The sequence below is a fragment of the Lynx canadensis genome, chromosome C2, assembly GCF_007474595.2.
Source record: "Lynx canadensis isolate LIC74 chromosome C2, mLynCan4.pri.v2, whole genome shotgun sequence".
NCBI classification, from domain to species: domain Eukaryota; kingdom Metazoa; phylum Chordata; class Mammalia; order Carnivora; family Felidae; genus Lynx; species Lynx canadensis.
In genome coordinates, this window is record NC_044311.2 from 137,320,463 (window position 1) to 137,392,551 (window position 72,089).

The following is a 72,089-nucleotide window of genomic DNA, read 5'->3' on the forward strand; positions in this document are numbered from 1 at the left end:
TAAGCCATTTTTTAAAAAGGAGACTTAAGTTGACCGGTTTGGCAGATCATATAAATGGGCTTATTCAGCATGTCGTCTTTTATATATCTTCCCAAAGATGGCTGCTAAAAAAAGTATTCAGAGAGTAAGGCTGCTAAGTTTGGAAATATGAGTTGCATTTCAAAGATCCCTTACGACCAGGGTGCTGGATGTGATGTTTGTCCTCCTGTGGTGAAACTTGGATTCACTTGGTGGTAACTGAGGAGAGATGCAGGGCAGGAGGCCATCCTGTGAGTGTGGACTGTAGCAAGAAGGGTGGTTTTGAGGACTGTACCTGTATTGTTGGCATATTCTCATTTCAGAAGGCAGCCCCCTCCTCCTGGCAAAAGAAGCAGCAAATCTGGTTTAGAGAGTGATTGCTGGAAGTGAGTCTATCTGTGCATCCCCTTCACTGTTTCCGTGACTGATTCGGTGCCCAAAATACATTCACTCCCTGTTGCACTGAGTAACAAGTGTATCCTATATATACCTTGTAACTTCACCCTGACCGCTGCACCCATCAAGGTCATTTTTATTGTTGTTGTTTGCTGTGAAATTCCCCAAGAGCCAACAAAATGTATTTTTGATTCAGAAAGTTAAAAACAAATGAAATCTTTAAGCGTTACTAATGATGCTGCCTTGCCCTTTTAATTTACAGTTCGGATTCAGTTGACCTCTGCATGAAGTAGGCCATTAAAAGTTTGATTTGGGTTTCTCCCCTACCTTCCACCTCAAATATTTAAAGTGTTATGTGCTCTGATTAAAAGCCTGCTGTTCTTTTATAGGACATTTTAGGATAAAAGTTATCTATTCATATTTTAGTTCCTTATATGGATGTTAAAAGTTAAAAGGCAGTAACGTCAACAAATTTTTAATTGTGTTATCACACTGTCCTCCAAAGATATATTATTCATATTTTTCAAGTGACTGAATGAGCAAATTTCACAAAGAAAATGATATGTGTCTCACATTTAAAGGGCTTAGGGAAAATTTCCTCCTGAACTTCTTTTTAAGTAATGGAAATAACTTTGGGATCAACTGGCGTATATATTCATTTCCAAATCACTTTTGGCTTATTCAGATATTTATTTCTGACATAGTTAAGTCCTAGTCCTACTTTACATGGAAAATTTTATTCCCTAAATTTGTGACCTGAGTATTTAAATGAGGATGATATTGGTTACCTAAAATTGATGTCATAGATTACTTAATTACATTCTTTTCTTTTAAACATTTTTGTTTTGTTTTGTTTTATTTTGAATTTTGAGAGAAAGAGCGAGTGCAAGTGAGGGAAAGGCAGAGAGAGAAAGAGAAAGGCAATCCCAAGGGGGCTGCATGGTGTCAGCACGGAGCCCGAGGTGGGGCTCGAACTCAGGAACCAAGATCATGACCTGAGCTGAAATCAAGAGTCAGATGCTGAACCGACAGAGCCACCCAGGCTCCCCTTAATCAGATTATTTAATATAGTAAGGGAAAGAAGTCTTAAGCTGTTATTTAAGAATACATAACTATTGCAACAGTGGCAGTGCTTTGACTAGGAAATACTACTTCTCTTACATAGTTTTAAATATTTATCAATGAGAAGAAAAGAAAAACAGGCTGACTATAATTTTAAAATCACTTTTATGCAAAATAATTACATATCAAATGTCAGGAATAATGATAAAGAATTGCATATACAATGCTTTGGTGCAGTTTTCTCAAAATCATGTTTTTTTGGTCCTTTTCAAGATTGTGTGTGTGTGTGTGTGTGTGTGTGTGTGTGTGTATGCTAATAGAAAACTTGAGTTTCCTCAAAATGTACTCAATGACTAAATCATCAAAAATAAGTACCTTGCTTGCTGACTAACTTTATGTATTTGAAAACCACATGAAAGTAAATAAACAGGTTGGAGGAAAGAAAGACATTGATATGCATCCCACCAACAGATCTGCAATTTTTCTTCATATTTCTCTCCTTTTCCCTTCTCAATGATCAAGTATTGATAGATGTCCCAACTAACATTTATCAAATTTTGTGCAACTGTTTTTTTATTGTTTTTAACATTTTATTTATTTTTTTTTTTTTGAGAGAGCAAGAGACAGAGTGTGAGCAGGGGAGGGACAGAGAGAGAGGGGGACACAGAATCTGAAGCAGGCTCCAGGCTCTAAGCTGTCAGCACAGAGCCCAGTGTGGGACTCGAACTCATGAACCACAAGATCATGACCTGAGCTCAGGTCAGGTGCTTAACTAACTGGGCCACCCAGGCACCCCAAATTTTGTGTGACTCTTTATCCCCATTATTTCTGCCTGAAATCAGTGACTGAAATCTCAGTGACATCCTAACAACTCACCACACACAAATTAATTTCATCTTCCATGCCACTACCATATTTATCCTAATATTAACAATGTGTATGACTTTATAATCCAGTCATATATACATACCGGTATATATTATATCCATGGGTTTATCCATCTGTATTTCCACACAGTCTATAAGTAAAAAGCCAACATTTCTTCTCATGTTACACAAGACGCTTCATAATCCAACACCAGCTTGTCATTGGAGAGTGTCCAGGAAAACCCATCTTTATACTAAGATCCTTATATTTATATAATAAGCACTTGTATCCATAATCTTATACTCAATTTCCTTCTCCTTTCCTGAATATTATCCACACATCATCCCATATCAGAAAACTAGCCCAAAAAGTGTAAGCTCAAGTATTTCCTTTTCTAGATCTCTTGTCTTTCACTCTTATCAAGCAGATTTTTTAGTTATTTTTATTGTTTAGTTTTTTACTTATTTTTTTCTGTACACAGCATGCCATCTATATACATATCAATTGACAATGTGTGTATGTGTAGATATGTATATTTACATGTGGGTTTAAATTGTTTATTTTTGGTGCCTCCATAATAGTCATAAGCTTTTGATCTTCGATTTTAATTTTGTTTTCGTATTCCCAACTCCCTCATAATAAGAATATAAAAGAAAAGCTTCACAAATGTTTATGTGCTTAATGAAAACTCTCATGTTTTAATATTCTCAAAAGATTCTTAAAAATAAAAGAAGGCATATAAAGTTATATGGTAAATTTTCAGAAATCATGTGGGATGTTAAAGAACAATTTGTAATCTACTATATACATGTAAAACAGATGGACAATAATTTCAAATTCAGTTATCATTCTGCTACCCTGTTGAATTGGTCTCAAAAGGAAGGTTTCATTAGTGGTAGAAATAAAAAGTATTTATGCAGGATACACAGATTCTGTAGTGATGAATTACTTCGCATACAAGTGAGGTCAGAATATTCTTGCATAAAAACCAATGTGTTTTCTAATATTCATCATTAGGCTTTATTATGTTACGAATAGCATGTGTTATTGTAGTAAGTTTTAGATTCTCATTTTATTAGATAGTAATGCACAATGATTATTCATTAGTGAACCATCCTGTTGGGATTCTAAAGAGTGAAGGTTGTATTATCTTAGCAAATATAGATACAAATCATAGAATTCACTATTTAAAAGAAATGTTTTTTATTATTGCATCAGAGTTCTACCAAAGATAAGAAGATGAACACAGGTGGGACATACTTATAGGAGTTATAAAACCATTTGATTTTGTAAATGAGCATTAATTCCATTCAACAGTGTTTACTGAGTTACGTAAATCTCACCCAAATTAGAATGCTGTAAATTCTTTTTAAAATTTAAATAAAAAAATCGGGGTGCCTGGTGAGCCAGTCAGTTGAGCGTCCATCTTCAGCTCAGGTCATGATCTCCCGGTTCGTGGGTTCGAGCCCCGTATCAGGCTCTGTGCTGACAGCTCAGAGCCTGAACCCTGCTTCAGATTCTCTCTCTCTCTCTCTCTCTCTGCCCCTCCCCCACTCACACTCTATCTCTCTCTCTTTCAAAAATAAACATTAAAAAACTTAAAAAAATTAAATTAAAAAATCAATCAAGAAGCTACAGAAACTTTTGCGAATAAGTATTATATGCACCCAACTATAATGCAATGTGACTGTTTAAACACAGAGACTCATATAAACTGACGCGCACAGAAAGGCAATCTTGCTGGGTCATACAAATGGGAATAAAAATCAATTTAGCCCTCTGTTTTAAACCAGATGGTAAAAAAAAAGATATCATTTGCTGTATTAAAAAACTTACCTCAGGGTGCCTTGGTGGCTCAGTCGGTTAAGCATCTGACATCGGCTCAGGTCATGATCTCACAGCTCGTGAGTTCGTGCCCCACACCGGGCTCTGTGCTGACAGCTCAGAGCCTGGAGCCTGCTTCAGATTCTGTGTTTCCCTCTCTCTCTGCCTCTCTCTCGCCTGCTCACATCCTCTCTCTCTCTCTCTCTCAAAAATAAATAAACAAAAAAATAAAAAAAAAAAACACTCACCATCAAACTTGTCTCTGGGCTTTCAATGATAATGTTGCCTTGGTAAAACAGAAGATGAAATTTGGATATTTTGTTCTAAAATGCTGGTTCTCAGGGGGACGCCTGGGTGGCTCAGTCGGTTAGGTGTTTGAGTTTTGGTTTCAGCTCAGGTCATGATCTCTTGGTTTGTGAGTTTGAGACTGTCAGCACAGAACTTGCCTGGGATCCTCTCTCTCCCTCTCTCTCTCTGTCCCTCCCCTGCTTGCACTCTCTTCCTCCCTCATAATGAATACTAATTTTAAAAAAAATAAATGAAATAAAAGTAAAATGCTTGCTCTCAGGGGCACCTGGGTGGTTCAGTCAGGTCAGCATCTGACTCTGGATTTCGGCTCAGGTCATGATCTTGCAGTCATGGGACTGAGCCCCACATCGGGCTGTATGCTGACAGTGAGGAGCCTGCTGTAAATTCTCTCACCTCCCTCTCTCTCTGCCACTCCATCCCCCACGAAATAAATAAACCTTAAAAAGTAAAATAAAATAACTGCCCTGATTGTAAGATTGTATATATACATATGTAGAAGTGTGTGTGCTTGAGAAGGAAAGAGGACAGACTGAGGGAGTGAAACAGAATGGGAAGGAAACATTGCATAAAATACAATGTATTGTACTTAATTGCAGTTATAATAATTATCATTGAGAACCCACCAATGTATTAGACCAGGTCTCTATTGTGCATGACATGTAGGTTACAATCCGAATATCTACCCCACCATGCAGTTTTGGCACTATCTCCATTCCAGCATGGATCACAGCAGTGAATATTACATCTGCAATTTGCCGAATAAAACCTTAACAACCAGTACAGAATTTTAAATAATCTCACTGTAAATCAATTTTCTATGTCCAAAGTATTAAATACAGTCTCTCATTCTGCTCTACCATCTTCATAAATAATAGTGAGTTTTGTGTTTGTTATTTTCCTCCTGGATACCTGTGAATAAATTTTATTCAGTGCTCACTTATTTGTTATTGTAAGCTATCTGATTGTCCAAGAACATCCAGAATTCCTACAGATCTGATTAAAAAAAAATTCCTGACGCATTTAAATGCCTATAAAAGTTTTAGAATCGTCATGGGTGGAATTTACCCAGTTTTGGGATTTCCTGTAGAAGAGAACAACATTTACATTTAATAGAGTATATCAGTAGTTCTGTGTCTTCCCCCAGGGGACCTGAGACAGAAAACATAGAGAGAGTGAGAGTTTTTCAAAAGCTTGTTGGATTTTGTCCTATGGTGTATGTATATCTATGCATTATATACATAATGCACATATATTCATATATATTTATACATATATACACATACCAGTTAGTGTCATTAAACTAATTTAACTCTTTTGAAAGAGGCCAGGTTACTCTATATCATTTGGACATATACAATTCTTTGTAATCTTGGGGAAATTACCATTTAAGCTTTTGCAAAGAGTTACATACCTCTGGGAAGCCTTTCTCATAATAATAAAGTTGGATTTTTTTCTGCGAAATTTTCATATATCTATTTGTGAATATATTAAGTATAGCATGTAATGTATACCAGATCTTGCTGAATTTACAAGATTGCAAACTTCTGAAAGACAGTATTTTTTTTTTCTTATTTACCGCATTAACCTTCTTTCTAGCGCGTTGTCTGGCACAAACTGGATAGGCGTTCATCTCTTTGTAAAAATGACAGGTTTATAAATTCCAGTTCTTTCACTCTTTGAACTAGTCTACTATTTATTTCTAGGCTGAATACAAAATAACAAACATATAATAGCGTCAGAGCACATTGTGCAAACTAAGATATAATTAATAATTACCAAGCTCTAGTATAGAAATATAGAAATGCTGTTTGCTGCTCTAATCACATAGAAAAACAACACACACACACACACACACACACACACACACACACTGATATCCAAGGAATTATCTAGTGTGCTCTACATACTATATTTTCAATACAACTCGAACACAATGCTTTCACTAAAAATGCAACACAACAGAACAATTACATTATTAAATCCTCATTATTAACAAATGTAACATGTATGCACTTACTGAAGCTTGAAGATACTATCTGGGATTTGTTTTTGTTACTGCTTTAAGTAAAACGTGTGTCTCAATAACACTGATTGTGATTCCATATTTATCCATAAATTTGAATATAAATGTGTATATAAAATTTTAAATATTAATTAATATTACCCCTGTGTATCATTAAAACTATTGAATTGGGAGAATGTTGGGGTCACTAGGATATATTTTGGATGAGAAGCTGTGGCTCAAAATTACTCACTGCAAAGAAAAATTAAGTCTCCCTGAATATCTGGACATGGTATTCAATTTAACATTATGATATTAAAAATGAAAACTAGAAGATTATACACTATAAGGGGGACTAAGATTGTTAATTTTGTGTGTCCACTTGGCTTGGCCATTGTGTTCCAAGTTTGGGTCAAACATTCTGGTTATTTCTGTGAAGGTGTTTTTTTGGATGAGATTAACATTAAGCCAGTAGACTTTGAATAAAGCAGATTACCCACTATAACATGGGTGGGCCTCATTCAATCTGTTTGTGGATTTACTCTTCCAGATCCAGAAGGAATTCTGCCAGCAAACTCTCTTCAGACTGGTAGAACTCTTCCCTCGGTCTGTCTCTAGCCTGCTGGTCTACCCTGCAGATTTTGGATTTACCAAGCCGCCACAATTGCCTGTGCCAATTCTTTAAAATAAATCTTTCTACATACACATTCTGTTGGTTCTGTTTCTCTGGAGAATGGTCACTAATACAGGACTTAAGGGTGAGCAGGTTGCATGTAGATACTGAGCTGCTAGTATTCCAAGAAAGAGGTCAACATTCAAAAATCACCTTAACACCTGCTAACTTCTTAATTGGCATCATTTTCAGTCTGTCATCATTATATTTGATTTCTGGTGATATTTGACTAAATACACCATCTGTAAAATATATGGGGTACATATAAAAAGACTTGGGTAAATGTATAGAAACACTTTAAATTCAAACAAATACAAAATTACACAGAGAATCAAACCAATAAGATTATTAATCATTAAACATTATCATTTCATTACACATGAGTTGTCGCCTAGATTAATAAAAACTTTTAACTAATAAGCACAATAATGTCTAGCATTTATTGAGTGTTAATTGTGTACCAGGCCTTAAGCTATGCATTTTACATTCACTTATTTAGTAGTAAAAACCATTCTATGAGGTAAATACTTCTGGCAGTATACATATAAGGAAGCAGGCCAAGAGAGGGAAAATTATTTCCCTACACTAATAGTAAGTGCCTGGCCTGGGAAGCAAACCCAGGTCTGTCTTATCCCAGAGACACAGAGCCAGATGCCATAACTCCTTGGCTAATAGCCAATCCTAAATTGTTCACAGCAAATGGCTCCTTAATAATCATTCAGCGTGACCAATTTGTTTGAATCTTCAGTTCACTTCAGTACATTTGGGAAATATCTGACTACCATTTTTAATTTCAACTGTGCTATAATACTCATCTGCCAAATTTACTACTACTTTGATTCCTCCAACTTTGCCATATCACACATAGAATATGGTGTCAGGGTCCTGGATTTTCAAGGCTTTACAATTTTAGCTCATTCTCATAAAAAGCATGCATACATTGCATATATGTACACTGTCCTGTTTGATCTTTTATTTTAAATGAAACATAATCTGACACTGTTTTACAAACACATTTTACTAATGATTAATTTGAAAGAGTGTACTATAAGAAGGTTAAGGGCATAGTCTTTGGAACCAGCATGTCTGGAAACAAATCTTAACACCTCTACCATCTAGCTTTGTGAACTGGGCCAAACAATTCCAATCTCTGGGTCTCAGTTCCTCTATGTGTAAAATAGGGATAGTAAAGTGTCTACCCTCAAAGGCTTTTTGTGGGGTTTATATTAGCTCATAACTGTAAAGCTGTAAAGCTGTTAGAACGCATAACCGAATGGAATTCTATATTCTGAGGTTAAAATGGCAATCAATTTATATTTTAAGTAATACTTCACCCATTGCTGGCTGGGCTATGTTGTCTAAGTTATAAAACCTTATCATAGTCTTGGCTCCCCTCAGTTCCCTATGCTTGCTTAGTCAGCCTTCTAAGCCAACCCCAAGTGCAAGCAGACTCAGCCGTCCATTATGTTGGTTGTTGTTTAGGCTCAGTGGTTAATGGATTTCTGATGTAGATGGAAGTTTTCTGTAACCAAGATATCACTGGACAGATGGAGTCACAATACCTTTGATGCTCGTTCCAGCCTGAGGAGTGCTTACTTACATAGGTTCAGCCGAAGCATTTCAGAAGTGAGGCAAACTAGCCAGCCGTCCGGATCATTCCATACAGATACATATATTTTTTTTTAATTTTATTTCAAGGCTTTGAACAAACTCTACAAATTGATACAAGCAAAAGTCTTGTTAGTTAAACATAATCTTTTTAATGGATAGTTTGAAAGAACTAGGCCTCTTCAGTACAATGCAATGCAGTCTTTGATGTAATTGTCACTAATTTGAATTAAAAGTTATCAAATCCAACATGTTTTCTTCTTTACAAAGCCCTGCTGTTTCACTTATATTGTCATCATTTCTGAGCAAAAGCTGCTGAAACAAGACTACTTAAAAAAATAGAATTTCAGGGGCACCTGCGTGGCTCAGCTGGTTAAGCATCTGACTCTAGATTTTGGGTCAGGTCATGATCTCAGAGTTCATGAGATTGAGCCCTGCATCAGGCTCTGCTCTGACAGTGTGGATCCTGCTTGGGATTCTCTCTCTCCCTTTCTCTCTGCTCTTCCCCCGCTCTTGTACATGCTCTCTCTCTCTCTCTCTCAAAAATAAATAAACTTAAAAAAATGGATTTTATTTGAAATATTTTTTTCTATTAAACCATTGTTATAATCACATGAATATTAAGATATCATGTAATTCTGTTTAGGAGACTAGGGCACTAAATGTTTTTAGAATTTCTTTCTAAAGAACAAACAAAATTAGAAAATTACCTTTAAATTTTTTTTTTTCATCTTACCTTGAGTACATAAAATGTCAATGTCAATTTACAGCCCAAATAAGGTCAATTATTTATATATATAATAGAATTTCAAATACAAATTAACTATATATGAAGCAATCAATTTTCACAAATAAATATAATATACTAATATGTAAAAAATTCTGGGGGCACCTGGGTGGCTCAGTCAGTTGAGCGTCAAACTTTTGATTTTGGCTCAGGTTCAATTCCCACATCAGCACAGAGCCTGGTTGGGATACTCTCTGTCTTCCTCTCTCTCTGCCCCTCCCCTGCTTGCACTCTCCCTCTCTGTCTCAAAAGTAAATAAATAAATAAATATTAAAAAAGAAAGAAGAACTGAAAGAATTCAGAGGATGAGACATTGCATTTTGGATAGATGATTAAATGACCACAGAATAAAGAAATAAAACCTTAATTCAAGCCTGAAGTTTTTTGGTTTTGTTTTTTAAATCAAAATAAGTAAACACTTGAGAGGAAGAACAGAGAGGTTTTGTATGTAAGGAATTTGCATCAATGATGGTAAGTAGAGGAGGATGTGATGCATCTTTAGAAGAAGATAGATGTCACTGAAGCATTCCCTACCTCTCTCCCTCCTTCCCTCCTTCTTTCCTTTCCAAAGCAGTTTTCTTATAATCAAAAACGGGAGATGAGAAAACAGAGTTTTAGCATACTTTAATACATGGGGTATACATTAATTAATTATGACATGCAAAGTGCAAAGAATAACAAGAAGGAAGAAATGAAAATAGAAGATCCATACTCCAAGAACTTATGATTTTGTGTGGAGACAAACTGCAGAGTGATTTGTGTGGCTGGGAATGTAAAGCAGAGTAACCTATGAGGGACCGTAAAGAATCACCTTCTACAATGGAGGTGAGGGATTGTTTGGTAAAGCGGAGTTTAGGGAAAGCTGCAATAAGTTGATGCTGAGGTAATATCCCAGAATAATGCATGGGTGTAAGTGTGTATGTGTATGGGTGTGTGTGCATGTGTATGTGCATATGAATACACATCTGTGAGTACTGGATCAGGTTGGGCTTTCTGAAAGGCAGAGTAAACTCCACCCACTTCAGTACTTAAAGATGTATGATGAATGAATAAAGAACAGGTGGTATATATACATAATGGAATATTACTCAGTGATCAAAAAGAATGAAATCTTGTCATCTGCCACCACATGGATGGAACTAGAATGTATTATGCTAAGTGAATAATTCAACCAGAGAAAGATAACTATCATATGATTTCACTCATATGTGGAATTTAAAAAAACAAAACAGATAAACCTAGGGGAAGGGAAGGAAAAATAAACTAAGATAAATACAGAGAAAGGCAAGCTGTAAGAGAGTCTTAAATACGGAGGACAAACTGAATGTTTCTGGAGGGGAGGTGGGTGAGGGGATGGACTAGATGGGTGATGGGGATTAAGGAGGGCACTTGTTGGGATGAGCACTGGGTGTTACATATAAGTGATGAATCACTAGATTTGACTCCTGAAACCAATACTACACGATATGTTAACTAACTTGAATTTTTTAAAAAAATGCATGATGATGACCCAACCATATTTATGTTTCAAAACCTGTCGAACCAACTGAAATACAAAAGAATGAAACAAAAGAGTCAAATCTAGAAAGCAAAAACACACATAAACTAAATGAAAAGAAAATTTGCTCAATAATCATGTAACCACAATTTCTTCCAAGGTATTTTTCTGAGTGCCAGGAATATAGATAATATAGTTATTACCTTGATACCCATTGAAGGGAAAATAACTAAAGCTAAAAACGTGAACAAGTAAATGAACAACTACAGATAGTAGCAGCTGTTACAAATGGGATATATAGTGACTATGAGTGAGTGACATGAGGAACAAAGAATATTCCTCAGTGGAGGTAGCTGATGATCTGATTAACTAGGGTAGGTCAGCCATGGCAGGATATGAGAGACGGTTTCCACCAGCAGTGAGAAAGGAGCCATAAGTAAGAACACCTTAGGGTGTTTCAGTATCAAAAAAGTCAATGTGATTTGAGTATAATATAACAGAAGAGTGTGAGTTTAATAAATTAAGCATCATGATTATAACTACAACAAAGGTTATAATACTGGAAATGAACAAAAAGAGACTAGTATATAAAAAGAAAGTTGCATCAATCAGAATCAACTAATATGGAGAAAGAAATAGAGTTATTTCTTGTAGTGAAGGTCTGTACATAATGAATAGCTAGGAAATGAATTATGTCTCCCCAAAATTCATATGTTGAAGCCCTAATCCCCAATGGGATGGAGATGGGGCTTTGGGGAAGGAAGTAGGTTTAGATGAGATCAGGAGGATGGGGTCCTCATGATGTAATTAGTGCCCTTATAAGAAAAACAAAACAAAACAAAACAAAACAAAACAGAGAGCTTTCTCTCATCCTCCCATGACGTGAGAAAACAGCTAGAAGGTGAGTGTCTATAAGCTAGAATGAGTCCATCTCAGAACCTGAACCTGCTTGGCACCCTTATCTCAGACTTGAAGACTCTAGGACTATAAGAAATAAATGGTTATTGTATAATCCCCTTAGGCTATGATAGTTTGTAATAGACTGAGTAGACTAAGACATGCATTATCTCAGTCTTCTGTATCCAAAAAAAGAACTTATTTTGCCTTGATTTCAATAGATATTCTGCTGTTAACAAATTGTAGGTTGACAGTATCTTTTTTCTCAATATTTTAAGAATATGCATGCTTTGCTTGCACTCTACTTTTTACGTTTGTTATTCTTTGCTCTTCTATAACTAATGTGTTATTTTTCTCTGTCTTTAAGTGTTTAATATTTATTTTTCCTAATTTGATTGTCATGGCCCTTAGCAACTTTCTTTAGGTACTTTATGATTTGGGTTCATGGAGGTTTTAGACCTGTGAGTTACCAATTTTTACCAATCTGTGTATCTATCTATCTATCATCTATCTATCTATCTATCTATCTATCTATCATCTATCTCTCTTTCTATATCTATATATATATACATATGTATGAAAGCATTAAATTTTCAGGTTTCTCTAGCTCCTCCTCTCTGACTTCTCCTGGGACTCCATTGACTCATATATCTCACATGTCACTGGTTTCTCTATATTTCTCTGTCTTTAATTATGGATAGCTTTTATTACTATACCTTCAAATTCACTGATCTTTTTATCTGTAGTGTCTAATCTAGGACTTACATCCAGTGACGTTTTCACTTCAGATATTATAATTTTAATCACTCAGTGTTTCCTTTGATATTTTGTTTTTCTATTGCTCTTCCTATGCTCGCGTTTACTCTATCTTCTTGGGCATAAGAAGTATCAAGTTTAGAGATTTATTTCAAAGTCCTTTTCTGTATTTCTGTCCTCTGTCATTTCTTAGTTTGGCTTAATGATTCTTCTTTTTTACATGTACATGGGTCATAATTTCCTATTGTTTGCATGCCTGGCAAGGGGCTATGCATGCTTGAATGTTGTTGGATATTGGATTATTGCATCATTTTACATAATTATAATGATATAAAATTAAGTTATTTGGAATCAATGGGTCATTTCAACTTTCATTTTCTTTAATTAGCAAGCTTTATATTTTAAATAAGTTTTAGGTTCACAAATTTTTATTATATACATTACAATGTAGGTTAATTGATTTGTAATCTTTATTTTCCTCATCCTTTTCTGCATGTTTCTTTCTTTCTTTCTTTTTTTTTTTTAAGACAGCAATAATCCAATTTACTCGGGACAATCAAAAGGACAATTTATCCCGCCTAAAAGTTAAGTCGACCCTAAAAATATGAGCCTTATCTTTTCCATACTCTTATATCATCAACACAATTTCTTTTAAAGGTAAGTTAGGATTAAGACAAATACCTTGAAACTTGCAAAAATTGTTCACAGAGATCATAAACTCAAACAACCAGATAGAAATCTAATTCTCAATGATCAAAATCTGGAGAAAAAATATATACTTGCAAAGCGTTTTTTTGTATTATCAGGAAGTTTTAAGAATATTCCTACTGCACTCTTTCCCAATACTTATTTAGTCCTTTTGAAAATGGTCATGTGTTGGGGCACCTGGGTGGCTCAGTCAGTTAAGCGACCAACTTCAGTTCAGATCATGATCTCATGGTTTGTGAGTTTGAGACCTGCATCGGGTGGGCTCTGTGCTGACAGCTCAGAGCCGGGAGCCTGCTTTGGATCCTGTGTCTCCCTCTCTCTTTGCCCCTCCCCTGCTTGCACTCTGTCTCTCTCTCTCTCTCTCTCTCTCTCTCAAAAATAAATAATAAACATTAAAAAATTAAAGCAAAGAAAATAATCATGTGTTGTTTAAAATAGTAAATTAATAAGAAATAAATATGTGAAATGTATCCTTAGGGGCACCTAGATGGCTCAGTCGGTGGAGCCTCTGACTTTGGCTCATGTCATGATTTCACAGTTTGTGACTTTGAGGCCCTCGTCAGTCTCGCTGCTGTCAGCACAGAACCCACTTCAGATCCTCTGTCCCCCTCTCTCTCTGCCCCTTCCCCACTAAAGTTCACTCTCTCTCTCAAAACTAAATGAACATTAAAAAAAAAGTATCTTCAAATTCTTTCCCTTTCTCTTGACATATACACTTTATTGTCAATTAATTAGAAAAAAAATGTTCTTCAAAATAAAATCAGATGACTTCACTTTAAAGGGATTAAGGTTTCAGGAAGAATATCAAATATTTCTAACATTCCTAAGGTTAACTCATTAAACGATTTTACTTAGACTTGAGACTTTTATCTATGTGTGACCACAATAAGAAAAATAATACACGTCGTAATCACACGTCATGCACACCTATGATATGGAGATATAGTTTGAAAGAAAATACTTCAGAAACAAAATCCATACTTTATGCAATACATTATTTTCCATTTTACCCAATTAGAGTCTATTCTATTTCATATTTTTTAAAATTGAAAATAGAGATTGCAACTCACTAAATTGCCTTCAAGACCCAATAATAAGTCATGACTTGTGTTATAAACAGCATTATTCTATGCAGTTCTCTGTAACAGGACATACCAATATAAAACAACTTTGGGGGGCACCTGGAGGGCTCAGTCGTTTAAGTGTCCGGCTCTGGCTCAGGTCGTGATCCCATGGCTTGGAAGTTCCATTCCCATGTTGGGCAGAGCCTGGAGCCTACTTCGGATTCTGTGTCTTCCTCTCTCTCTGCCCCTCTCCCACTCATGCTCTGTTTCTTTGTTTCTCAAAAATAAACACACATTAAAAAAAGTTTCTAAACAACTTTGGGCAACAATCATTGGTGAGCATACATAGTAATTACTAGTATTATAGAGCACTTCCTAAATTCTGGGCATTCTGTTAAGTAATCTTCATATATAACACGTCACAACTCCAAATAGGAAAGAACTTTGGAGAATCATATTTCAGACTGGGTTTTTAAATAATACATTTTCAGTTTTTACTGAAATTCTATAATTCACTACCATTCAGAGCTTTTTGATATAGGAAAGCATTTATTAAAAGAGAGAGAGAAACAGATTTTCATTATCAGTAGGTTTGGCATATAGTTTGAACATCAGGCACTGACTGTTATAACTGAAAACTAACAATTCTTCATGGAGTGGTAGTATTTTATTTAGAACACAGGTGGACATAAAATTTATAGTTGTATAAAGTGATAACTTGCATAAATGGTTTAAAGAAGGCATGGAAGAATGATTTCACGGGCATTTACCTGGCAACCAGATGTCATGTATCCATATCTGAAATGACTAAAATTACGGTCACATTGAATTATGTGAGCAGTCATGTCATCAAATAAATGGATATTGTGAATAGATTAAAGGAAAGTCATGTTTTCAGAATAGGTACTTCAATTATATTCTTTGCTCATCCAAGTAACAATTATTGTTACTATTGCCAAATAGAATGCGAAAGTCATTTTTGTGGTTACAAGTTTTTAACTAAAAGTAAACATATTCTGTATCTGTTTTCTTCACCTGGAATATTCATCAGACATCCTAAGATTGCCACTGAGAGAGCTAGTGCTTTATCCCCCTGCCACATCTTCTTAGGTATTCTGGAGATTACCTCTCTCATCTCATTTCATTTCCCTATGATATATTCACTATTATCAGCTCCCAAGTGTCTGGGACAGCGTCACCATAATTTCTTTCAGTTGTAATGTCAAGAAGATGCGTGAGTGGTAAAGAGACGTTGCAGATGATTCAGCAGGAGAATCACTTCTAGAAGGTATTGGACATCATACATACCAAACACATTGGCTGCCATGTCTGTATATAAATAGATCTTATCTCTCTCTCTCTCTGACCCTAGCCTCCTGGCCCCCACCGTTGGCTGGTGTTCTTGTAAGATGACACCCAAGCACTCTCGAGCAAAAGAATATAAAAGTGTTTATATTCTGTTTTAGAGTTACAGCTATTATCCAGTTGAAACATAAAAATAGTCCTGTGACTGAGGCGTTATCAACATTTTACAGAAGCAGTGTGGGAAATCCTTTGATCAATGCTCCAATTTGTTTCCTGTACTTATTTTGGTTTAAAAAAAAAACAACTGAAGAGATTTTTAGGGCCACTTTTCCTAAAAAGCATTATAGTCTTCAAAAACAACTGACAAAAAAAGAAAACTAATCAATTAAACCTGTAGTACAAATAACCAGATATAAACGGCAGAATTAATTCACTGATTAGGTGAGATAGTAGCACAATTTTCCCCTAAGCTTTGCAAACAGTCTATAAACTATTTCTACATAGGACCTTAATAACGCTTGATTAAATACCTGTATTGATGCCTCACATTACATAAAGAAAACATGTTTTCTTTGTTTACATTTTAGATGTTAGTATTTAAATCAGTCTTAATCAGGCACTTTTGTTTACCATGCGAGTGCTATTTAAATGATAATATTTGCTAAGAAACAATGTAAGACTATGCAGTGAACACATCAAAATTTTGTGACAGATCTGTACTCACATTTTAGCACAGGGTAGAGCAACAATCTGTTTTCTCCTTTACAAAATGTTGCTTAAAATTAAAACTACAATGCGGTATCACTTCTCACCTCTCAGAATGGTCCTCATCAAAAAGACACGAGATAACAAATGTTGGCTGGAGAAAAAGCAACCCCTGCACACTGCTGGTGTCATTGTAAATAGGTGCAGCCACGATGGAAAACAGTATGGAGGTCCTCAAGAATTAGGCATAGAACTATCATATGATCTGGCAATCCCACTTCTAGGAAGATAATTGAAGGAAATAAAAAATATCTATATCCCCGTGTTCATAGCAGCATTATTTATAATAGTTAACACATGGAAACAACCTACATGTCCATCAGTGGATGAATGGATAAAGAAGATGTGGTATGTAAACAGAATATCATTCAGTCATAAAAGAGAAGGGAATCCTACCATTTGCACCAACATGGATGGAACTTGAAAGCATTGATGCTACATGAAATAAGTCAGACAAAGAAAGGCAAATACCATATAGTCACTGATACTTGTAATTTAAAACAAACAAAAAAGCACCACAACAAACCAAACTCTTGGAAAAAGATATCAAGACTTGTAGTACCAGAGTTGGATGGTAGAGGGAAGAGGAATTGGAGGAAGGTGGTCAAAAGATATAATTTCTTTCTTTCTTTCTCTTTCTTTCTTCTTTCTTTCTTTCTTTCTTTCTTTCTTTCTTTCTTTCTTTCTCTCTTTTTTCCTTTTTCTTTTTTGAAAGAGAGAGAGAGAACATGAGCAGGGGAGGGGCAGAAAGAGAGGGAGAAAGAGAATCTTAAGCAGGCTCCGGAGCCTGATGTGGGATTCAGTCGCAAGACCCTGAGATCATGACCTGAGCCAAAATCAAGAGTCAGACACTTAACTGACTAAGCCACCCAGGCACTCCACAATTTCCAGTTATGCAACATGATTACTATATCTAACACGCTGTAGGATATAGAGGAAAGTTAAGAGTAAATCCCACAATTTCTCATTACAATATTTTTTCTTTCTTATTTTCTTTCTTTTGTTTTGTCATATTTATGTGAGAAGATAGAGATGTGGTAATCATTTCAGAGTATAGATAAACCCAGCCATCATGTTTCACATCTTTAACTTATACAATGATGTATGTCAATTATTCCTCAATAAAACTGGAAAAATAAAATGTTGTTTAAATATATTTTTTAAATTATTTAACAGGTAAGAAAAAGCTGATATAATACATGTTGTTAAATTCTCCCTCTAAAAATTCATTAAGAGATAGCATTATACATAGTTATACACTGTGCACAGTGTATATATAAATATAAATATATATTATATAAATATATAAACTAATATAAATATAATTTATAATATATATAATATAAATATAAATAAATATAAATATAAATAAAATATTAATATAAATATAAATAAAATATAAATATACATATAAATATAAATAATATAAATATGTAAATAAATATTTATATATATTTATATATAAACATATATAAATATATATATAAATATTTATATATAAATATATATATATATTTAATTATTTATATATAAATATATATATATATTTAATTTTTTTAATGTTTACTTTTGAGAGAGATGGAGAGACAGAGTGCAAGAAGGGGAGGGGTAGAGAGAGAGGGAGACACAGAATCCGAAGCAGGCTCTTGGCTTTGTGCTGACAGACGCAGGGCTTGAACTCACAAACCGTGAGATCATGATCTGAGCAGAAGTCAGATGCTTAACTGACTGAGTGACCCAGGCATCCCATGAATTTGATGCAAATTTTATTGCAGCCAATCCTGAATAAAGTGGAAATAAACAATATAAAGACTAAAACTATAGACTAAAATCAATGAAACTGAGATTCTTTTTTTGAAAAGATAAGCAAAAATGGCAAACCTCAGAAACACACAGCCTACCAAGACTAAATCATGAAGAAATAGAAAATTTGAATAGACCTACAACTAGTATGAGGATGAAGTCAGTGATCAAAACCACCCCACTAACAAAGAGAAGCCCAGGAGCTTTCGGCTTTACTGGTGGATTTTACCCAATATTTAAAGGATTAAAGCCAATAGTTCTTGAATTCTTAAAAACTGAAGAGGAGGGAATGCTTCCAAAATCATTTTATGAAGCTAGCATTAACCAGCTACTAAAGGCAGACAAAGACACTACAAATAAAGAAAACTGCAGGCCAATATTACAATATCATCATGAATAGAAATGCAAAAGTCCTCAACACTATACTAGCAAACTTAATTCCAAAGCACGTTACAGTGATCATATACCATGACCAAGTGGGATTTATTCCTGGGATGCCAGGATGATTCATCATACACAAATTAACTGATGTGATACATCACACTAATAAAGGATAAGAATCATGAACATCTCAATGGATGCAAAAAAATCAGTTAAAGTTGAAAACACTTTAATTATTAAAAAACTCTCCGACTAGGTATAGAAGGAACATAGAAGGTCAAAAGACCACAAAATAACACCATTCTTAATGCCAAAAACCTGAAAGCTTTTCCTTTAGAATCAGGAGCAAGTCAAGGATACCCACTCTCAGACTTCTATTCAATAGTACTAGAAGTAATAGCCATAACTATTAGGTGCAGAAAAAGAAATAAAGTGCATCCAAATTATAAAGGAAGAAGTCAATTTTTTTATGTGTCATGATCTTATATATAAAAACTAACCACAAATTCAGTAAAATTATAGAATATAAAATTAGCACACAAAATTCAGTGATATTTCTAGACAATAACAATGAACTATCTGAAAAAGAAATTAGGAAAGCAAATCTATGTATAATTTTATCCAAAAAAAGACAGAATACTTAGGAATACACTTAACCAAAGATATGAAAGACACACTGAAAACCATGCAGATGAAAAAATTATTGAAGAGATATTTGCACTTCCATTTTCATTTCAGTATTTTCATGATAGCCAACACATAGAAACAACCTAAGTATTCATCAATGGACGAAGAGAAAGAAAATGTAGTGTGTATATATATATATATATATACACACACACACACATATACACATATATATATATATACACATTACATATATATATATATATATATATATACACTTACACACACACATATACAATGGAATATTATTCAGCCACAGAAAGGAAAGAAACCCTGCCATTTGTGACAACATGCATATAGTCTGAGTGAAAATGCTAAGTGAAATAAACCAGAGAAAGACAAATACTGTGTGATCTCACCTATATGTGGAATCTAAAATAGCTGAACTAGAAATAAAGTAGAATGGTAGTTGACAGGGACCAGCTATTCAAGATTATAAAGTTGCAGTTATGCAACATGATTAAGTTCTAGAGATCTGAAACACAACACATTGTGCCTGTAGTTAACAATACTGAATTGTGCACTTAAGTATTTAAGAGGAAAAATCTTATGTTATATGTTCTCACCACACACACCAAAGGTACAGTCCGACACTCAAATATCTCCCCATTATCCCCTACTTGCACAAAAGAAAATAAATATAATTTGTTTTATAATAATGCTTTAAAATATCATAGTTCAGTAATACCCTCTGCATGAAATACAAGACTCATTGTTCTTCTTCAGCTTGTTTTAGAGACACAGGCAATGCAAGGTGCCAGCAATAATTATTGAAACAAATGAATGATATTTGTACCATGGAATTATTAGATCACTGAAAGGGATCATGGCTAGACTGCAGTTAAAGGTCAATTATAGCACTGGGGTGGTTACACTACATTTATGTCAGGCTGTAACAGGCAATTAAGAAGGTCAACCTTGATGAGGACTGGCACAGAGAGAGATTAGCAATGACATTTCAAATGGGTTTGACTCAAACAGCTCCCATGTCTTAAGTTCAGTGCTGCCATGAATTTGCATAAGTGAGCTAGGGTAGTAAGTGGAATTTGTAACTAAAAGTCCTAAGAGCGATAATTCCTTTGTAACCATCTCATTTTTACATCACAGCAAATAGCGTATCTCAGATTTGATGGATGAGGACTAAATCACTTTTATAAATATTGAGATAAATTTATCCTTATACAGAATACTGGGGCTATTTAATAGAAAGTAAGCAATAATAACTTTAATAATGCTTATAAAATATGTCCATCTCCCAAACATGACCTTCATTAAAAATAACATTAGGAGATGATATGACATATTGCGCACATAAGTGTGTTTGACACTTATACATGCATATGTTATATCATAACTTAAATATTTAAAATGGTAAAATATGGGAAAAAATAAAATTCTAAAATATGGACATGTATTTTTTCCACCATTTAAAATTCTTCAACCTATTAACTTCTGGCAAGACTTATACACATTAGCACTATGAAATCTTGACACTATATAGGAAACTACAAAATACTTATGACCAAACTGGCTGGAGTATTAGTATGTTAAAAAAACTTCACAAATGATTCTCACCATGGCACCAACTTTGAGAACCAATGTTCTACAGCAATATGGAAATCACTTTGAGGAATCCACAATAAGTAGCTACCAATTTTTCTTCTAAGAATCACTCTCCTAATTATTTCTCCATTCAAAGTGAGATCCCACATGGGTTCAATATAAATGTGGGCCAAATTAGTGTGCACGTATCTCCATTTTGTATAATAAATGTGTTATAGTAAGCTTACGTCACATTTGGAGAAAGATCAATGAAAAATGAGGTAAGTCTGTAAATGATTTACGGAACCTTCCTAAAGCAATTTTTTTCATGGAGAACTAGGATGTATATACCCAACGCCTGCAAACTCCACTCAACTCTTATGCATTTCCCGGAACAAACTGTATTACTTTCTGTGGTTCAAATATAGCAAAATGAGTAGAGACCTCGAAAAAAATACCCTGTATGTTTTTTCTCTCTCTCTTTTTTATTTTATTTACAAAGCAGTCAATTATCCTTTATACTGTAGAATCTGCATTATGTTCCAGAGAAACTTATTTAAACCATAAAGATAAATAAATTTGTAGTTTATTTAATGTTCATTTATTAAATGGGCACTCATGAATTTTTGTATTTTAATATTTTAACTATGAAATTTTGTGTTAGTCATGAGAAAATAATGCAACATTTACCTCTTGGTTTATGAAGCACATCATACCTAAATATACATTGAAACATACTATTTTTGGTTCTCAAATTTACTAGCATATATACTATATATATATATATATAAATATAAATGTTATATTTGTAAACAGATATATATAGCTAATGCTATCCATTTTTATGTATATACCTTTTTTAATGTTTATTTATTTTTGAGAGAGAGAGAGACAGAGTGAGAGCAGTTGAGGGATAGAGACAGAGGGAGACACAGAATCTGAAACAGGCTCCAGGTGGTCAGCACAGAGCCCAACACCGGCCTCAAACCAGGAACCATGAGATCATGACCTGAGCGCAAGTTGGACACTTAACCGACTGAGCCACCCAGGTGTCTCTTTATATATATACATATATAAAGTTCTAGAGATCTTTATAAAGATCTATATAGAGATCTTATATAGATCTATATAGAGATCTATATAAATATCTAGAGATATTTATACATATATAAAGTTCTCTAGATCTAAAGATCTAGAGATATATATACGTATATATATAGAGTATATATATATATATAGAGTATATATATATATAGAGAGAGAGAGTATATATATATATACGTATATATATATATATATATATATACACCTTGATTGATGATTAGTACCCTTGGAGTTTATTGGTGTTGTCTGATATGTATCATAATCTCCTTAGAAAGGGATTCTGTGTGGAGCACCTGGGTGGCCTCAGCCAGTTAAATGTCCAACTTCAGCTTGGATCATGATCCCACAGTCAGTGAGTTCGAGCCCCATGTTAGGTTCTGGGCCAACAGCTCAGAGCCTGGAGTCTGCTTCGGATCCTGTGTCTCCCTCTCTCTATGCTCCTTCTCCACTTACATTCTGTCTCTCTATCTCAAAAATAAAATAAAAACATAAAAAAATTACAAAGAAGAAAGTAAAGAAAGGGATTCTGTGCCTGTATCTCTTCCTGTAGAGTATCCAGGCTTGCCATGGGCCTCCTTTTCCTTCAGGTAGCTAAGCTTGCTTCCTATTCTCAGTGTTAGACTCATATTTTCAATTGCCTGGTGATATTTTTATACAAAGATTTTCCATAGTGAGACCATTTGAGACGAGAGACAGAAAAAGCAAAAATGATGAGTTTTTGAAGGTTATGAATCCAGAAGGTTTACAGCTGACTATAGGAGGATGAATATTCAGGGGCCTGATCCAGAAATAATCACTCCAATCCTGGATCTAAAATAATTGTGAGGCTGGTGACACTGTTAATTGACACAGGTAATGTGAAAAGAGGCACATTTCCAGTAAAAAACACATGTTCTTTTTGAAAATAATTATATATTTAGTCTACCTCCTTATTTTACAAGAAGTGAACTGAACATATGGTAAACCAGTTTTTTCAACCTTTGTTATATAATAGAAAGTTGTGAAATCTCTATTCAATGACTTTTACATCACTTTTTACAGAAACTATTTTTTTAAGTTTATTTATTTATTTTGAGAGACAGAGAGAGAAGCAAAGAATCCCAAGCAGGCTGCATTTTCAGAGCTGAGCCTGATGTGGGACTCAAACTCATGAAACCGCAAAATCATGACCTGAGCCGAAACCAAGAGTCAGATGTTTAATCGACTGAGCCACCCAGGTGCCCCAGAAACTATTCATACAAAAATTATTTTCTATGAAAAGATTTATTTTAAAACATTTCTGGGGCACCTGGGTGGCTCAGTCAGTTAAGTGTCGGACTTCGGCTTAGGTCATGATCTGGTGGTTTGTGGGTTGGAGCCCCGCGACGGGCTCTGAGTTGACAGCTTGGAGCCTGGAACCTGCTTTGGATTCTGTGTCTCCTTCTCTCTCTGCTCTTCCCCCACTTGTGTTTTGTCTCTCTCTCTCTCTCTCCTCTCTCTCTCTCTCTATCAAAAATAAATAAATGTATATATAAAAAAAACCATTTCTGTCTTGTAATTTTGAATGTTGGAATTTGGTAATTTTTCAAATTCACTGAGACGTAAGTACTCTTGTTCTTTAATTTCATGTCAGTTTATATTATTTTATATTAAATGATTTATGTTTAAAAAAGTTTTTAAATTTTATTTATTTTTGATAGAGAGACGGAGCACAAGTGGGGGAGGGGAAGAGACAGACAGACACAGAATCCGAAGCAGGCTCCAGGCTCCTAGCTGTCAGCACAGAGCCCCACGCGGGGCTCGAACTCACAGACTGAGAAATCATGACCTGAGCCAAAGTAGGACGCTCAACCGACTGAGCCACCCAGGCACCCCTAAATAATGAATGTTTCAAATACAAAATATAAAAGATCAATGAATTACCCAGAATGTGGGGCATAGGGGCAGATGTGAATTACCAAATTATATTCCATCTAACAACTGACATGCGCATGTTTTAAATTAATTTTTGCTCTAAGTCTACTTTCTCCTGAGCAGATAGATACCCAGGTTTTGATGTGGAAATAAAATACTTATCATTTCATAAACATATTGCCTTTGGAACACAGGTACAGCTTTTCTTGATATTTGTTAAAACTGTTCAAAACCAATTTATTTATATAAATCCTTTTTTTTTAAATTTTTTTTAACGTTTATTTATTTTTGGGACAGAGAGAGACAGAGCATGAACGGGGGAGGGGCAGAGAGAGAGGGAGACACAGAATCGGAAACAGGCTCCAGGCTCTGAGCCATCAGCCCAGAGCCCCACGCGGGGCTCGAACTCAAGGACCGTGAGATCGTGACCTGAGCTGAAGTCCGACGCCCAACCGACTGAGCCACCCAGGTGCCCCTATATAAATCCTTTTTAATTACGATGATTCTAAGTTAAATAGAAGAAGCATGTATGCCACTTATCAGAGTTTAGTACTTAATGGAATGCCAATTCTAGCTTAACTAGTTTCTCTGACACTATGCCTATGGCCATAATTAGTTAGGTTTCATTTGTATTCTGTATTTTATGTGATGATTCCTATAATTACTTATCTGAGATTATCAGCAAACTGCCAACCCTTGATAGAGAATACTGTCAAAATTTTTGCCTTTTGCAAATCAAAAGAGATATTTATAGTGTTGTAATGAACAATGAACAAATTCTAGCAATTAAACTCTTAAAAAGTTAACATGCAATATAAAATATTTAAAATTAAAATATTTATAGAGGACCCCTCATAAAAATGAAAATATATTTTATATTTTTCATTTTATTATAAATTTTTACTCTCTGGATCTGTGAGACAAGAAATTTCGACTAAGCCACCCAGTTCGTGTTGCTTTATTACAGCCCCATTGGCAAAGCAATACACTTATAATAGAAAGATACATGTGAAAAAAAGAAAACATACAGCATACTTAACGGTGAGAGAATGAATGTTTCCTTGTTAAGACTGAGAATAAGATTTGGATGTCCTACTCTATTATCACCACTAATTTTTTTTTTTTTTCCCAGAAGTACTATCGAGGGAGATAGGCAAGAAAAGGGAATAATGGCCATTCTAATTCAAAAGAAGGAAATGAAACCTTCATTTTTCATAAATAACACCATTGTCTACATAGAAAATCTCTAAGAATCTACAACAGACCTGCTGGAACTGTTAAGCAAGTTTAGTAATATCGTAACATACAAGATTAATATATAAAAGTCAATCACTTTCCCATGTATCAACAGTGAATGACTGCAATGTGAAATTAAGGAAATAATACTATTTATAAAAGCATCAAAGAAAGTACTTGGGTGTCAATTAACAAAATATTTGTACAAAGTTTTTCTATGGAAAACTAGAAAACAGATGAAGAAATTAAAGAAGATCTATAAAATTGGAGAGAGACTGTTTTCATGGAGGAAAGAACTTAATATTAAGATTCCATTTGTTCCTAATTTTATCTATAGATTCAATGTAATTTCAATACCCCAGGAAGCTTTCTGTCTATATTGGCAAACTGTCTCTAAAATTATGTGGAAAGGCAAAGGTCCTGGAATGGCTAAAGCAAAAGGAAATTTCTAAAGCATCATGTGAAAAAGAAAATCAAAGTGAAAGGGCTCAGAATAACCTGATTTCGATAAAGTCATGGTAATCAATGGAGTGTGGTATTAGCGAAAGAAAAGACACATTAATGGAACAAGACAGCACAAAAATAGGCCAACCCAAAGTGAATGGATATTTGACCAAGGCACAAAGACAATTCATTACAGAAAGATAGCCTTTTTTAATAACTGATGCTGGAAAAATTTGATGTCCATATGCACAAGAAGCAAACAATAATAAAAAACACTCAACTGGGGCGCCTGGGTGGCGCAGTCGGTTAAGCGTCCGACTCCAGCCAGGTCACGATCTCGCGGTCCGTGAGTTCGAGCCCCGCGTCAGGCTCTGGGCTGATGGCTCAGAGCCTGGAGCCTGTTTCCGATTCTGTGTCTCCCTCTCTCTCTGCCCCTCCCCCGTTCATGCTCTGTCTCTCTCTGTCCCAAAAATAAATAAACATTGAAAAAAAAAAACACTCAACTAAATCCCTGCATCTTACACAAAATTTAACTTAAAATGGACCATAGACATAGATGTAAATTCAAAAATATAAACTTTATAGAAAAATTATAAGAGAAAATGTAAGTTTTCAGATATAACATCAGATTCACCATCTGAAAGAAAAACTGATAAACTTTACAAAAGTACAGCTTTTGCTCTGTGAGAGATACTATTAGTGTTCCTAAGGAAAAAAGGATTTGTTATTCTTTACAGATTAAATATGTGTATTAGAAAAGCTTCATTCAGACATGAGTTATAATGCTGTTGACTTTGAGTTCAAAGTCAATGAATCATATGCACACACACAATACAAACACACACACACACACACACACACACACACACACACACACGGTGCCTATAAACAGAAACACACATTTGGAAAAGGTATGTTTTGATCGGTTAAAAAAATATTGTGACCAAAATATTGAAACCTCACCCTTAATTCCTCCTAGAAACAATAGCTCAATATGCAAAACTTCAGTGTTCACAGTGACTTTACTCAACATAACCACTGTGAATAAAAAGAATGGCCTATATATGGCACTGCCGTGTGGGTCCAAGATACTAAGAATTTGTTAAAACCCACTGAACTTTCTGCATATCTAAAAAAAATATCCAGGATAGAGAAGGATCTCAATAGAATGCAGACTGTATAACAGAATCAATATATTACAAATACGTAAGAACCCCATTGAAGATGATGGGAGAGAATGGTGCTGACCTAACTAACTTTGGAAAATATTGCTTACTTTTAATTTGATTTAATTTTTTAAAAAACTCTACACCCAATGTGGGGCTTGAATTTACAACCCTGAAATCAAGAGTTACAGGTTCCACAGACTGAGCCAGCCACGTGCCCCTACATTGTTTATTTTAATACTAAACAAAAGGGAATGTAAACAACTGTACTCTACTTGGTAAAATCTTTTTTCACAGGAATAAGTTGTAATAATTCTAACATGCCTGTACATATGCAGTTAGGACTGAAAAATACGTAAATGGATGGTGGATGGTGGGAGCTGTTTCTTTTTTTTTTTTTCTTTTTTTTTTTTTATGAAATTTATTGACAAATTGGTTTCCATACAACACCCAGTGCTCATCCCAAAAGGTGCCCTCCTCAATACCCATCACCCACCCTCCCCTCCCTCCCACCCCCCATCAACCCTCAGTTTGTTCTCAGTTTTTAACAGTCTCTTATGCTTTGGCTCTCTCCCACTCTAACCTCTTTTTTTTTTTTTTTCCTTCCCCTCCCCCATGGGTTCCTGTTAAGTTTCTCAGGATCCACATAAGAGTGAAACCATATGGTATCTGTCTTTCTCTGTATGGCTTATTTCACTTAGCATTACACTCTCCAGTTTATGTCGGCGGGTTGATTATAGTCAAGCAGTGGGGGACGGCTAGGATGATCCATGTGGTACTGGAATAGGTTCAAAGAGAAAACAACCTCTGACAGAGTTAAAATAGTTTAGCTTTATAACAAGATGAAGCATTAAGATCAAAAAGTAGCTTAGAACACAAGCTATGTCTTATTATGAACAACAGTTGAGATTTTAAATACCCATCCTCCAGCTAAGATGGCCTTTGCATACAGAATTAAGATTTCACTGAGCTCTCCTATAGACTACTGAAGTTCTGGTATCTCTTGTTTTATAAGTGATTTATTGCAGATCAAATGCCTCCATTATTGTTTGAAATCAGATGTGCGTAAAGTAAATTATATAATGCTAGATGATTTACACTTAGTTGAAAATATTAGGTAGGGTTAATATCTCGTTTGTTGTTCTTTCAGTGCATGTTCAAACCCTCCTTTTTTCTTTTAGAGCTAATGTTTCCTGATCCAACTTAATATGTTTATGGTGGGAAGGCAAAGGTTCTGTAGTCTCAATAGGTACTGACAAGGGACTTAATTACCACTGCAATCTGGATTAATTTAATTCCATTCAAATGAGCACTGATTGGCATCAGCATTATAATTAGGACATTTCTTAATATGGACTCAGTCTCAAATATTTCCTGTGTTTATCTGTCCTATAGTTAATCTTCTTATAAAACTAGACAAATTAAAATATAAGACAATAAGTAGTTATTTTCCACAAAGGTAGATATTTTCATAATTTTTATTCTATGGTAAATAGCAGATTATAAAGAAGAAAAAATCCAAGAGAGTTATGTGATTTTTTTAAACAGAATTGATCAATAACTAATTTGCTTGTGAGGTGATCAACAACTCATTGCTACCTTTGTGTAAACCAACGGATCATTTTATTAGCAATAATGTTTTTCTTTGAAAGTGATAATAATATTAGCAGCTGTAGATAGGGAAGTTCAAATCAACATCATACCATCGAAGTCAATTTCTGTCAATTGTGTCCTAAGTGTGCAAGATAATAACAGAAGGATAAGAACAAGCCAGGCTATAAAAGGTCAAAAATATATCTAAACCAGCCAGATTAAGAGAGAGATAATTCACTGTCTACCTTCCTAGATTTGTTTTGTTCCTTAAATTAACAGATGATTAGGAAAAAATATGTTTGCTAGTGGGAAACATAAAAATGTAAGAAATGTTAATAAAATCATTGTATCTCGGCTCCATCTAACCCACTTCTCTATTCCTGACATTTAATCAAGGGAGATTTGCTGATAAATTTGGCAATACTTACCAGATATGATTGTATATCTGATTACGATTATAGCTCAGTAAATTTACCTTTCTGTCAGTTATTATGAACTGTAATACTTACTGCATTGTGCCGCCAAATATTTTCATCTCTCTGCCCTCCTATTCAATAGTATTTTATCATGTATTACATCCCATTTGCTCGGGCCATCTGACTAGTTTAGGCCAACTAATTGTAAAAGGCAGTGGTCTGAGTCACGGCCAAATAGGAGAATTTAATTGCTAACAGATAAACCTAGTGAGATCTCTTTCCCTCTGCCACAGGAGAGAAAAATGTCAATTTAGTGGCTCTTCTAATAGACTGGATCCCTGGGGTGGGGAGATATGGGATACAGACCCTAGTTTATCTAAAATAGACATATTAATAAATGAGAAATTAATCCTCATGGTTTAAGGTCACTTTAATTCTGGGGTTGTATTTTTACCACTGTCATTGAATCTGATGCCTGAAATAATTTAACAACTCTTTGTACAGGATCAAATATCTGTATGCCTAACATTGTTCTAGGCACAGTGAATACATTGGTAAACAAGGCTGATAAATTTCATGCCACAGTGGTTAAGTCCATAAACACAAAAATAAATAATATATCAGTTTGATGATGTGTAAGTATTATGAAGTGATTGCAGTAGAGTGATGGTAAGGAACAAGTAAACGAGGTATCTGAAAGAATGACATTTTAATGGAAAATAAAGATAAAGAAGTAACAATATGAAAAATTGGGTGGTGTAATTATGGAGAATGGGAAGTAGGGTGGGTTTGCTTTCATAGTATAATCACACTAAGAAATATGGTCTTTAAAACTTTGATTATAATATAGATATACATTTCAGGTTACGAAAAATGGTATAACTTTTCTACTAAATACATACTAGAGGCACAGTCCATAAAAGTTGTTCCTACAACACCTCACCCTGCTAGAATATGCCTTCAATACACTAAGGACTGACATAAAAATAGCATTTAGATGCATAAGCATGACAAAAATGCATTCAAATATATACCATTAAGATTAATATTAAAATCTGATAACCATATTAACATTACACAATATTTTCAATATTACTAAGAATTATTAATACTATTTGGAGCCAAGTTCTGTTACTAGCCATTTCAATTCTACCATCAAGCAGGGATAATCAGCCTCACATGACAATGGAGAGAACATGATCAGGGAATTTTAATTCAGAAATGATGAGTATTAAACCAGTACGTTATGTAGCATAGCATGCCGCATTTCACTAAAATTTCTTCTATGGAATACCATCATATCTTGGAGAACAGACGACAAGGTCAAAATATAAGAAAGATGAGTCTCATCTGTTACAAAACCATCCCATTTAATTTCTTATTTACTGATAAAACTGTACAGGTACCATAGTTCCAGAAGATAAATAGATATCAAAATCTCAGAGGAGAAAGAAAATGACCAGAAACATATCATGACAGATGATGTTCTTTAGAGGATATTCTACAAAGTGACACTCGTTATCATTTCTATTCTAGTGAAATCAGACAATGTGTGTCCAAAAATAACTCTAAATTTTGATTGTTTTAAGTTGCAATATTACCCCGGGTAGTGTAGACATAAGAAGTTATCTCAATTTACTCACACTTAGGTGGAAGAAGAGAAGGATTTTGCGTGAGGGAAAACAAGATGGTAAAATTGTTTCCCATCTATTCCTAATTCCACAAGACAAAGACTTTGGAGGAGACATTTATCAAGCCCGAGTCCTTTAAAATTATTTATTTGCGGGACTTGGTCTGTTGAATCACAGTTTAGTATATCCGAAGACTTTAAAATCATATTCCCCAGGATAATAAGTATATTGAAAATGGTATCAATATATTTGCATATTGCATATTGCAAATGTTTGCAGTCTTTGAGAAATCAGGGTTATCAGAAAAAATAGGTATCATACAAAATCTACTCAACATGTAATCTCTGTTCTTTTGTAGGAAGACAGTACTTTTTTTATCAAGCCTATTTAAAATTCAGTTTTTATCAGTAACTACCAAAGAGTTCTGACTAAAGTGAATTAAAATACACTAGCATTTTTGTTTCCAACAAGGAAAAGTATACTGTCTAGGAAGAAAGCTAAATATGCTAATATTAACATCTAGAAGTTAATATTAAATATATGATGGTAAATAAAAGCACTTAAATACAAATTTGATTACATAATGTAGAATCAAGGCAGCCACATGGTCATACATTTTACTCCATGATACACCCTGAATAATATTTATGAATGATATATTGGGGAATCATGGACTTTTAAATTTTTTTCCATTTAATTTTTATCCATCAGGATATCCAATTGCTCTAAGCAATCTTGATCGAGGTCCGTCATTTCCCATATAAACTACAGTGACAACACTTCTATAGATACAGTGACAGACTATGAGTCTATTCTGTTACTTAGTCGACTTATCTGTCTTTGGTAAATTGTATTCACTTCCAATGATTCTAGTTTTACTGAAGTTTTAAATCTGGTAGAACCTTGAATACTTAAATTTACATTCTAAACTTTAAAATCAGACTACAAATCTCCCTTAAAAGTAAATATAAACCTTCTGATGATCTGATATTTTACTGATTCTATACATCAAAAAAATGTTTAAAAATAGGCAAGGGACTTTTGAATAACTACTTAACCATATTGAATCTTTCTCCTCCTCCTCCTCCTCCTCCTCCTTCTTCTTCTTCTTCTTCTTCTTCTTCTTCTTCTTCTTCTTCTTCTTCTTCTTTTTCTTCTTCTGCTTTAAAGTAAACTCTATGTCCAACATGGGGCTTGAACTCATGGCCCCAAGATCAAGAGTCACACTCTATTAACTGAGCCAGACAGGCACCTGGCTCTTTAAGTTCTTGAACATGATTTTTTTTTAGACTTTTAAAATTTTTCATAGAATTTTCTTTTTTTTTAATTTTTTTAATCTTTATTTTTGAGAGAGAGCAAGAGGGGGAGGAACAGAGAGGGAGACACAGAACCTGAAGCAAGCTCCAAGCTCTGAGCTGTCAGCATAGAGCCGGATGTGGGGCTCGAACCCACAAACCGTGAGATCATGACCTGAGCTGATGTCACATGCTTAATGGACTGAGCTACCCAGGCGTCTCTAAGATTTTTCATAGAATTTTCTAATGTGCTTTGTATATTCTTATTTGGCACAGAAATTATTTACAGCATCTTGCTTTAAATAATTTGATGTTTTGGGGCGCCTGGGTGGCGTGGTCGGTTAAGCATCTGACTTCGGCTCAGGTCATGATCTCACGGTCCGTGGGTTCGAGTCCCGCGTCGGGCTCTGTGCTGACTGCTCAGAGCCTGGAGCCCGTTTCAGATTCTGTGTCTCCCTCTCTCTGTGACCCTCCCCCATTCATTCTCTGTCTCTCTCTGTCTCAAAAATAAACATTAAAAAAAATTAAATAATTTGATGCTTTGAAGTTATCTTTATGTTTCTAGTTTAAATACACTGTGACCAAAGAATAAGTTGCATGGTGCTAACTTGTTGAGGTTTATTTTTCCCCACACTCAGTATATAACCCATTTTAATTTTTTTAATGTTTGTTTATTTTTAAGAGAGAGAGACACACACACAGAGTGAAAGGGGGGAGGAGAAGAGAGAGAGAGGGAGACATAGAATTCAAAGCAGGCTTGATGCTCTGAGTTGTCAGCACAGAACCCAATATGGGGCTGGAACCCATGAACCATGAGATTATGACCTGAGCTGAAGTCAGACACTTAACCGACTGAGCCACCCAGGCACTCCAGTATATGACCAATTTTAATAAGAAAAAGTTTTCCACGGGTTTTGGTTATTGTCTTCTAAACATATATACTAAGTAAATTAATTAATCATACATTTAAACACTATATATCATTAATATTTTTTGTGACTGATTTGTCAGACATTGAAAAAGATTGGTTAAAATCTTCAATATACATGTTGTTATCTCATTTTAATATTGTCAATGCCTTTGCTCCTTTTGCAGAATTAAAACTTATGTTAACAGGAGCATAGAATTTTAGGAATGACATGAACTTTTTATGATTAAACCTTAAATCATGATCTTTTCTCCCCAAAATATATTTAGTCTGAAAGTTTATGTATTTTGCTATTAACAGGGGTATAGAACCCTTACATGCATTGTTGTTTTTTTTTTATTTTTTTAACGTTTATTTATTATTGAGAGACAGACACAGAGCGTGAGCAGGGGAGGGGTAGAGAGAGGGGGAGGGAGGGAGCCACAGAATCTGAAGTACGCTCCAGGCTCTGAGCTGTCAGCACAGAGACCAATGTGGGGCTCGAACTCACAAACTGCGAGATCATGTCCTGAACCGAATTTGGTCGCCTAACCAACTGAGCCACCCAGGCGCCCCATTCATTGTTTACAATATAGAACTTTGCAATTTATATTTCCTTTCCTTTTAGTTTTAAACTGCCTTCTGATATTTATATTATATCTTGTAGCCAGTGCATAGCTGATTGAGTTGTTGTTGGTTTTTGTTTGTTTGTTTATTTGAACATTTGGAACCCCTTGACTTAAAAATATGTCTCCCTTTAGATAATCTTAAACATACAGGAGATGAAAATAGAGTGTTGCTGTTTGCTGTTCCTCAGTTTTCCCTGTTAATATTACATTTTTCTCAAAAATAGCTATAAGATCCATGTTGCTGAAGAAAATCTCTTCCTGTTAGGAACTTTCGTACCTTTACACATTGTTCCTTCCACAGCCCACCAATGTCTTTAAATATGACATATTTCAATATTTACATTTATTTTTAGTGATTCGAGAAGGCACTGTGGCCTGATGCTACCCTACAACATTCTACCAGAAAACAAAATTTATGCAAATTGAAACTAATTGAGGTTCAGAAATCTTTTCATATTAACTCACAGTGTAGGGGATACATCTTATATTCTTACCATATATTTCCCAAGATAATATATAATAATTCAAAGGATAGATTATTTCAAATGATGAAGTACTGTTAATATCATTCTTCACAAAGACACTACTGCTTTTATATTAGTTGGTGTATACTGAAGTATTATATCCACTGTGAGAGTAGACTTACTTGTGCTTATTATAAACTCCTTTATTAGGTTTCCCTAGTAATCGATGCTTAGATATGAAACTGACAAGGATAGAAGTGCTTTTGTAATCACTAAACCAACCAACCTGATTGAGTTTCAATGGCCATCGTAAATAAGTTTCCTTGTAAGTAGAACAATCATTAAGATTTTGGGGGTGTTACGAATATCCCACATGTGCTCAGTGCCACCCTGGTCTTCTTTGCTTTCTACAGCGTGCCTGAAATTCCACAGAAATGTCTCACTCATTTAGATTTAGTGTATTATGATTTTAATGTGACAATGCCATGTAAAATAATAATAATAATAAAAAAAAGCTACTACCGAAACCATTTAGTTTGTGGGGACAAGATGGGTGGGTGGAAGTCATGGGTCAGAAAGACAGGACATGAGAAGAAAGAGGGAAAGTGTGAAAGCAAGGGGAAAGCAGAATTAATGAAGGAGACTGGAGGCTCTAAAGCAGACCTCCCACATTGTCAAAAGTGGAAGCAACCGGATCTTATTGGCAAATTCATGTGTCACAAGCTAAATTTTCAGGAGTTAAGTTGCCTGCAATTATTAGATATAAGACGTTAACAAGAAATCCACAACATAAAGATAAAACATTTCTTGCCAATGAATTTAGAATAAAATGAAAATCATTTTATAACAAGCACAAAAATTTGGTTATAAAGCCAAACTTGTTTAATGTCTCTAGAGGTGATGAACATGTGCTAGAATAGTGAATTGGCTGAATCAAGGCAGCATTAATCATGAGAAGGGGAGCGGGAACCAAGAGACTCTGACAAAGAAAAGGATTCCTAACTTGAAATTTTAAACAGCTTTTTTTTTTTTTTTTGAGAGAAAGAGAGAGAGAGAGAATCGTAAGTTGCCTCCATGCTCAGTGCCAAGCCTGACACGGAACTAAATCCCATGACCCTGATCACTACCTGAACCAAAATCAACAGACCCTCAACCAACTGAGCTACCAAGGTGCCACTAAACAACTTTTTAATCTTGAAATCATCCTAGGTTGCATTTCATCTTCTTTTTTTCTAAATTGACATACTATTATTATTAGCTGTTCTTAAGTTTTACAAGACCTTATAATTTGTACTGTGTGAGGATTTTTGCAGTGGAGAACTTTATGCTCTATTATTTTATTTTAATTATAAATGGGCCACATATCTCTAAGACAGCTTTAGTAGCTAATCTCTGCTTTAAAAGATGGCTTTTGATATTCGTTAATGCCAATTATTAAGTCATTTGATTTCTCAGCTGGCTTTTTTCCCCCTTTTCTGTTAAATCACAACTAGTTGTGCGATACTGTGGTCTTCTCATTAACACTTCAGGCACATATAATTAGCACATATATTGCTTTTTATCTAATTGTCTATTCAAAAAGATTAACACTTTACTATCTATTACTTTGTAGGAATCAACTATTGTTAAGCACGGGTCTTTTGACTTTTTTTAGGATATCAGCTTATCTGGGCACGAGCAATATGCCAAATTGGACTTGTTGCTATATGGAATTTGCCAAGGTTTGATACATACAAGAGGATAGTTCACAATATTTTGATTTGTGCATCTAGATCTAGATATACTATATAAATAGACATATATATCCAGTAGATATCCAGTCATCCATCCAGTCTCCTTTACTGAATTGTTTTATTGAAAATCTTAGCTGCATGTGACTTCACACTACAAAAGAAATTGCTAAGAAAAGGCAAAATTTGGGTGAAATTTGAACATATCTTGACCTCTGATATTTATAATCAATATTAGTAAATAATAATAATCTCTGAGGAGTTATATGAATTAATTTTTGCTTAAAAGATTATTTGATACACCAACTTCACAAAGAAACCTTTGTTTATAATTAACATATATGGAGAGCCCTCAGAAGTAGTTGTTTTGCCAAATACATGTTCATAAATAGTTGAGTGTATTTGTTAGAAATTCAGCATACTTTTATGTCAAAGAAAATTGCATAGAGTAATATCTCATTTGACTTAAATTTACAGATGTACAAGTCAATTTTAGTTATTACTATATGGAATTTTTATGTATCTAGCATTGACACTGAAGACATTGTTCATATTATGTTATGCATACCTTTCCAATTAACGATTTTTGTTATTGTTTTCAGTGGAAAACTTTATAATATGTTCTGTGCAAGCAACATGTCAATGTGAAATGTAAAAATGTAAGAAAAAAATAATCTGCAAAATGATTGAAAGGTACTGTTTCTATTTAGAGAAAGCTTGTAAAGAATGAGTGCCATGTAGATAATTTTGTTTTAAATTAAAAAGATGTTTAGGGTGCCTGCGTGTCTTAGTAGATTAAGCTGCCAACTTTGGCTGAGGTCATGATCTCAGGGTTCTTGGGTTCGAGCCCCATCAGGCTCTGTGCTGACAGCTCAGAGCCTGAGCCTGCTTCAGATTCTTTGTCTCCCTCTCTTTCTGCCCCTCCCTCACTCATGCTCTGTCTCTCTCTCAAAAATAAATAAACATGAAAAAAATATAAAAAATAAATTAAAGGATGGTTTTTTTTTATTCTTTCCTTGATTAAGAGAGATTGACATCAGTTCTCTTTCTGTCTATCCTCAATTCATAGTGTCAAAAGAACAGAAAGAGAAGAAAAATAAGGAATAGGCTTATACTTTTAAAATAGCAAGACTTTTCTAAGAAAAAAATAGCTTCCATCTAAATGAAATGGTGGTCTTTGAGATAGTTGTATTACCCTATTAGATAATAGCTCCTAGAGATCATAGCTCCTAGAGATCATAGATATAAAGTATTCATCTTTGTTTTCCTGTAGCAATTCCATCATGTGGCATATTCCAAGTTCAGTAAATTTCACATGACATCATCTAGGAACAAAAGTGTGTGTGTGTGTGTGTGTGTGTGTGTGTGTGTGTAGTGAAGGAAGATGAAAAAAAAATTGGGGGGTAAAATCTTCCAGTTCTCTATTTGTGGCTCAATTAAACAATAAGTAGAAATTTTAAGAATTCTATACACATTAGATAATTTTGCCTCTAAAATGTTCTTTGTGGTTTTCTAAATTGGGTAAGAAAAGATAAGAAAGAAGATAAAGACATTTCAGTATTAGATATTATTATTGCTTCTCTCTTCCTGGAAAATTTAGACTATTTTCTTTTTGAGGATTTAGTCAGTGAACTATTCTGGATTGAAATTTAACTAAGGATTCCAGAAAATTTTGTGTTGTAAAATCGGAGAAGATAAATGTTGTTTCTCAAATCTGTACTTTATGAAAAACATAAGATCTATGGAAGATTAAAAATTACACTTTCAAAGTAAGTTATATTTTCACAAAATTGGAAAACATTATAGATAGAGAAATTAGCTTTGTAGTAGGAAGAAACCTAGTGAGAAACCTCCTCTCCATCTAAACTGAGGGTGCTCATCTGATACACTGAATAGTTCAAACCTTGAGATTTAGATACACACTTCTAGTTCCCACATAGGACAAGCAAAAAAAAAAAAAAATCAGATTTGGGATCAAAGAATAGCCAACTCTGGGTGGAAGTGAAATGACCCATCCAGGGAAAGAATGTTCAGATGGTGAGAATCTTCTATCTTTGAAGCAGTAGAGTTTATTTTTTATTTTGTATTGCCTGGTGTTGATGAGCACTTAGTTTGAATGAATCATTTTACTGGACAAAGGAGAACTTTACAATTGTGGATAAATTTAGCTCACAGAAAGGGAAAAATGTGTTTATGCATATTTCTACATAGAAAGAACCTATGTTGTTCTGATTTCAAATACACTTGGTAAAAGTATTATGAAGGATTATTGTGTATTAAGAAATACCTATTAGGAAATAGAATAATAGACTTCAGTAATTATGTAATCGTGTCTCTCTCCTCTTTTTCTATCCTCCTCTCTCTCTATATATATCATAATATTCTAGTCTCAACAAAGGCAGTTTTCCATAAATCTTTTCACCAAATTATTTATAGAAAAGTAACCACTTGCATTGAGCTCTTCATAGGAGGGAAGGGTTTATATAGGAATTCCTCTGTGAATATCACTTTTAATACAAGAAGCTCTAAAATAGATCCATTTTTTTGTACTGAGTGATGTTACAAAAACAGAAACAAAAATGAACAAACAAAACAATAAGCAGGATGGACTACACACTAGCCAAAGAGATCTTGAACAATATTCTCAAAGCTTTTCTTATAAGTAATCCTTGTACATTTTCCACACTTTAAAGTTTAGGAAAGCACATGAACAAAATCTATCAGTCTGAAATGAACAAGGACGACCATGCCTTACCATACTATATCATACTGTATTCTGTAGTTACATTTTTTCCATAACACAGAGATTGATGGAGTGGGTTTAACTCGAGCATAGATGTGTGCTTGTGTGTGTGTGTGTGTGTGTGTGTGTGTGTGTGTGAGAGAGAGAGAGAGAGAGAGAGAGAGAGGAAGGCAGAGAGAAAAGGAGAGGACAATTGTATCTCCAGAAGTCATAATATGACCCTCATGCACTGTGACATAATTATCTTCGATGTGATCCCCTCTGGCTGAAGACTTCAGTATCCGTAAACTTTTGCACCATATCTGGTATATTAAAATGCTATCGATTTTAGTATATTTTAAAGCTATTATCTTTCATTAAACTACTTTTGCTATTTTTCAATTAAACCTGTTATTTTTCATAATAACAATTATAATCTTAACAAGTTATAATTTTTTGTATTCTTGAAGTATTTATATCTTTTCTAGATTAATTGGACACTATAACTAATTAAAAAGATACGGCGCCTTATGTTTTGAAAAGGAAACAAACATAACGCCTTATGTTATGTTTATCCTACTCTCTCCTCTAAACCTTAAACTGACACAGGAATATCTGCATCTAAAAAAATTGTCAACTTACATGGCTTCTGTGAAAAGATTGACAATATCAGTAGTGACAGGTTCTGAAGAACCCATGTAATATTCTAATACCCATGTAAGACAGGAATCGAGTGAGCAGGTGGTAAGACACAACTGTTAAATGTGCATCTTAAATTTATTAAGAACATCTGAGGGTGGGGAGGAATCAAGAAAAAAGTTATAGATGGTAAACAAAAACAAAAGCAAGGTCATCAGGCCTACCTCTTCTCAAAGGTCAAAAACCACTTTTTATTTAAGTATTACATAAAAATTTTACTGTAATCAAAGAGATCTTGTTGCTGAATAATTTTGAAAATGTATTAATTAAATATGTCAACTAACAGGAATTTAAATAAAGACTTGAAAAAAGAAAAAAAATAAAAAATACTCAATGTAGTAATTTCAAAATCCATAGATAGTATCTGATTTCCTCATTAAAATATACAGATACAAAAGATAATTTTATATGTTCATTATTTTTTGAGTTGGATGTCTATAGCTTCTACAAGTCATTTATTCAAAAACACTGAAGTGAATCAATTTTCAATTTTAATTCAAAACAGCATTATCAAAATAATTGTGGCATCAGTAACCTATGTAACACTGATAAGCCATATAATAGCATTGCATTGTGGGTTAAAAGCCATTGGAATTTTTCATATGGTAGTTTTCCACAATAATGCTAATTATCACTAAGTACTATAGCTAAAGTTGTTTAGGTTAAATCTCACTAAGTCTGCATGGAATGAGTTAACTCAATATTCTGTAATACAATTCCCTTCAGTGAGGACACTAATGTTTATTTGATAGGGTTCTTGGGAGCATTACAGGGAAATGCATGCAAAAAGCTTACTTTTTGCCATTCATTCCACTACGAGTAAAAATATTGATTAAATGAACTTAGCTCTATTGGTCAGCTAAATTATATATTTAACAACTGTCCTCAGATTCCACATTTGAATATTTGCAGGTTACATGACCGGTTGTATGTATGTAATTTTTGCTGTTATTGATACTTCCACCTAAATTATTGCTTAACTTGGATATTGCCATCTCTATTATAGATACGCTGAACTAAAGTCTGTTATTTTATTACACGAGTTCTTGAAGTATCCTGCTCCAATATTTCATTTGTTTATGTTTAGGTCATTTTTGAAATCTTATTTGGAAACTATATCACATTTACTGAAGAGAAATTGCAAGAACATAAAATAGTGCTCTTACATACCCCTCACTCTGAGATCCACTTAACTTTTGTAAGTTCTCTAGCAGTAAAGATCATCCACAGCAAAAAAGCAAAAAAAAAAAAAAAAAAAAAAAGGTCCAATCCTGGATTATGTGCTCTGCTCTGTTGTATTTCTCTAATCTCTTTCAATCTGGAACAATTCTTCAGGCTTTTCTTGACCTCCATGACCCCAACATTTCTGATGATTGCAGACTATCCATTGTAAAATGCCCCTCAATTTGGATTTGTTTTATATCTCCTATTATTAGGCCCTAAGTATATATCTCTGGCAGGTGTATCACGGGAGTAATGCTATTCCCAGTGCATCTCCTTGGGTGGCACATAATATCGGCTAGTTCCGTTTCTGATGGGGTTAAGCTTTTGATGACTGATGCCATTTTCCAGATTTTTCCACTGTATTGTCTCTTTTTCCTTTTTTTTAACCTTTTTAAAGTATATATATTTTTAGAGGAGTTGTAGGTTTACGGCAAAATTGAGAGGGAGGAACAGATATTTGCTGTATATAACTTGCCCCCACACATGCATAGCCTCCTTCATTATCAACATCACTTGCCAGACTTTTTTTTTTTTCTTTTAGCCAAGGCTGAACTTACATTGACACATCATAGTCACCCAGAGTCTATGGTTTACCTTAGTGAAATACCCTTGGTGCTCTAAATTTTATGGGTCTAGACAAATGTGTAATGACACATATACATCGTGATAATATCACACAGAGTATTTTCACTACCCTACAATTCTTCTACGCTCTACCTATTTTTGTATACTCATCCACAACTTCCCTCTCCTGGCAACCACTGATCTTAGACCTGTCTTGCCTTTTCAGGATATCTTATAGTTGAAATCATAGTGTACAGCCTTTATAGATTGGCTTCTTTAACTTAGTAATATGCATTTATGATTGTTCTCTGTCTTTTCATAGCTTACAAGCTCATGTGGGTTTTTTTGTTTTGTTTTGTTTTGTTTTGGGTTTTGTTGTTTTTGTTGTAGTTGTCGTTTGGTGCTGAATAATAGTCCAATGTCAGAATATATCCATTTACCAACTGAAGGACAACTTGGTGTTCCTAAGTTGTGGCAATTATGAATGAAGCCCCTATAAACATCCATGGGCATATTAGAGCATGGGCATGAGTGTCAAATTCTTTGGGTAAATAACAAGGAGCATGACTATCAGATCATATGATAAGCGTATGTTTAGTTTTGTAAGAAACCGGTAAACTGTCTTTCAGTGGCTCTACCATTTTCCTTCCTACCAGCAATGAATGAGAGTTCCTGTTGCTTTACATCCTCATCAGCATTTGATGTTGTCAGTGTTCTGCATTTGGGCCATTCTAATAGTTGTGTAGTGTTATTTCATTTTGTTTTAATTTGCAATTTCCTGATGACCTATAATGTGGAGCATCTTTTCATATGCTTACTTTCCATTTGCGTATCTCCTTTGGTGAGTTGTCTAAGGTCTTTGACCCATTTGTGAATAATTTGTTTTCTTATTGCTGGGATTCAAAAATTCTTTGTGTATGTTGAATTTGTCTTCTAAGATGAGACTTTTGCAAGTATTTTTTTCCTAGTCTGTGGCTTGTCTTCTAACTTTTTTGGTGTTATCTTTTGCAGGACAGAAGTTTTTAACTTTAAAGAAGTCCAACTTATCAATTCTTTATTTTATGGATCATACTGTGGTGGTATATCCAAAAAGTCATCACAAAACACAAAGTCATGTCAATTTTCTCCAGTTACCTTTAGGCATTTTATAGTTCTGCTTTTTGCACTTAGGTCTGTAATCCATTTTTTTTTCAATTTTGTTTTTATTTATTTTTTTTATTTTATTTTATATATGAAATTTATTGTCAAATTGGTTTCCATACAACACCCAGTGCTCATCCCAAAAGGTGCCCTCTTCAATACCCATCACCCACCCTCCCCTACCTCCCACCCCCCATCAACCCTCAGTTTGTTCTCAGTTTTTAACAGTCTCTTATGCTTTGGCTCTCTCCCACTCTAACCTCTTTTTTTTTTGTTCCTTCCCCTCCCCCATGGGTTCCTGTTAAGTTTCTCAGGATCCACATAAGAGTGAAACCATATGGTATCTGTCTTTCTCTGTATGGCTTATTTCACTTAGCATCACACTCTCCAGTTCCATCCACGTTGCTACAAAAGGCCATATTTCATTTTTTCTCATTGCCACGTAGTATTCCATTGTGTATATAAACCACAATTTCTTTATCCATTCATCAGTTGATGGACATTTAGGCTCTTTCCATAATTTAGCTATTGTTGAGAGTGCTGCTATGAACATTGGGGTACAAGTGCCCCTATGCATCAGTACTCCTGTCTCCCTTGGGTAAATTCCTAGCAGTGCTATTGCTGGGTCATAGGGTAGGTCTATTTTTAATTTTCTGAGGAACCTCCACACTGCTTTCCAGAGCGGCTGCACCAATTTGCATTCCCACCAACAGTGCAAGAGGGTTCCTGTTTCTCCACATCCTCTCCAGCATCTATAGTCTCCTGATTTGTTCATCTTGGCCACTCTGACTGGCGTGAGGTGATACCTGAGTGTGGTTTTGATTTGTATTTCCCTGATAAGGAGCGACGCTGAACATCTTTTCATGTGCCTGTTGGCCATCCGGATGTCTTCTTTAGAGAAGTGTCTATTCATGTCTTCTGCCCATTTCTTCACTGGGTTATTTGTTTTTTGGGTGTGGAGTTTGGTGAGCTCTTTATAGATTTTGGATACTAGCCCTTTGTCCGATATGTCATTTGCAAATATCTTTTCCCATTCCGTTGGTTGCCTTTTAGTTTTGTTGGTTGTTTCCTTTGCTGTGCAGAAGCTTTTTATCTTCATAAGGTCCCAGTAGTTCACTTTTGCTTTTAATTCCCTTGCCTTTGGGGATGTGTCGAGTAAGAGATTGCTACGGCTGAGGTCAGAGAGGTCTTTTCCTGCTTTCTCCTCTAGGGTTGTGATGGTTTCCTGTCTCACATACAGGTCCTTTATCCATTTTGAGTTTATTTTTGTGAATGGTGTGAGAAAGTGGTCTAGTTTCAACCTTCTGCATGTTGCTGTCCAGTTCTCCCAGCACCATTTGTTAAAGAGATTGTCTTTTTTCCATTGGATGTTCTTTCCTGCTTTGTCAAAGATGAGTTGGCCATACGTTTGTGGGTCTAGTTCTGGGGTTTCTATTCTATTCCATTGGTCTGTGTGTCTGTTTTTGTGCCAATACCATGCTGTCTTGATGATGACAGCTTTGTAGTAGAGGCTAAAGTCTGGGATTGTGATGCCTCCTGCTTTGGTCTTCTTCTTCAAAATTCCTTTGGCTATTCGGGGCCTTTTGTGGTTCCAAATGAATTTTAGGATTGCTTGTTCTAGTTTCGAGAAGAATGCTGGTGCCATTTTGATTGGGATTGCATTGAATGTGTAGATAGCTTTGGGTAGTATTGACATTTTGACAATATTTATTCTTCCAATCCATGAGCAGGGAATGTCTTTCCATTTCTTTAAATCTTCTTCAATTACCTTCATAAGCTTTCTATAGTTTTCAGCATACAGATCCTTTACATCTTTGGTTAGATTTATTCCTAGGTATTTTATGCTTCTTGGTGCAATTGTGAATGGGATCATTTTCTTTATTTGTCTTTCTGTTGCTTCATTGTTAGTGTATAAGAATGCAACTGATTTCTGTACATTGATTTTGTATCCTGCAACTTTGCTGAATTCATGTATCAGTTCTAGCAGACTTTTGGTGGAGTCTATCGGATTTTCCATGTATAATATCATGTCATCTGCAAAAAGCGACAGCTTGACTTCATCCTTGCCAATTTTGATGCCTTTGATTTCCTTTTGTTGTCTGATTGCTGATGCTAGAACTTCCAGCACTATGTTAAACAACAGCGGTGAGAGTGGGCATCCCTGTCGTGTTCCTGATCTCAGGGAAAAAGCTCTCAGTTTTTCCCCGTTGAGGATGATGTTAGCTGTGGGCTTTTCATAAATGGCTTTTATGATCTTTAAGTATGTTCCTTCTATCCCGACTTTCTCAAGGGTTTTTCTTAAGAAAGGGTGCTGGATTTTGTCAAAGGCCTTTTCTGCATCGATTGACAGGATCATATGGTTCTTCTCTTTTTTTTTTGTTAATGTGATGTATCACGTTGATTGATTTGCGAATGTTGAACAGGCCCTGCATCCCAGGAATGAATCCCACTTGATCATGGTGAATAATTCTTTTTATATGCTGTTGAATTCGATTTGCTAGTATCTTATTGAGAATTTTTGCATCCATATTCATCAGGGATATTGGCCTGTAGTTCTCTTTTTTTACTGGGTCTCTGTCTGGTTTAGGAATCAAAGTAATACTGGCTTCATAGAATGAGTCTGGAAGTTTTCCTTCCCTTTCTATTTCTTGGAATAGCTTGAGAAGGATAGGTATTATCTCTGCTTTAAATGTCTGGTAGAACTCCCCTGGGAAGCCATCTGGTCCTGGACTCTTATTTGTTGGGAGATTTTTGATAACCGATTCAATTTCTTCGCTGGTTATGGGTCTGTTCAAGCTTTCTATTTCCTCCTGATTGAGTTTTGGAAGAGTGTGGGTGTTCAGGAATGTGTCCATTTCTTCCAGGTTGTCCAATTTGTTGGCATATAATTTTTCATAGTATTCCCTGATAATTGTTTGTATCTCTGAGGGATTGGTTGTAATCATTCCATTTTCATTCATGATTTTATCTATTTGGGTCATCTCCCTTTTCTTTTTGAGAAGCCTGGCTAGAGGTTTGTCAATTTTGTTTATTTTTTCAAAAAACCAACTCTTGGTTTCGTTGAGCTTCTCTACAGTTTTTTTAGATTCTATATTGTTTATTTCTGCTCTGATCTTTATTATTTCTCTTCTTCTGCTGGGTTTAGGCTGCCTTTGCTGTTCTGCTTCTATTTCCTTTAAGTGTGCTGTTAGATTTTGTATTTGGGATTTTTCTTGTTTCTTGAGATAGGCCTGGATTGCAATGTATTTTCCTCTCAGGACTGCCTTTGCTGCGTCCCAAAGCGTTTGGATTGTTGTATTTTCATTTTCGTTTGTTTCCATATATTGTTTAATTTCTTCTCTAATTGCCTGGTTGACCCACTCATTCGTTAGTAGGGTGTTCTTTAACCTCCATGCTTTTGGAGGTTTTCCAGACTTTTTCCTGTGGTTGATTTCAAGCTTCATAGCATTGTGGTCTGAAAGTATGCATGGTATAATTTCAATTCTTGTAAACTTATGAAGGGCTGTTTTGTGACCCAGTATATGATCTATCTTGGAGAATGTTCCATGTGCACTCGAGAAGAAAGTATATTCTGTTGCTTTGGGATGCAGAGTTCTAAATATATCTGTCAAGTCCATCTGATCCAATGTCTCATTCAGGGCCCTTGTTTCTTTATTGACCGTGTGTCTAGATGATCTATCCATTTCTGTAAGTGGGGTGTTAAAGTCCCCTGCAATTACCACATTCTTCTCAATAAGGTTGCTTATGTTTATGAGTAATTGTTTTATATATTTGGGGGCTCCGGTATTTGGCGCATAGACATTTATAATTGTTAGCTCTTCCTGATGGATAGACCCTTTAACTAGTATATAATGTCCTTCTTCATCTCTTGTTATCGTCTTTTTTTTTTTTTTTTTTAATTTTTTTCAACGTTTTTTATTTATTTTTGGGACAGAGAGAGACAGAGCATGAACGGGGGAGGGGCAGAGAGAGAGGGAGACACAGAATCGGAAACAGGCTCCAGGCTCCGAGCCATCAGCCCAGAGCCTGACGCGGGGCTCGAACTCACGGACCGCGAGATCGTGACCTGGCTGAAGTCGGACGCTTAACCGACTGCGCCACCCAGGCGCCCCTCTTGTTATCGTCTTTAATTTAAAGTCTAGTTTGTCTGATATAAGTATGGCTACTCCAGCTTTCTTTTGGCTTCCAGTAGCATGATAAATAGTTCTCCAATCCCTCACTCTCAATCTAAAGGTGTCCTCAGGTCTAAAATGAGTCTCTTGTAGACAGCAAATAGATGGGTCTTGTTTTTTTATCCATTCTGATACCCTATGTCTTTTGGTTGGCGCATTTAATCCATTTACATTCAGTGTTATTATAGAAAGATACGGGTTTAGAGTCATTGTGATGTCTGTATGTTTTATGCTTGTAGTGATGTCTCTGGTACTTTGTCTCACAGGGTCCCCCTTAGGATCTCTTGTAGGGCTGGTTTAGTGGTGACAAATTCCTTCAGTTTTTGTTTGTTTGGGAAGACCTTTATCTCTCCTTCTATTCTAAATGACAGACTTGCTGGATAAAGGATTCTCGGCTGCATATTTTTGCTGTCTAGCACACTGAAAATCTCGTGCCAATTCTTTCTGGCCTGCCAAGTTTCAAAAGAGAGATCAGTCACGAGTCTTATAGGTCTCCCTTTATATGTGAGGGCACGTTTACCCCTTGCTGCTTTCAGAATTTTCTCTTTATCCTTGTATTTTGCCAGTTTCACTATGATATGTCGTGCAGAAGATCGATTCAAGTTACGTCTGAAGGGAGTTCTCTGTGCCTCTTGGATTTCAGTGCCTTTTTCCTTCCCTAGTTCAGGGAAGTTCTCAGCTATTATTTCTTCAAGTACCCCTTCAGCACCTTTCCCTCTCTCTTCCTCCTCTGGGATACCAATTATGCGTATATTATTTCTTTTTAGTGTATCACTTAGTTCTCTAATTTTCCCCTCATACTCCTGGATTTTTTTTATCTCTCTTTTTCTCAGCTTCCTCTTTTTCCATAACTTTATCTTCTAGTTCACCTATTCGCTCCTCTGCCTCTTCAATCTGAGCTGTCTTCATTTCCATTTTGCTTTGCATTTCGTTTAAAGCGCTTTTCAGCTCCTCGTGACTGTTCCTTAGTCCCTTGATCTCTGTAGCAAGAGATTCTCTGCTGTCCTGTATACTGTTTTCCAGCCCAGCGATTAATTTTATGACTATTATTCTAAATTCACTTTCTGTTATATTATTTAAATCCTTTTTGATCAGCTCATTAGCTGTTGTTATTTCCTGGAGATTCTTCTGAGGGGAATTCTTCCGCTTGGTCATTTTGGATAGTCCCTGGTGTGGTGAGGACCTGCAGGGCACTTCCCCTGTGCTGTGGTGTATAACTGGAGTTGGTGGGCGGGGCCGCAGTCCGACCTGATGTCTGCCCCCAGCCCACCGCTGGGGCCACAGTCAGACTGGTGTGTGCCTTCTCTTCCCCTCTCCTAGGGGTGGGATTCACTGTGGGGTGGCGTGGCCCGTCTGGGCTACTTGCACACTGCCAGGCTTGTGATGCTGGGGATCTGGCGTATTAGCTGGGGTGGGAAGGCAAGGTGCACGGCGGGAGGGGGGGCAGGCTTAGCTCGCTTCTCCTTAGGTGATCCACTTCAGGAGGGGCCCTGTGGCAGCCGGAGGGAGTCAGATCCGCTGCCGGAGGTTTGGCTCCGCAGAAGCACAGAGTTGGGTGTTTGCGCGGAGCGAGCAATTTCCCTGGCCGGAACCGGTTCCCTTTGGGATTTTGGCTGGGGGATGGGCGGGGGAGATGGCGCTGGCGAGCGCCTTTGTTCCCCGCCAAACTGAGCTCTGTCGTCCGGGGGCTCCGCAGCTCACCCTCCCTTTGTCCTCCGGCCTTCCCGCTTTCCGAGCAGAGCTGTTAACTTATGACCTCCCAGACGCTAAGTCGCGCTTGCTGTCGGAACAGGGTCCGTCAGGCCCTTCAGCTTTTGCCAGCCAGACTCGGGGGCTCTGCTTGGCCGGTGAGCCGCCCCTCCGCCCCGGCTCCCTCCCGCCAGTCCGTGGAGCGCGCACCGCCTCGCCGCCCTTCCTACCCTCTTCCGTGGGCCTCTCGTCTGCGCTTGGGTCTGGCGACTCCGTTCTGCTAATCCTCTGGCGGTTTTCTGGGTTATTTAGGCAGGTGTGGGTGGAATCTAAGTGATCAGCAGGACGCGCGGTGAGCCCAGCGTCCTCCTATGCCGCCATCTTCCGGAAACTCCCTGTAATCCATTTTGAGTTAATTTTTGTGAAGTCTCTAAGGTCTAGCCTAATAAAACATGTGCAAATATATGCCAGTAATATCAGTCTATTCCAAAATATATGTTAGTGTCATTATTTTAAAGGCAGATAATTCAATATAAAATTAAATATTTATCACCATTCTTGTAGAGAGAAAATGCAAAGACTCTATAATATACCAATTTATGTAACATCTAGGTAATGATGTCTATAGGACAATACAGAGTAATCAATTACATTTTTTTTCTAACAGACAAAGATATCATAAGGCATGGTCAAATGTATCATTAATTCATGAAGCAGGGAGTATAAAATCCTCTTTTAAAATGTATTTACACAGATATACTCAGAAAAATATCTAAAGGATATGCATCAATAGATTTAAAGGAATTTCTGAGTAATTGGTTTATGGACTTTCCATTTTGATTTCTAATTTTTCATAAGAGAAACAATTATATAACATTTATTAAAATAAAGCGAGTTTCGGCGTAATTTTATTTTCAAAATTTAAAGCAATTTTTTAAAAAATATGATTACTTACAGCAGCCTATGTAGTTTGGGAACAGGGGAAATAGGACTCTCTAAAGAAAACATTTCAACCTCTGACTAACCCTCCTTCTGTAGCTATTCTGGAATGAAGATTTTCTTCTTATGTGATCTGACTTTAAGAAATAGGTTTAGAGTGAACATTGGTCTCTTGTAGCTAAAGAACCGGGAGAGATCTACACATTTTATAGATAATGCTAGCAGGGATTGGGAGAAGAATTTCTTGTAGTTTTTCCTAAATTGTGACACAACACATCTAGAAGTGCCACTAGCCCTGATAAAGTGTTATAGGAAGTTGTCACTTTCTGCAACACTGGCCTCCGACTTTTTCAGTCCCAGGAAACAAGTGAAACTTTGAGGCTCAGGAGAAACGTAGGAAGTAATGAAAGAAAAAAATATATATATCACAAGCTTATCTCAAAGTGTTTCATTTGTAAATATGGTATAATCTTTTAAAAATAAGGGCACACCTGAAAACAGTTTAAATTATTTCTGAAAGACACATTGTTAATTACATAGAGTCCTTTTTAATTGCAATTGTGCACACTATTATTTTTCAGACTAAGGAACTTCAAATAAAATAAGTGTTCATTGTAAGAAACACAATAAATGTATAAATGACAGTATCTTATATGATTATATATTGCACTATTATAAATAAAGTATTTTAAATGTGCCAATACACACACATGCTCTTGTGCAACACACACAGGTAAAAGATGAGTGGCGTTAATTGTTACTTAAAACTATCTGAAATTTCAGGCTTTTGCCCAAATAATGAGGTTAATAAAACCTTAACTCATTTCCATAAAGGAATAAAAAAGATATAAACGCACAGTGCAATGAATAAGAAAAGACAATGATTACTACATAATCGGTCCCCGGTTATTTAGTGTATCACTTTTTCAGAGCTTGTGGAGACTCACATAGAATAAGAAATCTTTTAGCTACTGTCTAAACAGTAGCCTTAGGGAAATCTTTTAAGAGAAAAGAGATCTTGAGCTAAGTAGCGAGCACTAAGATATTTAAGAATGCCTGAAACCTTCCTTGTAGAAAACATATTCTAAGATTAACCAAATGGAAGAGATTACTCCATAGTTGGTCGTAGTCCCAATAATGTGTCGATGAGTTAAAGATGATAGAATATAAATCTATTTCAATGCCTTAAAATGCTCTGAACATCTTTGAACACCAAATCATAGAATGTTAGACTGGGAATTAGAGCTGAAGGGATATAATTTTACCTAATTCTAGCTCTATTATCCATTGGGAAGGTAAGGTCCAGGGATTTAAAATATATTCTTTCTGCGTAAGCAAAGGTAATTAAAATCTATGATTTCTAACTCCAATTTAGTGCTCTTTTTGAAACACCTATGTATATGTTTTTTTCCTTCCAATTCTTTCTGCATTAAAATGACATACAAATTGTATGTTCAGCGTGTAGGAAGTGAATGTAAGAAATCTATGTTCCCGTAAAGATAACATTTTTTGTTACCTATCCCATTTTTAAAGTTAAAAAAAAAATCCCCTGAAGAACGACTTCATTTTTAGCCTTTAAATCATTTGGGTTTAGTGAAATGGATTCACTATTTTACTCCCAACATAAACTGCATAATCTTTCTCATCTCTGTTTTATTCCTCATTGCCCAAATGTAATTGACTAAAATAAAATTAGTTCAGCAGATTTTTCTTTAGATTGTTGAAGCTGCAAACATTGATTCCTGAACTAACAGCATTTTTTTATAATAACGATACAGATAAAGATCAGCATCATTAGATTATGGAGTACAATTGCCTAAATATTCTTGGGGAACAATAAATTGAAAGTGGTTGTTAATACTATCTTCACAGCTCCTTGAAAACACGCAAAATATCTATTGCAAACTTGGATACAAACCATTACTTTGCTATTAAACAATTTTAGTCTAAATGTCTATAGTTTAGCAAAATTATTATCTCATTACACAGGATGTTTATTTTATGTAATGTACAGTTCAACTCATTTTCTATTTCAAAAATAAAACATAAATTACAACTTCAATAGACAAAATGTACACTAAATTAAAAGGAATTAAATCTTTGAATAAGTGAAAGCTAATTTAATAAAGGCTTTTATGATGCATTCTGATAAATTAACTAAAATAATCAAACTAACCGAAATAACTAGCCTCATCACAGAATTAAGAGTCAGTTCAGAAAACATTGAATATAAACGAAGTTTAAAATATCAGCATGTTTGTTGTGATCACCAGTGAATCATTTGAAGTATTTATTGTCTCTAAGAGAAAATCCTTAATTTAGCTGAGGCACTAAAGTATGAATACACTGAACAGAAATGTGAACATTGTGTTATAGTTTTTCTTACATTCTGGTACAAATTGTGGTATAATTAAAATGATTTTACAAGCAGTCAGTCATTAACTTATTTTAATTTTCCATCTCTAATGAGAGAGAGAAAGCTCTTTAGCAGATGTATTATGTGACCATCAAAATAGTCCAAATCTTTAAAACTGCCTGAGTGATTACTTGCATAAATGGTCCTTGAAAATTAATACAAAAATAAAACTTTCTTCCCGTACCTGTTTATACATTTTATTGAATAAAAAACTATGTTAATTCAAATATGACAGATGTTATGGACTGAATTGTGTCCTCCCTCACACAGAAAAGATAGGTTGAAGTCCTAACCCCTGGTATCTCAGAATGTGACCTTATAAGGGTCCTTGCAAGGGTAATTAGTTAATTTCAGATGACATCATAGTGTAGTAGTGTAGGCCCCTAATCCATTATGATGCTGTCCTTATAGCAGATGACACATAAAGACAAACACAAACAAGGAGGACACTATGTGACAACAAAGACAGAGATTGGAGTTAGGCAGCTGCAAGCCAAGAAATGTCAAAGATTTCCAGCAAAACACCAGGAGCTAAGAAGAGGCAAGGAATGATTCCCCTACAGGGTTCAGAGGAAATGTGGCCCTGATTCTGGACCTTGATTCTGGACTTTTAGCCTCCAGAACTGAGACACAATACATTTTTATTGTTTTAAGTCACCCATTTTGTTACTGCAGTGCTAAAAAACTAGCATAACTAGTACATTCATATTTTCAGCCCTCAAGGAGACTATGAAATTGAAAACAGAAAAATGATTTCAAGCTCTCAGTGATAGATGTATAAAACACAAGTATAAAAATATTTATCTGGATGCTTTTATATGTGTGTTTGGTAGCAATAAATACATTTATTTGTTGTTTTTCTTGGGTAAGGATTCATGCTAGGTATCTGCCCAGTGAGAATCTCACATTATTTAGACTATTCTGTATTATATAATGACCTTATAAGATTGAAAGTGAAGGAATTATATTGCTATAGAAATAGCTGGTAATCCTTCTATAGAGATGCCTATCCCTGTGCTTTGTAATCAAGTTGACATCACTATTGTAGAGTGTAAGATGGGTCTTCTTTTCTTCCAGACCTAGCCTAGTGCATGTGCTTTTGCAGTATCATTTAGATTCAGTAGTCCCTAGTTTATAACTCCACTCCACATCTCCCTCCTAAATAAAAGACTTCTAAAATCAGTTGTTTCACTTGGATGTCTAAGAGACTTCTCAAAGTCTACTAGATCTCTCAAAGTCAACATGACCAAAACGGAACTCCGGATCTCCCACACCACTGCTCCCATTCCACACCTCATCACAGTAGTAGATGCAGCTTCTGCCTTCCTACTGCCAGCTCACAAGACAGGAAAGGAGTTTGCTTCTTTGATTTTATAACTTCCACAGGTTCACATATCATCAATCTATCAAGAAACTCTATTGGCTCAATCTGGAATTATTATCCCAAATCCACTTGTTTCTGCAGCCAGTACAACCTCCCAATACTTTCCCATGGAGTAACATGATATTCTCCAGTCTTGCTACTTTCTTCCTCTTCCCCTTGCTTATTCTCAACACATCCACCAAAGTCAGCTTTTAAAATATAAGGAAGGGACCTTGCAGTGTAGGCAAGACGACATAGACTAATCTCTCACTGCTTGTCTCCATTAAGGAAAAATAGAAACCCTGGAAGTAATGCAAGAGGAAAGCAAAAGGGAACTGCGAACATTGGAAATGAAAAGGCAAAAGAGTTAAGAACCACACAAATGGCAGAAGGACATTTTACAACCAGATATGCAGCATTTCCTGACTAGCAAGCCATCAGTAGAAGTGTCTCATGTAGCCTTATTCCTCGCTCACACTGAAGGAAAGTCAAGCCCACATCGGACAAATACAGCAGAACTGGCAAAGGAGGCCAATTCTAAGCCCACAAAAGTACACGGTCAACAGAAGCTCTCTCCTTCTTACCCAGACTTAAAGCTCCATTTGCAATCTACAGGTAACACATGCCTGCGTTTCCACCTCACCACAAGTGCCCAAGCTGGCAGGCCTTTCTCTGTGCAGGCTGGAGACTCCCTCCCTCCATCCCAGCCATTCAGGCCTGGGGAAGCTACCAGTGCCTTCTGGAGTAGCAACAGGGATTAGTGGAAGCCCAGCAACATGAGATAAAACAAGCAAACAAAAATACTATTATGAAACTTATAAAAATGAGAATGTTATTAAAGCCACAGCTAAAAACAAAAACAAAAAAAAAACACAAAAAACTAGGACCCGTGAGCTAATCCTACACGTGTGATTTCCCATCAAATAAAAAAGATAAAAGAAATCCAAAGTATCCTAACATGAGACCCAAAATATCAAATAAAATATTGCCTATTATACCAGGGACCAGGAAAAGCACATTTTGAATAAGAAGACATTCAGATGAGACTGACAGAGAGAAATGAAAATACTGAATTACACGAGAAAGACTTTTAAAGCAACCATAATAAAATCAATTCAACAAGGAATTAAAAATTATGTTGAAACTAATGGGGAAAATGTCATAAAAAATACAAGTGATAAAGGAGAATCAAACGGAAATTATAGAAATGAAAAATAACTGAAATGAAAAACTCATCAAAACAGATCATATTTGTGGCCTGAAAATAATTTTCCAACTTAATAGAATGTAAATCATACAAACATACCAGGCATGTCCTCTGACCATAATGGAATCAAACTAAAAATTTACAACTAAGAGACAACAGGAAATCTCTGTACACTTGGAAGCGAAACACAATGCACTGTTTATTATCCCTGTATCAAGGAAGTCTCAAAGAAAATTAAAATAAAACAAAAAATACAGAGAATCAAATAAAAATAGCAACATCTCAGATTATGCATAATACAGCTGAGGTGCTGCTTATAGCATTGCATACATTAAAAGAATAAAATTCTAAAATCTATCTAAATTTCTTCTTCTTCTTCTTCTTCTTCTTCTTCTTCTTCTTCTTCTCCTTCTTCTTCTTCTTGTTGTTCTTCTTCTTCTTCTTTTTTTCTGAGAGAGAGAGAGAGAGAGAGAGAGAGACAGCACAAGCAGTAGAGCGAGAGATTCCCAAGCAGACTTTATGCCCAGCACGGAGTCCAATGTGTGATTCGATATCACAACTATGAGACCATGACCTGTGCTAAAAAAAATTGGATGCTTAACCGAATGAGCCAGCCGGGACCCCCTAAATTCAGTCTAAACTTCTACATCAAGAAACATAAAAGAAAAAAAAATCAAGGTAAAACCAGCAGAAAGAATTAAAAAAAGCATGAATCAGTAATATGAAGAACAGTAAAACAATAGATAAACAGAACACTAGTTCTTCAAAAATCAAAGCAATAAAACTTATAAACTTCTAGCAGTGCTTGGGTGGCTCAGTCAGTTAAGCATCCAACTCTTGATGGCAGCTCAGGTCATGATCTCAAAGTTTGTGGGTCTGAGCCGGCGTCAGGCTCCATGCTGTCAGTGCAGAGCCTCCTTGGGCTTCTCTCTCTTCCCTCCTCCGCACTCCCTCCCCCTACACTCCCTCTCTCAAAATAAATAAATAAATAAACTTAAAAAAAAATTTAATAAAAAGAAAAGGTAACACAGAAAGAGACTCACACAGATACGCCCAACTGATTTTTGAAACAAAAGTATACAGTGGTTTCATGAGAGAAGGAGCATGTGGACAGCCATAGGTTTAAAATACAGTCTAATGTTGTAATAAACTTGCATGATGACAGATGGTAACTACACTTATCATGATGAGCATTTCATAATTTATATAAATGTTGCATCACTGTGCTGTGCACTGGAAACTAATATAATATTGAATAGAAACTATATTTCAACTGAAATAGAGAAAAAATAATTTTGACAGGCTTCATGTCATATATATAAATGGCAACTCAAAATAATATCGTGTCAAAATGAACTTCAATGTAAAACTGTAGAAGTTTTCGGAAAAAATGTAAGAGAAAAATCTTTGAGGTCTAGGGCTATATTAAAGGTCCTCAGAATTGATACCAACATGCTTTACATAAAAATAAAAATATTGGTAAGTTGGACATCATTCAAATTAAACAGGAAAAAAGTTTGCTCTGCAAAGGTCTCTGTGAAAAGGATGAAAGCAATAGCCAAGACTGGGAGAAACGATTTGCAAACCTCTGGCAAAGTACTAGTAACTAGAATGGATAAAGAATTCTCAAAACTCAGGCAAAAAACAACCCAATTAGTAAAAGGGCCAAGGACACAAGCAGATATTTCACTTAAGAGGATATTTCACTTAAGAGATAGCAAATCGTGATGTAAATATATGTTCAACAATACTAGTTTTAGGGGAATACAAACAGAAACCAGTAAAATATCACTGTACAACTATCATAATGGCTAAAATAAAATAAATACCAAATACTAGTGAGAATGTGGAAAACTGGATCATTTGTACCTTGCTGGTGAGCATATAAATGGACAAATTGCTCTAGAAAATATTTTGGCAGTTTATTATAAGATCAAACCTGCAAATACCATATAATTCAACAATCTTACTCTCTGGCATTTATCCCAAAACAATGAATGTTCGTATGAAGAAAGTCTATTTTAATGGTTATATATTGTCTGGTTTCACTTACATAAAATTCTTGAGATGATAAAAATATAGGAGTAGAGATCACTTTAGTGGTTGCCACAGGTTAAGGACATCTCTGTGGAGATGTAAATGCTCTGTATCTCGTCCATATCAGAGTCAGTATCCTAGTTGTGATATTTTACTATTGTTTTGCAAGATTTTATCATAAAGTAAATGGATAAAGCATACATGGGCTCTCTGCATTGTTTCTTATAATCTCATGTGAATATACAATTATTTCAAAAATTTTAAAACTGTGTTGATTTAAAAAGTATATAAGACAAAAAAAAATCATTCCTTGGCTTAAAATTCCACAGTGGACCCCTATTTCACAGACAGAAAAAGTCAAATTTCTTAACCATGGCCACAATACCCTTCATGCCTTGGCCCTACATTGATTCATTGACAATCTTTTCAAATGTCAATTTTTATATAAATTCCATTTAATTACTTAGGGAGATTTTTGGCACTCCTAAAGGCTTAATTCTTTTTCCTTTTCTGTTTTTCTTTTTTTTTTTTTTTTTTTTTTTTTTTTTTTTTTTTTTTTTTTTGCAGACTACATAAGACAGCAATGTTCCCAGGAGCTGTACAAAATTTGGCTTCTACTATTTAGTCGCTTTTTCCCCCCAAGTGGATTATTTACAAAAAATCGTATATGATTGAACTACATTTCCTGCACAGTATTTTATGGTAAAGATGTCAAAAACCCACAAATCAGTATGTTAAATGTGTGGCCATTTTCAGAGTCCAGAAAAATATGATAGTAGAAAATTCCAGAAATTTATTCTCCATGATTATAAATTTATTTTGGCTTGCTGTATAGTTAAAGGAACCATGTAAGTTATTGATCAAACCAGGGCATATTTTTGAATGAAGGCGGTGCTCTGGTGTAACCCTGACAACCAGTCCTGCTGCAGTCAAAGTGAAACATATGGTCATGTTCGTTCTAAGGTCGCATGAATCGGTTTCTGACACTCTGCTAACATGCCACGTTCCCACTTTCTAGACACAAGGTGCATTAATTTTCTTTTAATGCCTTGGGTACATCAGGATGGTACAGAGGTTTTCTGGATGCTTACACACCCCATTGCCTCCTACTGGCCACTCTGGATGTCTAACTGTCCTGGATTCCCTTGCAATTAGTCTGGGCCATGTTAGTGTCATTTACAATTACAGTTCCAGGCAGCCCATAAAGCAGACATCATATGATGTCCTCGGTAGTTCTCTGCTCTTCTGTTCTTCAGATAAATGCACAATTTCTAGCAAATCTCTCTCCTACCCATTTAGGTGAGCATCGCTGAGAAGAGCTACAAAACTTTGTCCATCCCAGGGCCTCTTCCTTTGCCACACCATTTTTCTGAGGGTCCTCTCCCCTCAACTGTGACTTGTCTACGACTCTTATTCCAGTTTGGGTCATTGCTCAAGAGTCACTTGGTCGAAAAGGCCTTTCCTTACTAACTCTCGCCAAACAGTGACTACTCAGACTTATCACACCTTGAATTTTCCTTCATAGCACCTATGAAATATTTGTTTATTTACATAGTGAGTTTTAAAATATATGTCTTCTCACCAGACTGCACACTTTATAATGTATGATTTACTCCTCATGTGCTCCTATTTTCTAATATACCAAATAGATAAGGAGGAAGACAATTATGGACAAGGACTTACCAGCATCTTATGTATGATGTAGCAAGCAGGGTCATTTGCATGTGAGGAGTTTGAGTGTGAAAGATAAATGAGAAAATATGACAAGAAGAACAACTTAAAAAAAAAAACCTTTTATTGACTAAGGGGAAAAATATATTGATGTTCCTGCTAAAGAACAATCACTGATTTTGAAAAAAAAAAATAAGGTAGTGTATTTTTCTCTAGCAGTATGCAGTGACACAGGAAAGAGGTAATTACACAAGTGGTTTGGTTGATCAAAGGTTAACAATATTTAGGAAGAAAGAATTAAAAAAAACAATTTCAGAATTGTGGGAGACTACTTCAAGCAATAGTCTGGGTCTTCTGGGAACATTAGAAAAGTTAAATACTATGGACTGAAATGACTGGAGGCCTCAATAAGTGAATACAGAGAGGGTAAGGGAACAATAAGGCATGATATTGCTGTAGACAACAATTAAAAGTAACATTTCAGTCAGCAGTTTACTTCAAATATACATAAAGATCATAAGTAGAACAGATGCTGATTATAGAAAAAAGAGAGAATTGCTGGACAGAAATTTAAAACCTGTAGGTGCCTTCACTATAAGTATGAGAACATTTGATATGGAACATCAATGGTAATATTTTTTCAAGTGAATATATATTGATAAGGTACGACATTAAAAAAAAAATAATGTTTTTATTTATTTTTGAGATAGAGAGAGACAGAGCATGAGCAGGGGAGGGGCAGCGAGAGAGGGAGACACAGAATCTGAAGCAGGCTCCAGGCTCTGAGCTGTCAGCACAGAGCCTGATGCGGGGCTGGAACTCACGAGTTGTGAGATCATGGCCTGAGCCAAAGTCAGACACTTAACGGACTGAGCCACCCAGGCGCCCCAGATATGACATTTTTCAATATCTATATAGCCATACACTTAAATTTCTTTTACTGTGATGATTAAAAAAAATCAGAAGCTGCTATTTGTAGAAATTAAACTGTTGGGGCGCCTGGGTGGCTCAGTCGGTTGAGCGTTCGACTTCAGCTCAGGTCATGATCTCACGGTTCATGGGTTTGAGCCCTGTGTCTGACTCTGTGCTGACAGCTCAGAGCCTGGAGCCTGCCTCGGATTCTGTGTCACCCTCTCTCTCTGTCTTCTCCTCCCCCACTCACGCCCTGTCTCTCTCTAAAATCCATAAACATTAACAAAAACTTAAAAAAAAAAGAAATTAAATTATTAAGAGTTTCAAGTTCTAAGGGCTTTTATCGATTCAGGAATCTTCCCTTTCCCAATGTGTAAATTTGGAAATGGAGAGTCAGTAACTTGTGACAATCCTAAATTTCAAAAAATTTTGTACTGAGGCCAATCTTCTTCAATTACACGTTACTTAGTTTTAATAGAGGTATACCAAATAACTCGGTGATTACATCTGGATAACTTTCAAAAGCATGTTACTTAAGAAACGGGTGTAAATTTTAAATATATATTTAAATCACGAATATTCAATACTTATGTGCATATAAGTAATGAAACTCCAATGAGTAAGCTTAATATGAAATGTATTTAACATTATTTCACGTAAGAGAAATGAAATTTGTATGAGCAATGCAAGTAGCAGATTACAACCCTCAAAGTACACATAGGTATAGAAAATGCATGCTGGTCTTGACCAGAGTCATTAATATGGCAGTAATGGTAACATGTATGTAACAGAAGAAAAATGAAACACTGGACCCGCTGAGTCTTTCTCACTCCTACAGAAATTCAAAACAAGTTCAAAGCCTTTTTGCTTCTCTTCTAATATTTTTAAAACCATGAGTAATTATGAATCACATCCTTTCTGTTGTGCTTTCTCTTTCTCATACCCGCATATACTGCCACCTAAGTGATTGTCATATGGGAAAGAAATGAGCCATTAGTATTAAACAAAGGGATTTGAATTTGGGAAGTGACAATTAACATTTTACATTCATTTTTAATCTTTTGCCTAACAGAATGCATTAAATCACCAGAATTATGCTTATTTACATAAATCTACAAGTCTAGTTGTAGCACTTTAAGTATCAATGGATTCATGACAAATATATTAGAAAATCCCATCTGCTATAAGATATGTGACCTTATTAATTCAGAAAATATCAATTAAATATTATTATAAATAGAAATACACTGGGAATCAGATACTTGATTTTCTCTGCAAGAAAATCATTAATGGCATGGGCTTAATGGAATTTGTGAAAAAACCTTGTGCAACTTTAAGTAATTATTAATTAACACTGATTACATTAAAGCCTATATGGGAAATGTTGGGGAGTTTTATGCATATAATCAATGAACTTCATCAGTCAAATTTACATTCAGTTGAAGACAAAAATGCTCTGTAAGAATCATTATAATTAAATTAGTACTTAACACTTAATTGAAATGAACACATTGAAACTCAAATTTCATTTTCAGAAAATCAGCTTAACTACCATGGATCATTTGGTTTGCTGTTCAGTCTCCTTTTCTCTCTCAAAATGCTTTTAAAAACTCACTCTACAGGAAGAACAAAACAGATCCTCATGCCATTTTTCCTACTGCACACTAACCACCATCAATTGCAAAATCATTTTTATCTGCGGTGAAAATTTGTTTCATGAAAAACATACACTCAAAAGTGAACTTAAGGCACAATAGCTTTAAAGTACGATTTCCCTAAGTATACTAGTTACACTCTTCTCACTCAAGCCTGTGGTCATCTCTCCGTTTCCTGGAATCAAATCTCCCCTGCTTATTCAGCATGTGCATATATGTTCCTTCTAAATTCTTGTAGCCACTATTTGTGGATACATTTGGGGAGATCCTGCTATAGGAGGTTTATCTGATATAGCTTTGCTGATAGACTTTCGTGTTTCTTTTGTTTATAAGATAATAGAAAAAAATTCACCAATTAGCAATATATGCATCTTCCATTCCACAGTTGCTAAACTTATCTGCAGTAATAGAGTTTAAGAGAAGATTAATTAAGTGTAATGATAGAAATAATGGGCACTTGAGTTCTGATATTGGACAGTTCAATGTTGTCATTCTCACATTCAAACACACTTGTCTCTAGCAAGCTATGCCTCCTTAGCTGTAATCAGATCAACATAAAATCTAGGACTTCTGGGATTACCAGAATTTAACACGCTGTGGTTCCAGCTAATTAAGCAATGCTTATTTGTGCAAATGGCACTTGAATAAGCCATATCCAGTATTTCCATGATGACAACATAATTTGGGAAGTCACCACAATCCAAAAGAATGTAGGGTAAACACAGGAAAAATGAAGCAAACTTAAGGGGATTTTTCCCCATATTGCTTAGGTTTTCAGGGTCTCAGCTTTTCCATCTGCACAATGAAGATATGTTCTTGGTTATCTCTGAGATCTTTTCAAGTAAAAATCACACAGCCTATGCTTTAGGGCAGTGACTTTCAGACATTATTTGTTACACCACACAAGTGTGTTTATCAATGTTAGTGATACTGCTATCCACTTGAAATTTTCTAAACTGGGAACCAGAGCTCTTAATTGGAGGATATGGCAGAAAGTAAACTAGAATAATTTGCATTGAAGAATAGATATTTTAGGCTTGCCAGGCTTGCCAATTTCTTTGTTGCATATACAACATCCCCAGTATTGGTTGAAGGACTTACACGTTTCGCATTTTAATATTCCTACAATCATCATGATTTCAAATGGTGTTTCTTTTACAGTGATGCATCTTATTTTTATTTCTCATCGAGTTACAAATCAAGCCACCTTTTGCAAACAGTAAGGTAAATCCTGGAGCAGTTTTTAGCTTGATAGTTACAGCTCATGCCTTTTGCTGCCCATCTGAAATAAAACTAGACAGAGTGCCTTATGAGGAGGACTGCTTATTGATTTGCAAAGTTTGGAACAGAAAAGGCTGCACCCCTTTCTATAACCTTAACAGGCACTACCTGCCTCTATTGATTACTTATTCTCAGTACTACAGTAAATTGCCATTGTGGAAACATAATGATGCTGAACATTTGTAGCCCAGATGATAGGGTCATGTTTAAATACTCTGTGCCCTGTTCTTTGTAGATTTGCTAATAACCTCTTTAATCATTTCTGTGCAAAATACCATGGATTCTGCAGCAGAAACTAGCCTAATGATACAACTAATACACGGAGCATAGCATTTAATAATTTCTAAATAAATCACATCAATTATTTTCCCATCCTTCCGACAGTATGCCAAGTTATCCTAATTGTATTTATGGTTAAGTAAGTTTATGGAAACTTTAATTCTACTCCTGTCCTTTTGTTCTTAAACCAAAGATGGCTGCGGCAATTGTTTCTATTTGTAACATGAATTATATATTCAAAGAATATTTCCTATAAAATGAATATAAATATTTCAAAAATAAGCATATTTTAAAGATCTGTGGGCCTACTACACATAGTAGAAAGAAGGGTCACCTAAAATAAGCTTAGAGTGATAGATGTAGGAAGATTATCATGAAAGATATTGTATCTTATTATAGCAAAACATAGTTTTTAAAAGATGTTCCTCCTTCAAAAAGATATCAATGTCTCATTTATTATATAAATTTAGTTCAAGTAAAAGTGATTATTGAAGAAAAATATCATCCTATTATATTATCATCCTGCGGATATGAAATAGGACTGAGGCAGATTTGAATGAAATCATAAAAAATACTGAATAGAACAAAACCTATGAACATATTGAAAGCAAAAGTGAACAATGAGAAAACAGTATAAGTATTTTAAAAGTTAGCATTACTAGCATACACTAGTTTCCATCTTTTTAAAACCATATAGAATCTAGCTCAATTTCCCTAGGAGTACCAGCCAGTAGAATTAGGTAATTTTTTTGTCCGTTGTTCATTTTATGTTCGCTTTCTATTGAATGAGTCCCTTTAGAACCAACATAATGACTCTAGCCTCAGTGTTCCTATTCTCTTGGAACCAAAAATAACCGGATCTAATTATATCAACCTGACACCAACAAAAGAACCATTTTTGAATCAAACTGTTGACATTAGTCTTGTATTCAGTCTCTTAAAATACTAATTATCCTAATATATTTCATGTACTAGGGAATGGGGTGGGCATATGATAATGATGAGAACATAGACTCTGACCATTTCAGAGAACATGAATTCCCCAAAAGGAGCATAAAGGGAAGGGTCTACAGAGTGAAACAAAAAGGGTCTACAGGACATATTCAAGTTGCTTGGACAATTCAGATCAAACTTCCAAGATGAGGTGTTATGTAAGGCGATCCTCGTTATGCCTTTTCATTCATAAATGGCTTAATTTTCTAATTTAGGCTAACTGTGTGAGCTGTTCAAAGTCACAGAGAATAATTCTAAACTGCCGCATTTTGTCCAAAGACTTCCTAAGTCATCAATAGTCAGAGTTGTGCATATATAATTGGTTTTAATGTACCTCTTAACATATGCTTGATGTATTTCAAATTTTTATGTGAGATTTGAGAACATAAGATTGTGTCTAAATAGTAACCATATGATACACATAGAAGCATTCTTAATATATGTGAGTTAGTTTTTTTTTTTTTAATTTTATACTTTATGATATTTGTCTAAAGTTGTCCTTTCGAAGTACTGGCTTCCATGATACTCAGCAGTATGTTAATTAACTGGAAAACTATTCAACTTAGTTTTATAAGACCTCTAACAGCATATAACGTTTCCATTTTTAACTGACTGTGAGAGCATGTTGACATTACCTTATTTTGTTGATTTTTTAATACATTTTAATAAAATTTAATAAATTTTGTCTTTTAGGTAAGTTTTAGGTTCACCACATAACTGAGAAAATTCGGAGTTCTCATAAACCTGTCTCCACAAATGTACAACACCCCCCACTATCTATTGATTTTATTACTTTTTATAAGATATGCAATGCCTTAAAGATTAATTTTTTGAAAACTAAATTTAACTCAATGATTTGAGAGAAATACGTGTGCAATAAGAATTCCAACACTGATCATAGCCTATTATACTACGAGTAAGGTTTGCAATGTTGGGTGACAATTTACAGCCAAAGTGTATGTGCTTAATTTAATGTCAATATATTTATTTAAATAAAATATTAAAATGTATGTTCCATTCATCACAATTTTCATTAAAGACTACATATATGCATACATATCCATAATTTGTTTTCCATTCTTTTTATTATATATACCTTTTAATTCACTATTTGTGTATTTAAGAAATTCAAATATCTGGGGGAACGTGGGTGGCTCAGTCAGTTAAATGCCTGGCTCTTGATTTCTGCTCAGTTCATTATCTCATGGTTGGTGAGTTCAAGTCCCACACTGGGCTCTGAAATGACAGCACAGAACTGCTTGAGATTCTCTCTCTTCCCCCCTCTCTCTGCCCTTACCCTGCTCACTCTCTCTCTCTCTCAAATAGACTTTAAAAAATTTTTAAAAGAAATTCAAATATCTATAATCTATGGTATTCTTAATATTATTGAGAACAAAATATAAAATTCATTTACCAGAGGCTTTCACTCATGAGTGAGTTAAATAGTAATTGATTCAATTCCCAGATGCCTTGATATTTCCAAATTCTTAGCATCTATATAATTTTCATTCCATGTCTTTGTCTTCATATGTGCTGTATTTGTATGTTAAATTTCCAAATTATGAAATTCCTTAACAATACCTCAGGGCTAATATATATTTGAACTCAATCTTACAGGGTAATAACTGGTTATTCTTGCATTTTCCTTCTTTAATAACTTATTATATAACTATTATTAGAAGATTCATTGAGACCTCCAATATGGAAATGTATAATTTTTGTGAAGATTCTGGGATGAAGCCTAGAGAAAGGACAAGATATGAAAGTATCACATCCTTCCTCACATATATGGATTTAAAGCATATATCATGGTTTGAATATTTTATAGAAATGACATGAGATTTAATTTTGTACAAAATAAAAATTGAAAATATACTCTTGGTAACTTGAAGTTTTATGTAAAATGTATAGAATTTGTCATCTGGTCATTTTATCTTCAAATGTGTTTTATTAATTAAGTATATGCTTCATTCAGTAATCACTTATTTTTCTGCCTTATTTCAAATGATAATTTTGAAACATAATACTTGCACAAAGTCGAACATGTTTACAACATGTTTGATAATGATGTCAGATGTAATCAATATCTTTGGGAATACAATATTCACATTTCATATTATAATCTTAGCATAAATTTCACTTGATTGATTGATTGATGTATTTATGTATATATTTAGAGCATGTGTGCGTGTGCGAGTTAGGGAGAGGCAGAGAGAGAGAGAGAGAGAATCCTAAGCAGGCTCTACATTGTCAGTGCAGAGCCTGATGCAGGACTTGAACCCACAATCAGTGAGATCATGACCTGAGCCAAAACCAAAAGTCGAACACTTAACTAACTGAGCCACCCAGACTGCCCAAATTCCCCTACTTTTAAACATGATGCTGTAATTATAAATTAAACTTTTTTCAAAACTTAAAATTGCACTATTTTAAATGCAAATGTACTTTTATAACACAAAATATTGTGGAATTTCAACTTCAATAATTAAGAAATTATTTTATTTAAGAAATTATTTTATTAAACCTCCTTCCACAATTTTTGTTTCTCTTATTTTTGGTCAGTCATGTTTTTTGTTAACATGTGTTTACTTTAAGCTTATGGACTACATCTATAAGAAATAGCCATAAATGCATCTATGCTTAATATTGAGTATTTTAAATACATAGTGAATGATGATAAATATTTGACAAGTGTCTGGGTTATTTGAACAATCATTTCTATTCTCTTAGTGAATGTTTATGTAATTATCTTTTCAGTATTTTCATAATTGTCTTATTTTACCTGCCCCTAAATTTTAAGATGTTTACTTCATTAATTACTCTGAGAACATACTGGATTTATGAAATGCAACCAAAGAGTAGCAAGTACAGTAGCTTCCAGGTACAGTCTTTTGTTGTTGTTGTTGTTGTTATTTTGTTAGAATATCAGATGGCTTCCCATGACCAGAAAGAGGAACCCCTTCCTTCATAAAATCAGGATCTAAGGAATGTTATCAAGCACACTAGCCATTAAATGTTTAGTAAGGAAGATTAAGAATTAATCCCTTAATTTAATTAAGTTCCTGAGGTAAAAGAACAGGTATAGATTTCATGATTTGTCTTAAAAGCATACATTTCAATCTAATCTACAAAGAAAAAAATGAGTGTAATAACTGGCAGGGGATACATTAAACACCTGGACAGGCAAAAAAGCATTCAAATGAATATCATCTAGTTTGTTTGAATGTGAGTTACATAAACATATTTTAAAAAATAAGTCCCTAGTGATAATTACAGTGGGTTGCAATATCCTTAATGCATTATAACCCAGCTTTGTATTTTGGCTTTACCGGATTTGTAGAATGAGTTTAAATAATCCTCAGAAAAAAAGTACATTCTCCTTGAATTACATATAATAATAACAGTAATAGTACAGCAGGTCAAGTAGTGTGAACAGAAAATTAATCATAATATTTACTTTAGGTTTTTCCATTCTGGCATATTCTCCAGAGTAATAAAAATCATACCCTTGCTCTAAGAAGTTAGCCAGACATTGAAATTAAAACTATTGCTGGTAATAACTGCCAAAAAAAAAAAAAAATCTGAGACTTAGACAATTATTGAAAGAGGGTGAATGCTCAGTGTCTCATTTTCAGAAATAAAATCAATGTATGAATTATGAGGCTAAATATTCAAAGTATGAATTATGAGGCTAAATATTCATTAAGTTATTGGCATCCAGCTTATAAGGCATGACTTAGAAATATAAGTGGAAATGACCAGAACTATAAGTGTGTTAAAATTCAATGTGATGGTTAACTTTGTGTGGCAACTTGACTGGGTATATATGTGAGAGTGTTTCAGAAAGAGATTAGCATTTAAATCAATAGACTGAGTGGAGAAGATCCACCATCACCAGTGTGGGTGGGCATCATCAAACTGGTTGAGTGTCCAAATAGAACAAAAAGGTGGAGAAAGGGCAAATTCTCTCCCTCTTATTAAGCTGGAACATGTGTTTTCTCCCACCCCTACGTTCTCAGTTCTAAGGTCTTCAGCCTCGCCATAAGAGTTATAGCATCAACTCCTCCTGGTTCTCTGCCCTTTGAACTGAATTACACCACCAGCTTTCCTGAGTCTCCCACTTGCAGAGGACAAGTTGTGGGAATTCTCAGCCTCCATAAGCCAATTCCTATATAAATCTCTTATGTATCTACAAATACTTCTTACCGGTTTGTTCTTTGAACTACCCTAAAACATCCAACCATATCAAATGCTTAGGAACTGTTTCTCTAATCTTGTTTTTAAACTGAAAAATAAAAAGACAAGATGGTACTTACATGTCTGCCTTTCAGCGGACTGAAGATTACTGTTTCAAGGCAAGAAACTTAAACCAATCGATAGTACTGTAGACTAGTATGATTAAATAAGGCATGCCAATTAACAGTAAACTGAAAGGAGATTTCCATCATGTGTTAGGGGGTTCTATACTTACTGATGTAAGTTTAAAAATATATATTTCTATAATTTTTGTAGTTGTTCATTTGTGTGTGTGTGTGTGTGTGTGTGTGATTAGTAGCTAGTTTTCAGAATAAAAGAAAAAATGGAGGACTGGTTAAGTCAGTAGTTCTCAAAGCTTGGCCTTTTTTTTCATGCAACTAAGACTCTTCAACAGGTCCAAAAGCTCACAAATGTATTCATCCTACTACTAAGGCATTATTTACTTTTTTACCCTCACTCATTAGTGTCAGTGAACTTTTCCAGAGGATGCAGCAAAAAGACTTTTGAAAATCCAGCTTTCTTATATTAAGCAATATATAAGAGAGTTGAAAAATTTTAAATATGCCATTATGCTCCATTATTTTATTTAAAAAATCTAGCCATATTTAGGAAAAAATATGTTGACAGAAAATGGACTTATTTTCATTAAATCAATAAACACATTAACACTTGAAATTATTACTTGTACTTTCTAATTAACATTAGGTATCTATATCTAACTGTTGATATTATCTATGTAAACAAAAACTCTTGGATCCTCAATATTTTTTAAATATTCTGGTTCACAAGAAATAAACAGTTCCCAATAAAATGTTTGAGGAAGAATGAGTTAAATAATTAGATGTATAATTTAGAATGAAGTCATATCAAAGTAGGTATAAAGACGAAGTATCAATAAAGCATAAAGAACAATTAAAAAGTCTCAAATGTGGAAAAGGTCAGAGGAAATAGTGACCAGACTCATGCCATTAACAATCAGGAAGGTACATGTTTATTTAAACACATAATTTCTGTCAGGATCCAAGGCTTCCATGACTGGAATTAAGGTAAGTAACCATTTCCCTGGACTCGAAATGCATCTGAGATATTGTCTATCATTAGAGGAACAATTCTTCATTATTTAAGGCCTCACAATTTGTAGGTAAGGTAATGCTTTAAATAATTTGTATCCATCATGTATGATGGGGTAACACATTACCACAAAATCAGAAGCTTATAAAAACAAATTTAAGGGGCGCCTGGGTGGCTCAGTCGGTTGAGCGTCCAACTTCGGCTCAGGTCATGATCTCGCAGTTTCCAAGTTCAAGTGCCGCGTCGGGGTCTGTGCTCCCTGCTCAGAGCCTGGAGACTGCTTCAGATTCTATGTCTTCCTCTCTCTCTCTCTCTACCCCTCCCCTGCTCACACTCTGTCAATCTCTGTCTCAAAAAATAAATAAACGTTAAAAAAATTAATATCTCAGTTTCTATGGGTCAGGATTTTAGGCACAGTTCAGTTGCCTTTCTGCTTTCTGGTCTTCCATCTGTGTGTCATCTAGGACTGGAATCTAAAATGAAGTTTTGGACTGGGAAAAATCTGCTTCTAAGTTTTTGTGGTTGCTGACAGAATTCAGTTCCTAGAGCCTGTTGGCCTCGTTTCTAGCTGACTTCTGGCTGAGGACCATCCTCAGTTTCTTGTCTCAAGGGCCTCACATAGCAGCTTGTTTCAATCTGTTGTAGCCAAATAAACATTAGAGTTTGCGAGGAAGCCAGAAGTCACAATTCTATGTAACCTAATCACAGAAGTGCCATCTGACCCTGTTTACTATATTTTATTGCTTAGAAACAAGACACTAGGGACAGCCAACCCAACTCATCTCAACAGGACAGGACTACACCATGGTGCAAATACCAAGAGACAGGGATCACTGAGGGCTAGTTTATATAAACCTGAAATAGTTTGTGCACACTCCCAAGCATAGAAAATCATTGTCTGTCTTGATAAAAAGCACATTTTCATTCGTGCATGCATTTTCTAATCCCTGACTTGGTGATATGCTCACTTTATGAAGAGTTAGGATGAAAAGACAACTATGCAATTACCTCCTGTTTTAAATAACTGAATTTCCTAGATGAAGGGCAACAAGTAAATATTTCCTGTTAGCAAACAGAACAACTCACTATGGGATTACTAAGAAAGGTTATATCACGTTCACTAAGGTAATTGCTAAGATGACACCAGAATTAAATCCTGGAGGACTAAGGAGCATTAGTGAGGTACAAAGTGTCTTTAAGAAATGAAGACTGTCATGGGGCGCCTGGGTGGCTCAGTCGGTTAAGCGTCCGACTTCAGCTCAGGTCACGATCTCGCGATCCGTGGGTTCGAGCCCCGCCTTGGGCTCTGGGCTGATGGCTTAGAGCCTGGAGCCTGCTTCTGATTCTGTGTCTCCCTCTCTCTCTGCCCCTCCCCCATTCATGCTCTGTCTCTCTCTGTCTCAAAAATAAATAAACGTTGAAAAAAATTAAAAAAAGAAATGAAGACTGTCATATAATGAGACTAGTAGAGGCAGATTCACAGAAGTATGAAATAACTTAAAATTGCAAGTCACTTGTGGAAATTGCAAGTCAATGGGCTGTAACAGGGGACGGGTTTTAAAAGTTAGGAAAAGGGGGCACCTGTATGGTTTAGTTGGTTAAGAGTCTGACTTTGGCTCACTCAAGATCTTACAGTTCATGGGTTCAAGCCCCATGTCGGGCTCTGTGCTGACAGCTTGGAGCCTGCTTGGGATTCTCTCTCCCTCTCTCTCTGCTTCTGTCTCTCAAAAATAAATAAATAAACTTAAAAAAAAAGATACTCATAAAGTGAGTTCTGTTAATCGATAACTTTTTTATTTGAGAGTGTTATAAAACAGTGGACATTCATTCTCCTTCCACTGCAAAGTTAATATATGTACAATTCACGTGTGGATTTTATCAAAATCTTATTTTATAGGTCTAGAGAAGAGCCCGATAGTCTGCATTTCTAATAAGCTCCTGGGTTATGCTTATGTGGCTGGTCTTCAATCTGTATTTTGATTAAGAAAGGATTAAGTTACTAAAATGTTTGTGATTAAAAAATGGCAGAAGAGATTAAGACAAAGCATATAGATTTCACACATGTACACCCACTTGGATGTAAAGGAAAGAACGCCAGGAGCCAAAGGGATATATGGACTAGACCACCTTTACAAAAAGCCAGGCTGATAGTGTGAAAATTACAATTATTTGTACCTGGAGTGGAAGATTCTCAAAGGGTCTTATCAGTTGTAGAATGATTTTAAGGTAGCTTCAACGGCGTGCAGTCTGTGTTACTGCATCCTAGACCTTGGATTCAAGAAAATTAAGTGCTCATTAATCTCTACAACTGAAAAGGAACAGGTTAATGTTGGGAAGTAAATTGGAAGGAGAAAAACGATCATGTGGCAAATGGCACTCACACTTCTGATTAACACTGTTCTACCTCATTTCCTCATTTTATATAAAGCAGGATGCAAATAAAACTCCAACAAGAATGGTAAAGGTGGGATGAGCATAAGATTTAAATTTTATCTTTTAAAAAATACGGGGGAAAGTTGACTAAAAACACCCCAATTGTTACCAGAAAGAACTGACAAGTTTGAGCTGTGGACTCAACTTGTGGTAGAACTAATGTACATGGCTACTTAAGATTCTTTCTCCTTTCAGAAAAAAAATTTTCTTTATCTAACTTGTGTCTCTTCTTTTTGACGTACTCTTTCCAGGATGGTAACTGTGTTTTCTCTCTATTCCAAAAAGGTTTCCTACATGATTTGTTAATATAACCCCCTGTTTATGAGGCATGGTTGACTATAGAAAAGGGTGGAAGTCTTTTCCTGGAAACTTTTAAAATTGAAGCTGCTTTCCATTGGAATTTTTAATACGTCCGGTTTGGAGAATATCCAAAGCGGTGAACATTAGCTAACAATCACATCCACTCAGTCAACAAAGGTGGTTGGAAATGAGAGACAATGGAGCCAATATGCAAAGAAAAGTGCACGTATGGGATAGAGAAAAAATTATTGGAATTGGGAATCTCTTGTTTTAAATGATCCTGCCATTCCCTGACTTTCCTAAATTTTAAGAGTTTTGACGATTCAATAATCCACACGCTGCAGGCATATCATCGCCACCATCTTCTAGAGTCTATTCCAGGGTTGCTAAGAAGTGTTTTTTTTTTTTTTTTACAACAAAAAAGGTATGACAAATTCATCTTCAAAATAACATTCTTCAAGATAAAATACAAAATAAGAACACATACATTTTCCATTTCTTTCCTTTTCTGAATTTTGTCATAGGCACGACTCTGTGGGGTTCAATAAAGTTCATTTTTATGTCAACGAAATTTTATTGATTCAGTTCAGCTTCATGGGTTTGCACTCAAGTGTTGCTTACCCTAAAAGAATGCTAATCAAGTAATTCTATGACAGCTATATAACCTTGCAGTAAAAAGCACACCAGTGTAAAGGTGTGTGAATTACAGTCTATTTGATGCTTGATTTACTCTACAGCTGTCTCCAGCAATGAAATATAGCAGCCAAAAACTAAAGCTTGGGTGGTTTTTAAACAGATTAGGAGTTATTTGGAGAAGAGGGTAGATCCCTAGAGGCAAACGGAAAATGAATTGAGTTCTTTAAAAACTTTTGGTTTCGTTAGGAGCTGGTTTACATTTGGATTTGCTTCCGACTGCAGTTAAGTTAGAAGTTGGCACAGACATACATATTTGTCTTTGTTTGCTAATCTACTTAGAATCACCAAGAAGTATTTCATCAAAGCTACGGTAGGAAAGGTTAATACTTAAAAATCTTTATTGATGTAAAAAAAAAAAAAGGGGATTTGTTCAAAATCAAGGGAAAGCCAGTTTCTACATGTGCCACTCCACTTAGCAATGCCGGGTTAGGTACTATTCAAATCTCCCTAAGGGTGTATTGCTCGGAATTAAAGTACTGGACTGGATTATCATAGTTTTGAAAGTGAATAATATTATCAGAGTTTTATAAAAAAAAAGAAAATCTTCTTTCATCTGCAGATCAAGTTTAGAAAGTTTGGCAGTGGTGTAAGTTTCTGATATACTTCTATAGTGATATGTAACTATGATAAAGGCGCTGTTAAAATATTCAACCAGTCCTTTTCACATTTTACTTATGAACCTTTTATGTATCAATTTACACCTTGAGGAAATTGATAACTGCCTAATTAATGTTCATGTTGGTCATAAAGAACCCACCCTATCTTTTTCACAATAGAAATTGATATTTAAATAGCAATTAATACAAAATCTGATATTTCCAATTCGTATGCAGCAAAGTATTGGTTTGGAATATCTCCCTTAAAATGTGACATGGAATTAAATAAGTCAATCATATATAAGACAATGCG